At 53.8% G+C, this 60948-nt stretch overlaps 1 protein-coding gene across 12 annotated transcripts; it reads left to right on the forward strand.

The window, feature by feature from the left end:
- The first annotated feature begins 4008 nt into the window (after positions 1-4008).
- CELF5 (CUGBP Elav-like family member 5) lies at positions 4009-49792 on the forward strand. 12 transcript variants are annotated; one of them, XM_061190784.1, is made up of 13 exons: positions 4123-4267; positions 22514-22596; positions 35758-35812; positions 36310-36314; positions 37656-37803; positions 39259-39338; positions 41005-41151; positions 41908-42049; positions 42134-42280; positions 43766-43849; positions 44482-44565; positions 47146-47289; positions 49665-49792. In XM_061190784.1, the coding sequence occupies exons 1-13, from the start codon at positions 4123-4125 to the stop codon at positions 49790-49792; spliced, it is 1392 nt and encodes a 463-aa protein (XP_061046767.1). The 12 variants fall into 12 exon arrangements, with proteins under 12 accessions (XP_061046766.1, XP_061046767.1, XP_061046769.1 ...); XM_061190786.1 differs by having other exon boundaries at positions 47146-47229; XM_061190787.1 differs by having other exon boundaries at positions 43766-43828; positions 47146-47229.
- Positions 49793-60948: the final 11156 nt, after the last annotated feature.

The following is a 60948-nucleotide window of genomic DNA, read 5'->3' on the forward strand; positions in this document are numbered from 1 at the left end:
CAGTGGAAGAAAGAGGCTGAGAAAAATGCCGCTTGGACTCACAGGAGAGCTGGTGGGGTTTTATTTTTATTCTTTTAAACGACTCTCCCGGCACATCAGAGGGCCACAGGGCTTCAAGCATCCTGTCTCCATGGAGACAGAGCCTATCTCCAGCCTGGCTCCACAAGCCCAGCCTGGGGCTGAGCCGAGAACCAGGGGCTGGGCAGGGCCAAGGGGTGGAATGTTCTAAGAGGACTCTGGACCCCTCACCTGGGCTCTGCTCCTCCCCCAGTCCTGATGTCCTGCTCCTGTCTGGGGGTGGGCAGGTGGCTTCTGGTAACAGTCATGATAATAGCCATTTATTGAATGATAAAGATGTCCCAGGCGCTATGCTGAGCCTCACCTATTAGCTCACTGAATCCATGCCAGGGGCTTCACCCTCTTAATCTCACTCGGCAAATAAGGAAATGGAAGCTTGGCTGTGTAAAGCGTGGGAAAGACGGTGTGGGATCACGGGAAGCGTGTGGGTTCTGGAGTCCAGCTGGCTGGGTTCAAATCCCAGCACTCTCACTGTGTGACTTTGCCCAAGTGACTTGACCTCTCTGAGCCTGTTTCCCCCTCTGTAAAGTGGGTATGGGAACAATACCTCTTATGTTTGCTATGAGGGTGAGTTTGCCTGGGGAGCAAAGTTTAAGGGGGGGTGCCAAAAAACATCAAGATAAAGATCATTTTAATGCAATAATTTTTTCTTTTCTTTTTTTTGAAGATCTGGGTTGTGTTATTTATTTATTTTTTATAAATTTATTTTATTTATTTATTTTTGGCTGCATTGGGTCTTCGTTGCTGCGCGTAGGCTTTCTCTAGTTGCGGCAAGCGGGGGCTACTCTTCGTTGCGGTGCGCGGGCTTCTCATTGCGGTGGCTTCTCTTGTTGCAGAGCATGGGCTCTAGGCGCGCGGGCTTAGTTGCTCCGCGGCGTGCGGGATCTTCCCGGACCAGGGCTCAAACCCGTGTCCCCTGCATTGGCAGGTGGATTCCTAACCACTGCACCACCAGGGCAGTCCAATGCAATAATTGAAAAAAAACTAAAAATAATGCTGAAAAAGTCCATGGTGAACAAAATGTCAACATTTTAAATAGAATCAGAATTACTGAGGTTTCCTTTGGCTCAGTATGGCACTGTTTCTGATCATGTTTTTATTTTAAAATAAAAACAAAGAAAATAAATTTAAAATGAAGTCCGTGTTGGTAGACTGCCCCCAGTGGCTGTGTGGTGCTCTTTCTCTTACAGCCACTGATCCCTGTTTCTCCAACCCTGCCTCAGGGCCTTTGCACTTGCCACTTCATTCTCATCTTTGCTTGAAGGCCATCCTCTCTAAGTCTTCCCTGAATTTGCCTCCTAAAGCCGTCCCTCCACTTCTGTTTCCTCCATTGCATTGATGATGGTGTAAAATATCTGGTTTATTTGTCTGTACCCACCCCAGGCATTTGTTGTGTGGATCAAATGAGTTCATACATGTCAAGCACTTAGCACAGAGCCTGGTGCCTGGAAAGAGCTATGTGGCTTACCAATAAACAAGTAAGTATTAGAAATTAGAATTAGATTAATTAAATTAAAATGAGTATAAATGCCATGGAGGAAAAAGGAAGCCTGAGAAAGGAAGTAATGGTAGCTGAACGATTTTTGATCAGGTGGACAGAGAAAGTGATGGGAGATTGAAAGAGTGGGCCATGCATCATTTGGGGGAAGGGAATTTCAGGCACAGCCTGTGCAAAGGCCCTGGGGCAGGACCATGCCTGGTGTGTTGGAGGAACAGCCAGGAGGCCCGTGTGTCTGGAGCAGAGGGAGCGAGGGGGAGAGAGGGAGGAGGGGAGGGCAGGGAAGGGACGGGGCAGGTTGTGCAGGGCCTTGTGGGCTGCAGGAAGGACTGGGGTTTTAATTTTGGGACATCTTTGGGGAGTTTTTTTTCTTTTTTGAAGTATAGTTGATTTACAGTATTGTGTTAGTTTCAAGTGTACAGCGAAGTGGTTTGGTTTTATATATATATGTATTCTTTTTCAGATTCTTTTTTTTAATATCTTTTCTTAAAATTAATTAATTAATTATTTATTTATTTATTTATGGCTGCGTTGGGTATTCGTTGCTGTGCGCAGGTTTTTCTCTAGTTGCGGCGAGCGGGGGCTAATCTTTGTTGTGGTGCACGTGCTTCTCATTTCGGGGGCTTCTCTTGTGCGGAGCACGGACTCTAGGCACGTGGGCTTCAGTAGTTGTGGCACGCGGGCTTCAGTAGTTGTGGCTCGCGGCTCTGTTGCTCCGCCGCATGTGGGATCTTCCCGGACCAGGGCTCGAACCCGTGTCCCCTGCATTGGCAGGCGGCTTCTTTACCAGTGCGCCACGAGGGAAGTCCCTTTTTTCAGATTCTTTTCCATTATAGGTTATTACAAGATATTGAATATAGTTTCCTGTACTCTACAGTGGATCCTTGTTGTTTATCTCTTTTATATATGGTAGTGTGTATCTGTTAATCCCAAACTCCTAATTTATACCACCCCCTTCCCCTTTGGTAGCCATAAGTTTGTTTCCTATGTCTGTGAGTCTATTTCTGTTTTGTAAATAAGTTCATCTGTATCATTTATTTTAGATTCCACATGTAAATGATATCATACGATATTTGTTTTTCTCTGTCTGACTCACTTCACTTAGTATGATAATCTCTAGGTCCATCCATGTTGCTGCAAATGGCATTATTTCATTCTGTTTTTTATGGCTGAGTAGTATTCTGTTTTTTGTGTGTATATATATATATATATACCAGAATATATATATACAGGATATATATATATATATATATATATATATATATATATATATATATACCACATCTTTATCCATTCAGCTGTTGATGGACATTTAGGTTGCTTCCATGTCCTGGCTATTGTAAATGGTGCTTCTATGAACATTAGGGTGTATGTATCTTTTCGAATTAGAGTTTTCACCGGATATATGCCCAGTAGTGGGATTGCTGGATCATAAGGTAGCTCTATTTTTAGTTTTTTGAGGCGCCTCCATACTGTTCTCCATAGTGGCTGCACCAATTTACATTCCCACCGACAGTGTAGGAGGGTTCCCTTCTCTTCACACCCTCTCCAGCATTTATTGTTTGTAGGCTTTTTGATGATGGCCATTCCGACCTGTGTGAGGTGATACCTCCTTGTGGTTTTGATGGAGAGTTTTAAGCAGGGTTGACATGATGCCCATAGAGCACTCGGCCCAAATGCGTCCATATCCTTCGAAATATTTTGGACAGTATGTGTACATGGCAAGCGTGACAGAAAGTGTTGCTGTTGATATAACACAATGATTGCTGTTTCTGTTTCATAAGTTACAAACTTGAAACTGCTGAGCGCAGTGCCTAGCACATAGTATTATCAAAGTGTTCTTTCTTGTTGCTGTTATTATTATTATTCATGATTGTATACTTAAACATTCCAAGGACAGCCCTGTAAATGCCAAGTAAGCACCGTATAGAACTGTGCGCTACTTTTAGTGTTTTTCCTGCTGTTATCAGTGGGAGGAGCCCGTGCCACCTGGGGGCCTGGTCTGTCCTGCCTAAAGCTTCGCCGTCACCTACCCAGAAAGCAGGGGCTACGGGCCCGGTGGACTCAGTTTACCGGCCCGGACTGGGCGCCGGGATGCGGAATGTGAGATTCAGGATGTTCCAAGTGCGATGTGGGATGCGCAATTTGGGGTGCGTGATGAGCGCGGAGGCGGGATGCGGGATGCGGGATGGGCGATGCGCGCGGGGGGCGCCGCCTCGGCGAGGCGCGCTCTGGCCGCCAGGGGCCGCTGCGGAGCCGCCCTTTTGTGGTCCTGATGCTGGAGCGAGCGGGCGCGTGGAGGAGGGAGGAGGGCGCGGGGACGGGGCGGGAGAGAGGCGGGAGGCGGCGTCCGTCGCTCCAGCTGCGAGTCCGCCCGCCGCCCGCCGCCGCCGCCGGCTCGGTCCCGCGCCCGCCGCCCGCCTTCGCCCGCCATGGCCCGCCTAACGGAGAGCGAGGCGCGCCGGCAGCAGCAGCAGCTCCTGCAGCCGCGGCCCTCGCCAGTGGGCAGCAGCGGGCCCGAGCCCCCCGGGGGGCAGCCCGACGGCATGAAGGACCTGGACGCCATCAAGCTCTTCGTGGGCCAGATCCCGCGCAACCTGGACGAGAAGGACCTCAAGCCGCTCTTCGAGCAGTTCGGCCGCATCTATGAGCTCACGGTGCTCAAAGACCCCTACACGGGCATGCACAAAGGTGGGCACCCGGCCCCCTCCCTCCCCTCCCCTCTCCTCCCTCGGCCTCCCCACCCCACCTTCCGGCATCTTCTCCCCCCCACCCCACCAACCCTCCTCTCCTCACCTCCTCCCTCTGCTTGCCTCTGCCACGGCATCATTTCTCCCCCCCCAACCCTGTTCCACCCACCCCCTCCTCCCCTCTCTGGGGGTGCAGCTGACAGATCCGAGCTGGCCCCCTCCCCTCCTCCGCCCCCTCTCCCTCCCTCCCCACCTTCCGGCATTCTCTCTCCCTCTCCCTCTCTCTCTCTCTCTCTCCCTCTCTCTCTTCTCTTTCCTTTTCTCTCCTCTCCCATCTCCCTCTACCTCCCATCCTCCCCCCCCCAGCATCCTTCTCCTTCTCTCTCTCTCTCTCTCTCTCTCTCCCTCCCTCTCCCTCTCATTCCCTCTAGACCCCCACCCCTTCCTCCCTCCCTCACCCACTCTTTCCTGCCCTTTTGCTTGGGGAGCTGCCTGAACACTGCCACCCCTCCCTGCCGCCCCCCTCCCCATTCATTCGGCCTCTCCAGGCCCCGTCGGGGAAGTTTGCACCTCTGGACTCCATTGCTTTGGTCATTTTCACAAAGCCAGGCCGGTGGGGCAGGTCCAGCTGGCCACAGGGGACACGGATGCCCAGGATCCCGGGCTAATCGGTAACTACAAAGAAAGCGGGGTGGGGGGCTGGGGTGCAGGCAGCTAAGCCAGTCAGGGGGAGCACCAGCCTCGGGTGGTTAAAAGGCTACCGTTTGCCCTCCCCCCTGCCCACCCTCTCTGTCTGGAGCAGCATCCCCTTCCATTTCTCTATGGCCCCCCCACCCTGAATGCCGCCTCCACCTTTGGCTCAAGTTAAAACTGGCCAAGCCTGTTAGCAGTGTGTTGAAGGCTGAGGCCAAAGACGATGAGCCTGGACCGTCCATCTGGCAGAGCCCAGATCCTGGGGTGGATGAGGAGACGTGGGCGACCTGTGAGCCCAGCGGGGGAGGCAGGTGGGGTGGGGAGGCCTGCCTGCCTCCCTGCCACCTGATTCTCTGGTGGCATGCTGGGAGGGGGTGCCAGGGACTGTGGCCCCAGCCCTGGGCTCTGATCATGGCCCAGTATCCGAATGGGGGTGGCCCTGACAGTTTTTCCGGCAGGGGCTGGGGACTGCGGGTGGGGATGATAGAGGCTTTGTGCTGACACCCCAGGTGAGACCCTGGAGGGGTCTTGGGGGTGGATCAGGTCCCATGACCTATTTCAGGCCCCATTCATGCCTGTCCTCCCTTCAGTGTGGCAGGCATGGTAAGCATGAATACGTGTTTGTTGAATGAATGGATGAATGAACGAGTGAATGAATCAATGAATGATGGGTCAGGGCAGGCCATAGGGAGGGTCTGGTGGGTTGGAGCCCAGGCCTGCCACTTCAGCTAGACCCTCCAGCCGGTACCCTGGGGGGGGAAAGCAACTCTTCCCATCCCCCACCTCTTTTCAAATCCAACCATCACCAAAAAAAAAAAAAGGGCCTGGAAAATCTAACTTCTCCCTGTGGCCTAGGAGGGCAGAGGGCTTGCACTCATCCACGAGTCAGGCTAAGGGGTCCATAGCTGTACGGAGGGCTCTTTCCACAGCCCTCACCCCCTGGTGTGTCCGAACGGCCGTTTTCTAGAAAGATTCTGGTGGGGTGGGGGAATGTCCACGTGGCCCCCCACAAATGTTGAATTGAAAGGCTGTCGGTGAGTTCTGGGTCAGGGAGACAGATGGGGTACGGGGAGAAGGAGACACCCGGTGGCCCTCCCCTCGTTTCTCATTTTTAAATCTCCCCTGGAGACCCCTGCCGCCCCCGCAGCGTGGGAAGGTGAGGGAGAAACTGTGGCTGGATTTTCACCTGGTCAGAGCCTCAGTTTACCTGCTGTTAACAGAGCAGGGTCTCACGAATGTGGGTGGGATTATTTTTTTCTGGCTGGAGAATGTTGGGATGGAGGGCATCTCAGGGTGTTTCCCATTTACGATCTTTCCTTGGAGGGTGAAAATTAGGAAGCTGGGTGTCCATGACACCTGGCTCTCAACCTCCACTTTGCAGGAGACTTGGGTCGGGCTGAGCCCTGGATGCAGGGCCTGGGGGTATGGGGGGTGGGGGTCTTCCCCTTCTATTCCCCCCCCCAATACCATCAGGACCCGAATGGTTCCCCCTCCTGATCTCACCTATGCTGGGCCTGGCAGAACCTTACCTGTGGATGGGAGCTGGGGGGAGCTGAAGGCCAGCAGCTGGGATCGAGGCCTGTTTGTGGGGCTCAGCTGTGTGATCTCTGGCCAGTGGCTGCCCCTCTCTGGGCCTCAGCCAAAGGGAAGTGGAAGGATGCCTGGGAGGTTGTGGTGTGGGGACGAGCTCCAGGCCCCTCCTGCCAACACGTCTCTGGTTTCGTTTCTGGGGAGCCTACAGGGTGCAGGGTGCCTGCTGGGGGTGTTGGCTGAGAGCCATGGGGTGGGAGTGTGGACCCCGGGTTGTGGAGAGAAATCCCCTGAGAGCTTTCTGGGCCACCGGAGGCTGGGCACCAGGGGAGCTGAAAGGGCTGGAGTGGGGTGAAGTGAAAACACCCTCACCCCCTGGTGTGGTCCCCGTGACCCCAGCACCCAGTGGGAGAAGGACCATCCAGTATCACATTATTCTTATGATCACCATCGCACCCTTAATTTTCACATTTGGGGGCCTGTTTGATCCCCAATGAAGGTATCATCACTCCCATGGGCTTGTGAGCACCTGTGCATTTCATCCAGAAGGGAAACTGAGGCTGGAGGGGCAAATACTGGGTCCCAAGGACCGACCAGAGCTGCCCCCCAGCTGTCACCCACCTGTCTCCCTCCCAGGCCAGAAGAAGCAGAAGTATATCTGTGTGATGAAGGGGCGACAGTGTCCCCCAAGCTGAGGATGAGGACTCCCCCCACCGCGGTGGTGTTGGGGGGGAGGGGAGGAGGCGGGGCTGTGACATCTGACAGCCGTGGCCAAGGGTGGGGGGTAGGGGCACCCCATTTCCTACGGGCCGTGCTGGGACCAGGAGAAAGGCAGGGAGTCCAGCTGGGTCCTTGGGCTCTGGGGATGGGGCAGCGTTGCAGGGAGAAGGCAGGGCGGGAAGTAAAGATTCCTCAGGAACAGGGCAGGCCCCTGGCTGCTGACTTTTTTTGTTTTTAAGAGAGAGAGATGGAGGCAGGGGTGGAGAGACACAGCAAGAGCAGAGAAGGAGAGAGATACACAGAGACGGAGGGAGGGAGAGACCCAGGGAGCCGCCCCCAGACCCCCCCACACACTGGAAGAGGCAGAGAGAGGGCGGGAGTGGGGCAGAGCTGGAGAAGGGGGGGCAGGGAGGCCACGAGACCTTCCCCCCACCCAGATCAGCGCCCCATCCAGAGAAAGGAGGCCTCCCCCGCCGCTCCCAGCCCAGCTCGGGGCTCAGGCCAGGCACTGGGGGGACTCCCACTGGCCAGGGGTCTCCCACTGGCCAGTGTCCAGTCATCACCCCCTCCAGTCACCTGCTGGGGGACAGGCCCCCTCTGGGACCCTCCCTCCGAAGGCGCTGGGTGCACGTGGGGTCCCCCGAGGTGCCTGGTGTGGCTCGGGCCGTCCCTCTCCCGATCGGGCTGAATATTAATACCCAACCTGCCCGGGGCAGGCGCCTGCCAGAGGGCTCGTCCGCTGCCGCGCGGCCCCCATTTATGGTAATCACATATATATTTGCATGTTAATGACAATATTTGTCTTAAAGCGGGGGTTGTGGGGGGGGGGCGGTGCAGGTGGAGGGGGCGGGTCGGGGGCCTACGGTTTCCATGGGAGCACCAGCTGCTCGGCTGGCGGCAGGGGGGAGGCTGTAACACGCCGCGATTGAGGCGTGAGATTCCGAGTGTGACGTGCCAGCCCCAGGGAGACGGCGGGCTGGGCGGCCGGCAGGCGCTGCCTGGCGGGGGGGGGGGGGGGGGGAAACGGAGGGAGGGGACAGCGGCGGGGGGCTGGGGAGAGCCACCAGGGCTGGCTGTGCGGCTTCGAGCCAGGCACACCCCTCTCAGTGCCTCAGTTTCCCATGATGCTGGGTTTAACAGGCTTTTCTGAGGGTGACTGTGACATCGTTCTGCCTTCCTTCAGGCTGAGGGCATTGACTGAGCGCCTACTGTGTGCCGGTGTTGGTGCGGGGCTGAGATTCTGAGCAAGTAGGAATCCCTATGTGGCACGATGGAGTCAACAAGCCGTAAATCCATCTACCCCTATGACCAACATTTATTGAGCACCTGCTGTGTCCCAGGCCCCGTCCTAGACCCGGGATACAGTGTTGGGCAAACAGATAAAAATCCTCTCCCAGACTCGTCCCACCCCCAGATCCCATATGGTGGGGGACACAGTGAGGAACCAGGAGGTTACAAGGCACTGATGTCAGGGCTGCGATGGTGGAAACACATCAGCGGGGACAACCCAGAGGAGGCCCCAGCCTCCTCAGTGCTGTTATCTATAGAGTTGGGAGGCCAGCGGGACCTCCCATCTCGGAGAGGGTTGGGGGATGTAAGGACCGGAATGGTGGTTAAAGCTCTTGACCCAGGGCTGGGCACAGAGCCATGCTTATTATGCGAGTAAGCTGAGACCTGAAGGGTGGGAAAGCTCTGTTGACGGGGAAGGGTGTTCCTGGTAGAGTATGTGCAAAGGCCCAGAGCAATGCTGATGCTGACTCTGGGAAAGTTCAAGCAGGGGAAAGACAGAGTTTTTGCCCTGGTGGGAAAACAGCAAAGAGTCCTGGGAGCCCCAGGGTCCCCTTCTGATGTGGGGCATATCTGGCAGGGCTCCTCTGAGAAGTTCTGGCATGGGGGTGGACCCACGAGCTATCTCTGAAATAGGCCCGTGACTCTCTCTTTCACCCCTGATGTTGGCAGATGAGACCCTCGCCATTAGGAGCACTCAGTAGGACCACACTCACTAATTTAGCCAACACTTCCTGAAAGCCTTTGGGGGCCTTGCCTTGTACTAGGCAAGAGAGATCTGAGACCCCTCTGATCGGTAGACAGAGCTAGACATTGGCACCTATAGCTGGAATGGTCAGGGTTGTATGAAAGGGAAGGGATGCAGCGTTGAGGGAACTGGATAGGACGTTGAAGGCTCTGCCTGGGGACTCTGGCTGCATGGCGGAGGGGCATTAGAAGTGGGGTTTTGAAGGATGAATAGGAGCTTGCCAGGTGGAGAAAGCGTTTCATATATTTATTCACAGAGCACTTTTTTTGTTCTGGGCCATTTTATGGGTGTGAAAAAAAGCAGTGAGTCAGCTAGGTGGATGTCTCTGTCCTCATGGATGTGGACAGAGGGAACTGGGTTTGCAAAGGCCTGGAGGAGTGAAGGGGCACAGATGGGGTAGAGGAGGAATTAGATGAGGCATGGGAGGTGAGGCCAGAGAGTTGGCATGGGCTGGACCCTGAAGAGCCTCTTATGCTGGACTGAGCTTGGACTCTTTCCTGAGGACACTGGGGAGCCATGGAAGAATATGGAGCAGGGGAGGATCTCAGACCTGCATGAAAAGGGAGCTTCATGTCCTGTTAACTGTCATGGCCACCATTGGCCTCTTTCTAGCCTCCCAGCCTTGTTCAGCATATGCACATTTCCTACACACCTGGATGGGTACAACAGAAGCTTCCCCTTGGGGCGAGGCTCACAGTGTGGGACAAGAGGGTCACAAAGAAGCAGACATGTGCTCAGGTCGCAGTGGTTCTTAGAAAACCAGGTTCCCCTCCCCCACATGGATAGGTGAGGAATTGGGGCTCAGAGACGGGCAACACCCAGACTCAAGTCACACAGCAGTATAGCTAAGTGTCACACCTCCCAACCTGAGACTTGACCCACTTTGGAAGAGAAATAAAGGAGTCAGAGAAAGAGATGTGATTGTGGAGACATAGACTCAGGATGAAAGCCATCCAGGGATGCTGGCTGTCCTTGTCCAGGGCCAGAGGGAGGGGCTGCTAGGTTTGGAAGACACTGACCTAGCAATAGCCCTGTTGGTCTGGGGTCATGGTCATCATCACTGACATGTAAGCTCTGTGAGGGCAGGGACTGTGTCTTGTTCACCATTTTGAAGTGGATCATGTGGATGAACGAGGGCCTAAGGGAATGAGAGGATGGGAAGGTGAGGGAGTGGTTGGATGTGGGGGGTGGGGCTGGTCAACAGGTGGATAGATGGATACGTGAGTAGATGGTTCTAGGTATGAATGGACGGATGGGTGACAGTGACTTGGTGGCTGTATGAGTGCATTGCTGGATGAAAGAGTGGGTAGACAGATGAAGGGCTGAATGGATTGATGGATGGATGGGTGGGTGGGTGGGTAAATGGATGGATGAATAGATGGATGGATGGATGGATGGATGAATGGATGGAGGAATACATGGGTAGAGGGGTGGATGGATGGGTGAGTGGATGGATAGAGGGATGGATGGCTGGCTGGCTGGCTGGCTGGCTGGCTGGCTGGCTGGGTTGGTGGACACCCCTCCATTTACCACCTTCCTCCCCACCTGAATGGGAATGACCATCAGCTTTGCAGCCGGACAGGCTTGGTTCCTATTCCTGGCTCTGCTTTTTATTTCTGTGTGATCTTGGACAAACCACCTTATCTTTTTTCTGAGCCTTAGCATCCTCATTTGTAAAAGAGAAAGAATATCAATAGTTGTCTTACAGAGTAGTTGTAAAAATTAGAATTAATTTATAGAATGTGGTTAATGCAATCACTGTCAGTAGTGTCTTGCGTATACTTGGTGTCAGTAAATGGTTGGGTAGCCAGATAGTCAACAACTGTCTGTCAAGTCTCTGGGATGTGCCAGAGCTAGGCTCTGGGGGACACAAAGCAATCTGGGGAGAGGAGGGATTGACAATAAATGAGCAAACAGATGAATAAGATTTGGGTAGGAGAGAGTCACTCTGGAGAAAGTAAAATGAGATGTGTGTTGGAGGGTGACAGCTGACCTTGGGTGACTGAAGATGTCAGGAGGTGACATTTGGGATGAGACCTGCATTACAGATGAGAAAGCTGTTGTTCTAAAGCCAAGGGAAAGGTATTCCAGGAAGAGGACATGGCATGTGCAAAGGCTCTGAGGTCAGAATTAGTTTGCTGTGTTGGGAGAATAGTGGCCTGTGTGTCTCAGGGCCCAAAAATCTGGAGTTAGCACAGCATGTGCAAAGGCCCTGGGGCAGGATGGGGCCTGGTGTATCGGAGGAATAACGGAGATTTCTGCCACCACGGTTGAGCCCAGTTCCTCTGAGGGGCTCCTGAGAGATGGCGGGTTGCCTGCAGATGTCATGTAGGGTAGATTGTGACCTCCCCTAACTGTCCTCCTACTTCTCCCAGCAGCCTTTAAGGGTGGAGTCTTCACTTCTGAGAGGTGGGGAGGGGCCACTCATTATGTCCTTGTCCCTGACCCTCTGCTAGGAGGAGGGACCCAAGGAAGCATTCCCATCACAACTAGGGGTCTCCCGAGCAACCTTATGGGAAAAGGCAGGCTCAGAGAGGGGAGGGCACCTCCCCAAGGACACACAGCATGTTCATCATAGCAGTGTCTACGTTGGAAGGGTTTTGGTGTCATCTAGAGCTACCCCAAGTGGGTGGGCAGGGCTGCAAGGTCATTTCTTCACCTACCTACCCACCCCCTCTCTCAACTGTTTTTTTTTTTTGTCCCTATTATGTGCCACCTTTGAGTGAACCAGACCTACTGTGCCCACGAGGAGCACAATGTGCTGTGAGAAAGTTGTCAGAACAGCTGAGTGGTCCTAAGGGTGGTGATTTGTGGTGATTTAAAAAGTCAAATCATCATCTCTTGGTGGGGGGAGATGAGGAGGAGGATGGGGTCCAGTGAGGTGAGTCTCACCCAGAGCGATCCTGCCCCCTGGGGGACACTGGGCGTTGTCTGGGGACATCTGTGGTTGTCATGAGGGGGGGTCCTGGCTTTGGCTGGGGACCAGGGAGGCTGCTCCACACCCTACAGCACCCAGGATGGCCCCCACAGAGGATGACCCGGCCCTGATGGCAGCAGTGCCGAGGGGGGGACCCCGATTTAGGATCACACCAACATTCTGGCCTGAGCGGTTGGTGGTCAGTGTGGTGTCATGGAGACAAGCCCTCAGGGTGCTCAGGATAGAACCATGGAGTCACCCTCACTCTCCCCCCCTCACACCTCTGCTCCCCATCCCTCCCTCCTGATGGCTCTGCCTTCTAACCTTCTCCACATCCACTCACTTCTCCCCCCAACTCTGTCCACCTCATCATTGCCCACCTGGACCGGCTTCGTCTCCTCCACCCTGGTCCCTCGTCTCCCATACTCACCCCCCACTGTCTGTCCTCCCCACAGCAAGCTGAAGGTGCCTGTGAGCACCTGAGCCAGACCCCACCCCCTCCTCTGCCCACAGCCCTCCAGGGTCCCACCTACCTCCCTTGGGGTAACAGCCCAAGTCCTCCACAAGGCGCTGCACGACCTGCCCCATCCCCTCCCCTCCTTCCTCTCTCCCCCTCGCTCACTCTGCTCCAGACACACGGGCCTCCTCGCTGTTCCTCCAACACACCAAGTCCGGTCCTTCCCCAGGGTCTTTGCACGGGCTGTGCCCTCTGCCTGGACCACACTTCCCCCAAATAATCACATGCCTCCTCCTTCATCCTCTGTAAACTTCACCTTCTCAGTGAAGCCATCCTGCAGACATGATTTATAATCTCAGCCACTCTCCAGCACTCCAAACGCCTCTTCCCTGCTTTCCCCCTTTTTTTTCTGTGAAAATGAGAACTTCTGATGTACCATAGATTTTACTTTTTATTTTATTGGTTTTTCTCTCCTCCCAATAGACTAGAAGCCCTATTAAGATGGGATATTTCTGCCTTTTGTGTTCACTGATAGGTCTCGAGTGCCTAGAAAAGTACCTGAAACACAGCAGGTGGGTGGGTGGATGCACGGATGTATGTATGGATAGATAGATAGCCCGATGTGTGGATGGATGAATGGGTAAATGAATGAATGACGGATGGATGAATAAAGTAATGGATGATAAATAAATGGATAACTGATGGATGGATGGATGGATGGATGGATGGATGGACAGGTGGATGGGTGGATAGATGGATGGATGGAAGGATGAATGGATGGACAGGTGGATGGATGGATGGATGGGTGAGTGCACAGATGGGGGAATCACTGGTGCAGCGATGGTGACTAAATCCGTGGGAGGAGTCAACATGGCCGCAGACAGGAAGTCGGGGGTCCAGATGAGCCTGAGAAGCCCCAGTGTGTAAGGTGGGGGCAGAGGAGGAGAGAGCAACAGAGGCTAAGGAGCAGCAGCCCAGAGACGGTGTGCCCGAGGGAGTGTGAGCCCTGGGTCCTAGGTCTTGCCCTCTTGGACAGGAAGCAATGAGTTTATAAGCAGAGGGAGGGGCCCATCAGCCCCACTATTCTCAGCAAAGTGGGGGATGGCTTCAGGATGAGAGGATGGACGAGGAGGTGGAGAGGGTGACCAGGGACAGGGGGTGGTGGAGAGGTGGCGCCACAGCAGAAGGGAATGTCTCCTATAATCCTTAGTGGACGGTATTATTATTTTATGGATGATAAAGTGGAGGCTCAGAGAGGTTAAGTGGCTGGCCCTAGGTCACACAGCAGAAGAGCATCGGGCAGGGTTAATTCCCCATCTTTAGTCCCTAGATTAGCGCTGAATTGAAAGACCTTGAACCTGGGGTGCCAGTCTGTGGTGGGTGGGGATCAGAGGAGTTTGAGACGAGGGCTTTGCACAATCGGTCATGGTGGGAGTCCTGGCTGGGGAGGGGAGATGTTGGTGGTCAGAGAGAAATGAACAAGGCTGTCTCTCCTGCTTTTGTTTCCCCAGCACAGCTGGCACATGACAGGTGCTCAGGAAATATTGACTGACCCGATGCTGGGTGTGGGAGGGGGGGAGTGGGGGGAGGGAGAAAAATGAATCAAATGTAGTCGCCGCCCTCCAGGAGGTGGTCTTGATATTAGCAGGTCAGTTTGGAAACAAAGTCATTCATTCAGTCAGTATTTATTGAGCACCTACTCTGTTCCTGGCACTATTTAAGTTCTGGGGACCCAAAACTGAACAAAATACAAACCTCCCCCCACCCTCTTGGAAGTGGCATTTCAGTGGGGGAGACAAAAAAAAAATTATGTGCCATTTGAGATGGTGACAAAGGCACTGAGAAAATAGAACAGGGTGGGGGGTGGTTGAGGACTGTTTTTGGTTGCATTGGGTCTTCGTTGCTGCGCGCGGGCTTTCTCTAGTTCCGTCCAGCCAGGGCTGCTCATTGCGGTGGGTCCTCTTGTTGCAGAGCACGGGCTCTAGGCGCATGGGCTCAGTAGTTGTGGCTCGCGGGCTCTAGAGCACAGGCTCGGTAGTTGTGGTGTATGGGCTTAGTTGCTCCGCGGCATGTGGGATCTTCCCAGACCAGGGAATCGAACGAATGTCCCCTGCACTGGCAGGCAGATTCTTAACCACTGCGCCAATAGGGAGGTCCCAGGACTGTCGTTTTAAACCGGGTGCTCCATGGAGGTTTCACTGAGGGGGTGACATTTGAGCCAAGACCTGAAGGAAGTGAAAGCGTGAACCGTGCAGAGATCTGGGGGAACTGCATCCCAGAACAGCTTGTGCAAAGGCCCTGGGGCAGGACGGGGCCTGGCGTGTTGGAGGAACAGCTGGGAGGCCCGTGTGTCTGGAGCGGAGCGAGTGAGGGGAAGAGAGGGAGGGGGGAGGGCAGGGAGGGGACGGGGCAGGTCTGGCAGGGCCTTGGGGAGGACTTGGGCTTTTACCCCAGGGAGGTGGGAGCCCTGGAGGGTTGTGGGCAGAGGAGGGACGGGGCCTGACTCAGGTGCTCACAGGCGCCCCCTGGTGGCTGCTCTAGGGAGGACAGAATGTGGGCGCCAGGGCGTAGCTGGGGACCAGGGGGGAGGGGACTGAGTTGGTCCAGGTGGGGCTGGACCAGGATGGAGACCAGGAACAGTGGCCAAATTCTTACTGAGCACGTGCTGTGTGCTGGGCCCAATGCTGGACACTGGGAACACATCAGTGACTGGGACACTACCTGTCTCCACCCCCCTGACCCAGCATCAGTTGGGGATGGGGAGGCTTCCCCGAGGAGCAGTGACTCAGTTGGGACCTTCAGGCTGAGGAGAAATGAGCCAGGCAAAGATGAGGGTGAGGGTGTGTGAACCAAGGAAATGGCAAGTTCAAAGGTAGTCAGTGAGGGACTTCCTTGGTGGTCCAATGGTTAAGACTCCACGCTCCCAATGCAGGGGGACCAGGTTCGATCCCTGGTCAGGGAACTAGATCCCACACGCCGCAACTAAAAGATCCCACATGCCGCAACTAAGACCCGACACAGCCAAATAAATAAATATTAAAAAAAAACAAAAACAAAGGCAGTCAGTGAGAGGCCAGGCGTGCAGTGTGTCCAGAGTCAGGGTGCAGCCAGGGACACGACCAGTGTCAATCAGGGTCAGTCCCCAGACCTACCAAGCTGCCTGGGAAGTGACAAAAATCCCAGACTTATGCATGAACATAAGGGCTATGAATAGTAAAAAGGAAAAAAAATTGTTTTTCTTTTCATTTTTAAAACAGTTTTTTTAGTTCATTAGATCAATGTAACAAGCTCCAGCGACTTAAGTCGTCCCCAACGCTCTGGAATTTTCTGGAACTCAGAAGCCCTTTACCCACCCCCAGTTTGGGTTTAGCACCAGGGGTTGTTTCTGACTTGCTGTGTGACCTCAGGAAAGCTGCTCAGCATCTCTGAGCCTGGGTTAACTCATCTGTAACATGGGGATAAAAATAGTGTGAGAATCCAGGGATGGCAGGGAGAGCAGCTGCATGAGGGCTTGGCTCCGTGCACATGGCTGGTACCACTTGGGGGATTTTTAGTCAGTCCTGCGCGGGTCCTTCCTATGAAGACCCCCAAACCCTCAGATCCAGCAGGGCCCAAACCGGGTTCCACCTCTTCCTTCCAAACTGCTCCTCCTCCTGGGTCCCCATCTGTACTAGTTTCCTGGGGTAGCCGTTACAAACGATCACAGATTCTCTCTCAGTCCTGGAGGCCAGAAGTCTGAGATCAAGGCTGTGCTCCCTCTGGAGGCTCCAGGGGAGGGTCCCTCCTGCCTCTTCCAGCTTCTGGGGGCTCCAGGCGTCCCTTGGCTTGTGGCTGCATCCGTCCAGTGTCTGCCTCCATATTCCCCTGTCTTCTGTCTGTGTCTCCTCTTCTGTCTCGTATAAGGACACGGCATTGGATTTGGGACCCACGTGGTTGTCCAGGATGATCTCATGTCAAGATCCTTACTTACATCTGCGAAGACCCTTTTTCCAAATAAGGTCCCGTTTCCAGGTTCCTGGAGTGGATGGATCTTTTCTGGGAGGACCACCATTCAGTGCCCAGAGATGCTTCTCATCTTCTGGGCTTCCTTAGCCCTGTGTCCCCACCTCTGCCCCAGGCTGACAACACACAGGGGTGTGTCTGTCTCTGCCTCTACCCAGCCTGGAGGCTTAGCATCACCCATTAGTCAAAGCATTGTCCCCAGAACTCCAGCTGAGCAGAGGCCTGTTGCCATGGAGGGACAATGGCCACCTCTGCCACCTTCCTCAGAGAGGAGCATCCCCAGGGCTGGAGAGAGGAGCATCCTGTGGGCTGGGGGAAGAGCCCTGTGTCATGTGTCATGCAGGTATGGGCTTAAGTCCTAGCCCTGTCCTGTCTGTGGGTGACCTGGGCCACTGGGAACCTCAGTCTCCTCATCTGTAATGTGGGCACTCTTCTCCCCACCATCGTAGGCTCTGTGGGGTCGGCCTGGGTCTCCATGTTTGGGAGGCCTGTATTAATGGTTCAGTTTATCTGTGCATCAAACAGTTGGTGTCTAGACTAGATTGTAGGTGGCCCACAATGGTCTTTTCATGGATGCTCTTAAGGCCACCTTTGTCTTAAAATATTAAAGGTGTGGAGTGAGTTCAAGGAAGATGGCAGAATTGGGTGCCTCTGCCACTCCACACCCCAGGGACCAAAGCCCCAAAGGTGCAGGGGATGGGAGTGAAGCCCATGACATCGGATACCCCTGGCTTCAAATTCCAGCTCCACCCCTTACCTGCTGTGCAATCATAGGCAAGTCACTTTGTCTCTCTGAACCTCAATTCCTCCGTACTATGCATAACACCTCCCTCAGGATTCCTGCAGAGAAGAGAGGGGCGTGGAACCAAGTACCCAGGACAGCGAATGCCCTAAATGTTCAGTGAATTGGCTGTTATTGCTACTACTGTTATCTTATAAGAGGGGAAATATTGTGGTGCAGAAGGGCTGGGACTGGAGTTAGACTTCCAGGGTTCAAATTCCACCTCTGGGACCCATCGCTGTGTGACAGCTCAATGTCTGGTGTCTCCATTTCCCCATCTTAAAATGGGGAGAAAATAGATACAATAGTGCCATTCTCTTGGGCTAGGCTGAGTGTTTGAAGGGTTCATATGGGTGATGTCTCTATAAGATGCTTGGCACTCAGTGAACTTCAACTATTACTGTCATTATTACAACTTCAAGTCATGAAATTCCAAAAGCCGTGATCTTGGAGCAGAGAGCAGAGGATCTCATGGAGAGGAGGGACCCTCTGGATTTCCCAGTAAAGAAGTTTCCTCTCTGGGGATCTGCTGCTTGCTTGCCTCCAGGGACAGGGCACTCCCTCCCTCCAAAGAGAGCCATGATGAGGTAGATCTAGTTGTTAGACAATTTTCATATATTGAGGAAATCTCTTGTTTCCCAAGGATCCGCCCATTGGTCCCTACTCCACCTGGGGTGTCGAGAGGTCAGCTCTTGTCCAGGCTTTGAAAATGGGGGTGGGTGTGAAGGGAACCATAGGGTTGTCAAGTACTGAGCATTCTGGGTTATTGGTTCTTGGAGGTGGGGCTGCCCTCTTGACCTGCCCTGCCTCTACAGAACCCCAGGGCTTGGCCAGCGCGGGGCTTGGAGTGTGTTTTGCTGAACACCTGGTCCCACCCTCTTGTCATTGACGAGGCTGGTGTATAGGGTGAGGGTAGCCAGGGCTGGAGTCTGCTGAGAGGCTCACCAATTGTGGGCCCTGGCTGGGCTGAGATTTCCCTGGGAGGGTCCCTCTAGGACTAGGATGCAGTAAACCAGACCCCCTCAATTGAAATGGGGTCCATGGCCTCTTCAACATTTGATCCAGCAGCACATTCTCTCAGAAAGGTGGTACTATTTTAAGGTTCCTTACAGGGAAAGTTAAGGCAGGGGCCTGTGACCCTCCACATAGGCCTGGGGGACCTATTTCCCTCATAGGCCCTGGGGGAAATTTTTAGAAAAGATGCAAACTCCAGGCAGTGTATCCCAGTGGTTAGCACACAGTTCGAGGCGCCTGACCGCCTGGGATGTTCCACTGTGTGACCTTGGGCAAGTCACTTCCCCTCTCTGTACCTCAACCCCTCATCTGTAAAACGAGGACAATGCCAACAGCTCCTTTGTGGGGTTGTTGTGAGGATTAAATGAGTCAGTATTGAGTATAAGCTTATTAGCAATAAAAACTAAGGAGCTTTATTAACATCATCACTAAAAGTCTGTGTTTGTTGGGAACTGTATTCGTTTGTTAAGGCTGCTGAAATAATGTGCTGCAAACCAGGTGGCTTAAAAAAACAGAAATGTTATCTCTCCTAGTCCAACAGGCCAGAAGTCTGAGATCAAGGTGTTGGCAGGGCTGGCTTCTTTTTTTTTCTTTTTTTTTTTTTTTTTGGCCGCACTGTGTGGCATGTGGGATCTTAGTTCCCCGACCAGGGATCAAACCCGTGCCCCCTGCATTGGGAGCGCGGAATCTTAACCACTGGACCACCAGGGAAGCCCCAGGGGCTGGCTCCTTCTGAGACCATTAGGGAGAATCTGATCCAGGTCTTCCAGCTTCTGGTGGTCCTGGCAGTCCTTACTGTTCTTTGGCTTGTCATACATCCCCCAGATTTCTGCCTTCATGTTCACATGGCGTTCTCCCTGTGTGCATGTCTCTGTGTTCAGGTTTTCCCCTTTTATAAGGGTACCAGTCTCATACTGGATTAGGGTCCACCCTACTCTACTATGACCTCACCTTAACTAATTACATCTGCAACGACCCTATTTCCAAATAAGTTCACATTCTGAGGTCCTGTTGGTTAGGAGAACAACATATGAGCTTGGGGGAGGAGGGAGACAATTCAACCCTAATAGAACCTGAAATTCGAGGCTCTATTACCCAGAAACTGGTGAACATGACACGTTTTCACCAATTAGGAAAGAGAAGCTAAGAGGCTGAGAAGAGATAGGGCCAAGAAAACAGGGAAACATTTCAGTACCAGGGACAGCGGTTCGCGTGTTTGTTTTGGTTTTCTCTCTGGCTGCAAACCTTCCAGACCCAGAGGCTGATGGAAGGTTATTCAGGGGTCTCACCTACCCTCCTAGGGCCAGCACACTCCATCTTCTGCATATAGGGCTCCAGAGGCAAGAAAGGACCCAAGGAGAAAGGGCTTTGCCCCTATTTTACATCTCCCTGCGGCCCAATTTCTTGCCAATCATACCTAATTTCTCTCAGTCTTTATGGCTGATTTTCGTAGTGCTTCTCCTTTCCCTGAAGACCTTGGGAGATTCTATTCAGAAAATAGAAACACCAAAAAAAAAAAAAAAAAAAAAGTGGAAAGACAAGGCATGTATTGGAAGAAGACATGGGCATCAAGTATAATCAAAAAAGGATAAGCACACACAATTTATAAAGAGGGGATGTTTGTAATATATCCCAATTACAAGTTTTTATTCTGGTAAAATTACATAACAAAATTTACCAACTTAACCATTTTTAAGTGCAGAGCTCAGTGGCATTCAGTACATTCCCATTGTTGTGCAACCATCCCCACCATCATCTCCAGAACTTTCTCATCTTCCCAAACTGAAACTCTGTCCCCATGAAACACTGATTCCCCATCCCCCTCGCCCAGCCCCTGGCTCCCACCATCTACTTCCTGTCTCTATGGATCTGACTCCTCTGGGTCCTCCTATGAGTGGAATCATACTGTATTTGTCCTTCTGTGTCTGGCTTATTTCACTGAGCATCAGGTCTTCAGGGTTCATCCATGTTGTAGCAGGTGTCAGAATTTCTTTCCTTTGTGGTCCTCTTATAGATGGACCACATTTTGCTTATCCATTTATCTGTTGATGGATATTTGGGTTGTTTCCACCTTTTGGCTGTTGTGAATAATGCCGCTATAAACACGGGTGTGCAAATATCTCTTCGAGTCCCTGCTTTCAATTCTTTTGGGATATATACCCAGAAGTGGAATTGCTGGATCATATGGTAATTCTATGTTTAACTTTTTTTAGGAGCTGCCAAAGTGTTCTCCACAGCGGCCGCACCATTTTACATTCCCAACACATTTAAATGTTTTTTAAATGCTGGAAGCTGTCCTCAGCTCTGCCTGGTGCCCCTTCCCCAGGGCTGCAGGGCACCTCTCAGGCCTGGGGCGGGGACCCCTCCCCATCACCAGGCCCAGCTGGTGGGAGCAGCCGCGTAGTGAGCGCAGCCCAGCAGGATGCGGCTTTAATTAGCTCCAGCCCGGGGCGGAAGTGGTGCCCACGGAGCTGTTCCTAGGGGCTCTGCACAGGGGTCCTCTTCGGGGGAGGCAGAGAGACCATGGGGAGGGAGCTGGGCATGGAGGACACAGGACTCGACAGCATCAGAGCAGCCAACAATGGTCTCATTTCACAGACAGTGAAACTGAGGTCCATAGGGGTTAGAGAGGCAAACCCAGTGCTGGGGCCCGGATCCCTATGTCCATCCCAGGGAACTTGCCTGCATCCTCTAGCCCGCCTCGGGCAAACATCTTTCAAAATATCTTTGATCTCATTGGCCTTTCTCTGGGCGCCTCCCCCTGCTCGCTCCTCTTCTGTGTCTGTCTCTCAACCTTTCTTGTCTCTGTGGCTCTCACGCTTCTCACCCCCCGCCCCCACTCAGGACTTCCTCCAATCACACCCTCTCTCTGGACCACTTTAGGGCCGGCCCCGCCCCTTGCCTCTCCTGATTGGCCCTGCCCTTTGACGCCACACCCCCCCACCCCCCCGTTTAGCTCCGCTCTCCGCCCCTTGGTGGGTCCATCCCACCGCACCCTCGGACCATTCTCTCTGATGGGGGAAACTGAGGCCCACACAGGGGCAGCGTCCCATCCGAGGCCACAAAGCTGGTTAGTGGCAGAGTCACTGTGCTCTTCATTCCAGTGTTGAGGCCTCTTCTGACTCCCTGGGGCTGCTGGTGCCCTCCCCACCCTCCTCCCTGGGGCAGCAGCTCTGCCCCCTCTCCCCTCCCCCACCTCGCCCCGCTTTTTAGCATCAGCCACGGATTTAATTAACAGCGGATTCTCCTCTCTGCCTTTCCCTGTCTCACCCTTTGGGAAGTGTACGTGTGGGAGGGGAGAGCTGAGCTACTCCTACTGCCCTACACCGAAAGGGGGCTCCAGCCTCCTTTTCTCTTTTTGTTTTTTAAATTGTAGTAAAATACACATAACATTAAATTTACCACCTTCATCATTTTTCTTCTTTTCTTTCCTTAAATTTTTTTTATTGTGGTTAAATACACATAAAGTTGACCATTTTAACCATTTTTAAGTGTGCAATTCAGTGGCATTAAGTATACTCCCACTGTTGTGCAACCATCCCCACCATCATCTCCAGAACTTTCTCATCCTCCAAACTGAAGCTCTGTCCCCATGAAACACTGACTCTCCATCCCCCTCCCCCAGCCCCTGGCCCCCACCATCTACTTCCTGTCTCTATGGATGTGACTCCTCCAGGGACCTTCTGTGAGTGGGATCACACAGTATTTATCCATCTGTGTCTGGTTCTCTCACTGAGCATCACATCCTCAAGTTCATGTATGTTGTAGCATGCGTCAGAATTTCCTTCCTTTTAATTTATTTATTTGGCTGTGCTGTGCGGCATGTGGGATCCTAATTCCCCAACCAGGGATCGAACCCTCACCCCTGCAGTGGGAGCACGGAGTTTTAACCACTGGACCGCCAGAGAAGTCCCATTTCCTTCCTTTATAAAGCTGAGTAATATTCCATTGTACAGGTGGACCACGTTTAGTTTATCCATTCATCAGTCAGTGGACGCTTGGGTTGTTTCTGCCTCTTGGCTATTGTGAATAATACTGCTGTGAACATGGGTATACAGCATCCTTTTCTCCTAACACCCCTTTTTGTCTCCCCTCCAGGCTGTGCCTTTCTCACCTACTGTGCCAGGGACTCCGCCATCAAAGCTCAGACTGCCCTGCACGAACAGAAGACCTTGCCCGGGGTGAGTCCTGGGTGCTGTCTGGGAAGGGAGGGGACACATGGAGGAGATGCTTTCGGCCTGGGGAAGGCTAAGGCCCTTCCTGGGATCAGCTGTGAAGCCCACGTGCCTCTGGACTCAGAAAGAGGCATAAGGAACAGGGAGACAGAAATCATCACTAGAATGAGCATTTCTTGTGTGCCTACTGCATCCCATGCTGTGTACTTCACATCAGGGTGGTTGCGTGCCGTGCAGGCTGCATACTGCACAAGGGCACCTGACTTCGCATGCGAGTGTCATTGGACTGAAACCTGAAGGATGAGGAAATATTGGCAGGGCAGAGGGACAGCCCGTGCAAAGGCCCTGGGGCAGGACCGGGCCTGGCGTGTTGGAGGGACAGCGAGGAGGCCCGTGTGTCTGGAGCAGAGTGAGCGAGGGGGAGAGAGGGAGGAGGAGAGGGCAGGGAGGTGAGAGAGGCAGATGTGCAGGGCCCGTGGGCCTCAGGGAGGAGCCTAGACCCTACCTGTTTCTCACCATAAAAAGGGAAGGGGTTCTCTTTCCCCTTGTCCTTATGGAGCAAATGAAGCTATGGCCCCTTAATGTAATAGTTCCTCCCCAGGGAAGGCTGGCCCAGGCTCTGTCCCTGCTGGTCTCTCTTATCAGCCCTGTCCTCTTTGGGTGGGCAGGAGGTCCCTGCCCCCAGTAAAGGATGGATGGTCCCCCTGAGCCAGCCAAGCCAGGTCTCCAGTGAGAACTGTGGCACACCCCCCCCCATGAGTTCGGGGGTGGGGGTCGCCCCTTCCCTCTGGAAATCTCAGGGACCCTTCAGCCTCAAGGGGATTCAGCGGATGCTTTGGTGGCATCATGCCATCACTGCTGGGAGCATGGGCACAGCACGGCTGACAGTGGACAATCTGGGGTTCGCCTGCCAGGGACATGAAGCTGTGGCATGGGTTTGACTCAACTCTGAACAAGCATCAAGATGTTTGGGAGGGGGTGGCCTCAACCTTATCTTGCAGAACAAAGAGCCCCTCTTTGGAAGGTGAAGTGGCAGAGGCAAGAGCATACGCTCTGGCGGCCACATCAGTGGACTCCTCATTTAGCTCCCACCTGTTTTTGCTGTGTGACAGTGAGCCAGTAACTCAACCTCTCTGGTCTTCAGCATCAGAAGAGTATAATGTGGTGAAACTGTAGAGAAGGTCATGGAGGGATTCACAGAGTAGGTGGCATTTGAGAAGAGACTTGAAAGATGAGAAGGCAGGGCATGCCAGGAGAAGGAACAGGACATGCAAAGGTGACTTAGAGCCTGTGGAATAAACACTATCCGGAATTCACTCTTCTCCCTCCCTTGGACCTTCTGCCAATACCTCCCCAAACCAACTGGAAACTGGAGGGCAGGTCCGTCCATACAGGTTAGCGTCAAGGGGCACGGTGGAGTTCTGCGGACTGTATTAGTTATCTCCTGATGCATCACAAATTACTGCTCAACTTAGTGGCTTCAAAAAATCAGCATTCGTTGTCTCACAGTTGCCAGGGGTCAGGAATTGGGGCGTGAGTTTGCTGCATGGTCCTGGCTTCGGGGTCTCTCCTGAGGTTGCAGTGGAGTCGTCAGCCAGAGCTCGACTGTTGGCTGGAGGCCTCAGCGTCTCTCCCCGTGGGCATCTCCCTCGTGCTTGCTGCTTGAGGGAGGGGCCTCGCAACAGGGCTGCTGGCTTCCCCCAGGGCACGTGATCGGAGCGAGCATGAGCCAGGAGGAAGCCACGGCACCTTTTATGGCTTCCTTTCAGAATGACACACTCTCATTTCTGCCATATTCTATCCTGGCAATTTGCCAGGAGCCAGGGGGCCTTGAGGAGGGACACCTTGGAGGGACAAAGTTTGGTAGTGGATTTGTCCAAGTTCTGGCAGCCAGCAAGCAGCAGAGCAGGGATATGACCTTCATGGTCTGACTGCAGACCCCATGCTAGCAACAGCCCCAGTGCTGTTTCCCAATCCTTCCATATCCAGTGGACTTTTTTTTTTTTTTTGGTGGCATCAGGTCCTGGCTGGAAGCTCTGACTCTCTGTCCAGAGAAATCAATACCCACATGGAGATTTGCCAATGTTCCTAGCAGTTTCCCTCCGCCCCCATCAGCTAAGTCCCTCTTCCCCATTTCCCTGCGCCCATTTTCCTGATGGGATCACTGAGATCCAAAGCCAGTGCCTTTGGCTGCCTGAGGCCTCAGGGGCCTCTTCCCTCTGTGTTGGGGGCTAAAGCTGGGCTCTGGCAGACGGTGGAAGAGCCAGGAGTCAAGGCGCCATCCCTCCCTGTATGCCCTGCCCCTCTTGCCAGGCTGGTCTCTGGTCCGAGGCCTCTTCAGGATGTAAAGATGCCAGTTGCCAGGGGTTCCTTCTCTGTGTCAGGCTCAGGGCTCTCTGTCCTCCTCTCTCTGCTCACTCTCCCAGCCCATGGATCCAGTTCTTTCATCCATCTATCCAGCCACCAGCAAACTTTCATTGAGCACCTATGCTGCACTTCTCTCGCCAGCTCTGTGTGCAGAAATCACCCCCTGGTGACTCTCCCAGGCACCCCAGACCCAGCAGAGCTCAAACTGGCCAGAGCATCCCCTTTGAACAGGTTTCTCCTCCTCCCTCCCTCCCCCATCCCCCCCAGCCCAGCCATCCCCACATCCTGCTCTCCAGAGCCTCTCCTCCATGTGTCACCCCTCCCCCCACTTCTGTGATCCTGTGGGTTCACATCCCAGCTCCACCCCTCCCAACCTGTGTGACCTTGACAGTGTCTTTCCTTCAGAGGCTCAGTCATCCTTGTCTCCAAAATGGGCATCGCCAGGTCCATCTGACCAGGCTGGAGAGAGGGTTGTTAAAAAATGTGGGTACAAAGTAGATTCCATTTTTGGAGATGTTAAGCTCTTATATTTTGGTCTCCGGCAGCCCCTAGTTCCTAGAAATTCCTCACTCCCCAGATACTGAGGACCTGGAAAGAACACCAACCTCTAGGTCATGCCGAGAACGTGTGGGAAACTGCCTTCCTACCTGGAGAATCTCTACGCTGCTTTCAAGGCAACCCCTGTTATCTCCTGCCTCTGCTCATCCCTGACCCCTCGGGGCCAGGGGTGTCTGCGTCTGCCTATGTCTCCCCCTAGATTGGGGGTCCCTTGAGAGCAGACCCTGGCTTTCAGGATGGGAGTAAATCCGGGGGTGTAGACGTCTCCTAGGGCCACTCTTAACAAGGCACCACAAACTGGGTGTCTTAAAGCAACAGAAACTTACAGTCTCCCAGTTCCAGGAGCCAGAGTCCAAGATCCAGTTGTCAGCAGGGCCGCCCTCCCTCTGCAGGCTCTCAGGGAGATTCTATCCCAGGCTGTCTCCCAGCTTCTGGAGGTCGCTGGCAATCCTTGGCTTGTAGACGCATCCCTCCAATCCCTGCCTCTGTCATCACGTGGCCTTCTTCTCTGTGTCTTCAGCTCTCCCATCTCCCTCTGCCTTTCTCTCTCTCTCTCTCTTTTAAAAATATTTATTTATTTGTTTATTCATTTGGTTGTGCCAGGTCTTAGTTGTGGCATGCAAACTCTTAGTTGCGGCATGCAAACTCTTAGTTGCGGCATGCATGTGGGATCTAGTTCCCTGACCAGGGATCGGAGCTGGGCCCCCTGCATTGGGAGCGAGGAGTCTTTTTTATTTTTAATTAATTTATTTTATTTTTATTATTTTAGACTGCGTTCGGTCTTTGTTGCTGCGTGCGGGCTTTCTCTAGTTGCGGCGAGCAGGGGCTACACTTCGTTGCGGTGCGTGAGCTTCTCATTGTGGTGGCTTCTCTTGTTGCAGAGCATGGGCTCTAGGCACGCGGGCTTCAGTAGTTGTGGCTCGCAGGCTCTAGAGCGCAGGCTCAGTAGTTGTGGCACACGGGCTTAGTTGCTCCTTGGCATGTGGGATCTTCCTAGACCAGGGATTGAACCGGTGTCCCCTGAATTGGCAGGCAGATTCTTAACCACTGCGCCATCACGGAAGTCTCTGCCTTTCTCTCTCCCTATTTTTTTTTAATAAATTTATTTATTTTTGGCTGTGTTGGGTCTTTGTTGCTGCGTGTGGGCTTTCTCTAGTTACGGCGAGCGAGGGCTACTCTTCGTTGCGGTGAGTGGGCTTCTCAGTGCAGTGCCTTCTCCTGTTGCAGAGCACGGGCTCTAGGCGCGTGGGCTTCAGTAGTTGTGGCATGCGGGCTCGGTAGCTGTGGCTCACGGGCTCTAGAGCGCAGGCTCAGTAGTTGTGGCTTGCGGGCTCTAGAGCGCAGGCTCAGTAGTTGTGGCGCACGGGCTTAGTTGTTCCGCGGCATGTGGGATCTTCCCGGACCAGGGCTTGAACCCGTGTCCCCTGCATTGGCAGGCGGATTCTTAACCACTGTGCCACCAGGGTAGCCCCTCTGCCTTTCTCTTATGAGGACACCAGTCATTGGATTTAAGGCTCACCTAAATCCAGGATGACCTCGTGTCCAGATCTATCACTTAATTACATCTCTAAAGATGCCTTTTCCAAATAAGTTCCCATTCACAGATTCCAGGGGTTAGGACTTGGACGTATTTTTAGGGAGGACTACCATTCAACTCACTACAAGGGGTGACCACAAAATGAAGAGCCAGATATAAGGGTCACTGTGGGCAGCATCTCAAGGGAGAACCAGGTGACCTGCGTTGATGACCTCGTGGAGGGCAAACAGGGTGGCTTCTTGGAGGGGGATGCATTTGAGCTGAGTCGAGCAATGGGGAGGATTGTGGCAGATGGGAGTGGTGTGAGCGCGGGGTGTACCAAGACTTGGAAGCAGGAACATGCCTGGCCTGCTGAGTGCAAGGACATGTGAGAGCCTGACGGACGAGTTTACTGTCCCCAGGGACACTGGGCAATGTCTGGGGACATTTGTGGTTGTCATCACCGGGAGATGCTGCTGGCATCTTGTGGGTAGAGGCCAGGGATGCTGCTCCAAACCCTACAGTGCCCAGGACGGCCCGCCACGATGGAGAATTATCCAGCCCCAAATCAACAGTGCTGAGGCTGAGAAACCCTGTTTAGGAGAATAAGGAGCTGGTTAATGTTCTAGAACGGTGCTAATAGGAATAGAATGCAAGCCATGTATAGCATTTAGATTTTTCTAGGAGCATCATTTAAAGAGTAAAAAGAAACAGTTGAAATGAATTTTAATGCTATCTTTTATTTTAACCCACTATCTCCAAAATCCTATCAAGAGGCAGTCAGTAGAGCCCACGTAAAGCTTACTAACGAGATAGTTCACATTCCTTTTTTTCATCCTAAGTGTTCCAAAATCCGGTGTGTTGATTGCACACTTCTGGTCCATCTCAAGTGGGACACTCAGTGGTTATCAGAGATGCTCGATCTGGATTTGCATTTTATAAAATTGACAGTTGAAAAAGTAGATTCACTTGCCCAAATCGTCCTAAACATACTTAAAGGTTTTCCAAGAATGAAGTCAGCTAGTATCAGTTTTTAGACTTAGGTTTACCTTTATATTAACTTTAAAAGAAATAAGTTTATTTATTTATTTTTGGCTGCGTTGGGTCTTCGTTGCTGCGCGCCAGCTTTCTCTAACTGCGGCGAGCGGGGGCTACTCTTCGTTGCGGTACGTGGGCTTCTCATTGCGGTGGCTTCTCTTGTTGCGGAGCATGGGCTCTAGGTGTGCGGGCTTCAGTAGTTGTGGCTCGCGGGCTCTAGAGCGCAGGCTCTGTAGTTGTGGCACATGGGCTTAGTTGCTCCGAGGCATGTGGGATCTTCCCGGACCAGGGATGGAACCCGTGTCCCCTGCATTGGCAGGCAGATTCTTAACCACTGTGCCACCAGGGAAGTCCTATATTAATTTTAACTAAACACAATTAAACACAGTTCCGTTTCTCGGTCACACAAGCCACATTTCAAGTGCTCAGTAGCCACATGTGGCTGTCGGCTGCTGTACTGGATGGCATAGTTCTAAAATGTTCCAGGCCAAGGGTCAGCCAGCTTTTTCTGTAAAGCAGAAATGTATGGCTTTGCCGGCCATACAGCCTCTGTCACATCTACTCAAAGTGTAAAACAGTAACAGATGACAAGTGAACAAATGGGCGTGGCTGTGTGCCAATAAAACTTTATTGACAACAACAGATTGGGGGCCCGAATAGGGCTGTAGTTTGCCAATCCCCATTACAGACCATTGCTGTCCAATAGAACTTGAAGGTGGAAGTGTTCTCTCTGTGCTGTCCAATAGGGTGGCCACTAGCTCCATGTGGCTATGGAGCCCTTGAAAAGGGGCAAGAGTGACACAGGAACTGACGTTTTAATGTTATTTAATTTTAATAGATGTAAATTTAAACTTCCAATGTCTACATGTGGCTAAGGGCTACCGTACTGGACAGTGCAAATCTAGAATGTTATAGATCAGGGATCAACTACTGTTTTGGACAGCCCAGACCCAGAATGTTCCAGACCAGGGCTCAGCCACCATATTAGACAGTGCAGACCTAGAATGTTCTAGGCTGGGGGTCAGCTACCATGTTAGACAGTGCAGACCTAGAATGTTCTAGACTGGGGGTCAGCTACCATGTTAGACTGTGTAGGCTAGAATGTTCTAGAACCAGGAGCATGGTGCAGTGTCATCATACATCTAGGTTAGGGAGTTCTTGGTCTCTCTTTGACACCTGCTCACAGTTGGGGATGGGTGAGGAGTCTCAAGCAATGCCCTTCTCTTCTTGGGCCTCAGTTTCCCCAGGGTTATCACTGTTTCCCAGCACTGCCGGGGCACCTCATCCATCTGCCATGTCAGGGGGGCACCAGGGCTGCTGCTCACCCCATTTGACAGGTGGGGAGACTGTGGTAAGAGAGAGGAAGGGACTTGTTTGAGGTCACCCAACAGAGTGAGGACTGCCGCTCCACCCACCCAGTTCCACAGACCTTGAACCTCTGGCTTCTCTGGCTCAGTTCCTGCAAGCTGGCCCCCTTCCTCCCTGGAGGTGAGGGCTGATGTTTGATAAAGAAGAAGGAGGTGGCTCGGGGCTGGACCCTGGGGACGGAGGGGCCCCTGGGGGCCACCTCCTGACTGGGGCAGCATTCTGTGGGAGTAGAGCCTGGCTTAAAGTTTTTTTTTTTCTTCAAATTTGAAAAATACTGCACACTTAGAGAAAAGTGCATGCAACCCAACTGATTACAAAGCAAGCACCCTGTTACCGCTACAAGTTGGCACCCTGGAAACCACCCCGTCCCATGTCCCCAAGCCCAAGCCCCTCTCTTCTGTTGGAGGAGCTGCTGCCCTGACTTTTACGGTAACCAACCCCTGCTTTTCTTCTGGTACTGCGCCCGTGAGATTCAATATCACGCCTCAGCGCTTTGCACTTTGTCATCGCTGTGTGGTATTCCATGGCTGGGACACACCATTTATTCGTCCACTCTCCTGCTGGTGGACATTTGGGTTGTTTCTAGTTTTGCTGTTAAGGCATAGAGATCCTTGCCGGTGTTTTGTCTTTGGTGGACACGTGCCACGTTTGGGTCAGGTGCATACCCAGGAGTTCCGATCCCTGAGTACGCGTATCTTCCGATTCTGATGAGTGAAGAAGCTGATTTGGGGGGTGAGCCTCCCTGCCTGAGAACACCCGCAGAAATGGAATCAGCCTTTCAGAACAAGCGCTGGAGGCTTGCTTGCTGATCGCACGAGGAGGCATGGGGGCTACTGCGCAGGAGACCCCCTTGCCTGTCAGCGGCATCTGAGCACAGGCGTCCGAGCCCCCTCCCAGGCGTCTCCGCCAGAGGATGGAGCCTCGGCCGGCCGCAAGAGAAAGACCACCCCGCAGGCTCACGTCTCCGCGCATGCCCGCGCGCACCGCTGGGGAGTCGGGGGGGCCGGGGCTGGGTTGCGCTAGAGACAGACAGCCACCATCTCTCCTGTCCCCGTGTGTGTGCGTGTGTGTGTGTTGGAGGAGACGCATAAAGCGGACACTTCTGTTTTTCTGTCTCTTGATGACCCAGGAGAGGAGTGGTCCCCGTTGTTTGCCGGCTCGGTGCATCTCTCCCTGCCCTGGCAGAGCCCAGGCCCCCACCCACCATAATGCTGCTTTCTGCAGCGAGTGACCCACCCACTCCCACTTCCAGTTCCCTCCTCGAATATGACAGCGGCGTCCGTGGGGGACACAGTTTAATCAAATCTCAGCACTCTGGAATAGGATCCTACATTGAATAAGAGAAATCCCAGAATAGAACCCAGAATGGACCGCAGGACCCTGGAATCCACGCTGGGTGGATGTCTCCGATTCCCGCAGGGGTTCTTTGCTGGCTGTCAAACCCCAGGACGGGGTTCCTGCGGATGGAAGGGATCCCCCCTCCCCTCCTCACACCCCCACCCCTATCGACAACAGGCAACAGGTCCAGCTCCCGCCTCTTGGACGGTGAGGGGCTGGGCCATGTGAGGCAATGCCATCTCTTTCTTTGTGAAGGCCTTGGGGGGTGAGGGATGCCCCAGACCTGGCGGTCGCCCTGCTGCTCATCTGAGCACCCTGGAAAAGGATGAGTTTGTCCAGCTATGAGTCCCCCCACAGGCCCCTCCTGAAGCCCCTTCTGTGCACACAGGGGTCTCTGAGGTGGTCCCTTTGCACGATCCACCCCCATATCCCATGACTTGGCTCAGAGTCAAGCCAACCCTGAGAATGGGCGGGGGGGCCCCAAAGTGCCGAATGTCTCATGATTTGGCTTCCCCAGACCTCAGTCTCCTCATCTGTAAAGTGGGTTTGCGGAGCGTTTTGAGGGTCCTGTGAGGTGACACAGGCCAGATGCTGAGCACACACTTGGCAAATAGATGCTGAGTGAATGAATGCAGGGTCCCAGGCAAGTCGAGCTGTGGGACTCTGGCCAGTCATGTCTCTTCCCGAGCCTGTTTTCTCCCGTGAAATGGGGACAGTGCAGACATGCCTGGCACGAGCTCTTGGGTTACTTCCCGTGCAGGGCACTGTGCCCAGCACGCCTGCCTCACTCTTGCCGACAGGACAGGAGTCTGGAAACCATAGGTCTCGTCTCGTTTCATCTCAGTTGTCATTTGTGGACCCTATGCTGGGTCTTTCTGGGGAGGAGTTCCCAGAGCCCCTCAGCCCTGACTTCAGGAGTTCATCCCAAAGAGGGATGGTGTGTGTGTTGGGAGATGTGTCACCATCAAGGCAATGCCTGGGCAAAACAACCAAAGCAGATGGGGATGGAGGGGAAGGCTTCGGGGGTAGGTGGCATTCAAGGGGCTTGTGGGGCGAGGATGGGGTGTACAGTGGTGCATTCCAGCCCTGTGTCCTCGGGGTGTGGGAGGAGGAGGGGGCAGGAATGGCTGGGACTGAGCAGTAAAGGTGCCTCGAATGCCAGGATGAGGAGCTGGCACTCTACCCCAAGGGCAATAGGGAGCCAAGGCAGAATCTAGACCAGGAGAGGGGCTTGGTCTGAGAGGTTGGGCTGGGGCTTGGGTGGGAGAGGAAGAGGCTGGAATGGTAGCCCAGGCGGTCCAGATAGGGGTCCACTTGGCTTCCTTACCCTCCACACCATCCAGAAACCACCCAGTTGGGGCTTTCCCTGGGCCCCCACGTCTAAAGGCATAGCTTTGCAAATCCAGGAGAATATTTTGGGCCCCAGCCTGTCTACCGAAGAACCTTCCTGCAGTCCCTCCCCACAGTGGCCTCAGTTTCCCCATCTGTAATATACAGAGGTCAGACATACGGGACCCTGTTTTCCCAGTGGTGTATGGCTTGATTGAAGTCACTCAGCAAAAGCTAGGTGGCAGAGCAAGAACTGGATTCCAGCCACTTAATGTATGCCCACCCAGAGCCCTATCCCATCTGATCCTTGGCTGGAGGAATGGCTGGGTCCTCAGAGGCCCCTGAGGAAACTGGCAGTAGGTCTGACCCCTGCTTCTGATTTTCTCCTCTCTCTTTCTGATTTGCTACCTGTAAAAGGGGCATGTTCCCATCTCATAAAGTTGTTTGGAGATTAAATGAATCAGTGGACGTAGGTATTGCTCCAACATGCTCCCCCCGCCCCACCACCAACTCCTATTTATACTTCAAAACCCACTGCAGATTTTCCATCTTCAGTGCACCCCCAGGATGATAGCCTTTGGCTCTTCATTGTTCTCGGCTCTAGGCTGTCCCAGCACTTGATCCTTCCCTCTGCCCCAACCCTGACCCCATGAGTCTGGAAGTGTCTGCATATGCCTCTGTTTCCCCCTCTGCCAGACTAGTAGGGTGCTCCCTGAGGCTGCAGAATTACTCAGCATGAGGCACACGGGAATGTTGTTGAATAAGTGAAAAGAGGAAGGGAGGGGGCAGGGAAAGGGTGCGGTGATGGGGAGCCAGAGAAGGTGGAGGAGGGAGGAAGGGCACTCGGTAGAGACCTCGGTGGGACAGATGGAGAGAGGGAGCCGGAAGGAGGTGGGCAGAGCCAGATGGGCGGGTTGGGGTGGGGGGAGACCCAGCTCTCCCCTGGCACGCCTCCTCCCGGCTTGGGCGGGCAGCGCGCGCAGGGCCCAGCCTCTGGCGGGCGGATCGCCTGGGCGTTGGGCGCGGAGAACGAGGCGCGGAGCCCGGAGCCCGAGTGTGCGTGCGGCGTATGCGCGCCCGTGCGCCCAGGGCCAGCCGGGCGGGAGGCGGCACATGGATGCCAGCCTGGCGCGCGTCTGCAGGCCGGTGGGTAAGGCGAGGCGCGGGTCCGCGGGGTGTGGATGGCCGGGCCTCGCAGCCTCGGCTTTCGAGTGGGCGACTAGAGAGGAAGGGGCTGCCCACCTGGCTTCTCAGAGCCAGACCAGGACCACCCCACCACACCCCCGCCGACCTGACCCAGGAGGGGGAAGGGGCCTCCCAGTCGGAGGCGGAAGGTCCCAGGCTCTGCAGCGGGTGGGGGAGATGGGAAGCAGGTAGCCAGGCCGCGAGAATGGGGTGGGGGTGGAGGATGCCGTGATGGGGGCAGGTTCCCTCCCTGTGGTCCCCCTCCCTCGCTCCCTCCCTCGGCTCATCCATCTCCAGAAGATTATATTTAAATATCTCTTTTGTGCAAGGCAGGAGCTGGGCTCGCCCCTAAGAGGCGGTTTCCATGGCAACAACAATTGCCAGCTTCCGTGTGGTGAATCAGCGTTGCCATGGCAACCCCATCCTCATCTGTCCAAGGTGCTGGGGGTGGGGGGGGGAGGTGAGGGCCAGCGGAGGCGGGTGAGAGGGGTGGGGGAACGGGAGGCTGGAGCCCAGGTGCCCCCTCCCCCCCACCTCCCTTCACCACCTCAGTCTGCCCTCAGCCTGCCCTCAGCCCAGAAACTGGTCCCATCGGTTGAAATAATCTCCCCTCCCGCCTCCAGCTAGAGGGGTGTGGCACCCAGGTGAAGAGGGCCCAGGGTGTGTGTGTGTGTGTGTGTGTGTGTGTGTGTGTATGGTAGGGGAAGGGGGATGTGGTTCGGCCTTTCCCAGGTGGTCAAGGTTCCTCTGAGGGTGTGGCTGGGTGGCAGGAAGATTGGGGTGGGGGAAGTGGGGGCCAAGTGGGGAAAACAGAAGCCTCTCTGGTCTGGGGCTCCCAAGGCTGTGTTCACATTGAGGAGGCCCATATGTGCCCCAGACACACACTCAGAAAGAGGGAGAGTATCAGAGTGGGAGGGGCTCACCGAGGGGAGGGCAAGCAGAAAAATAACCTTTCCAGGCCTTGATTTTGACATCTGTAAAACAGCGTAAAAATTGTGCATCTTTCTGAAAGCTTGCTGGGCAGCTGCACTGTGATTTAAAAACATGTTTATCAAGCACCTCTGAATGGCTGTGGGGATCTACTCCGAGATTGTCTGACCTGGGAGGGGGGCTGGGACCAGCACTCGTTCCAACCCCAGGCCTGGTGCAGAGGAACCAGGTGCCTTTCTATGCTGGTGGGTGTTGGCCACTTCCTTCTGGTCAGTTCAGTTCAGCAAACTCCTCTGATTCTCTCCTGTACCCTGCCCTGAGGGGCGGGGTTGTGATGTTATGGTCTCAGTCTGGAGGGAAACAGAGCAACACATAGACACTTCCTGCCCTGAGGCAGAGGGAGGAAGGGACCCAAAAAGGTGGAAGGATTGCCTGCATGGGGGATTTTGAGCTGGGTTTTGAAGGATGAGTAGGAGTTCACCAGAGACACCGGGTTGGGAGGAAGATTCTGTCCTAGAATCAATAGAGAAGCAAATGCCACCCAACCCCACATCCCTCAAATCTGTTCTGAAATATTCACATTAGCTCATACCCCTGGCTGGGTAAGTTGCAGGAGTGGGGGTTAGAGAAGGATTTCTTCCACTGAACAGTTCACTGGTTTCTTCCATTTTCAGTGCTGGGAGTGGGGGACAGTGTCCAGAACAATAAGTCCAGATTGCAGGCCAGTCCACTGAAGTATGACAGTTCCCCCCACTCGAGGCTCAGGGAGCTGGCCAAAAGTAGCTGCCTTGGTGTATCAGTCAGCTACTGCTGAGTAATAAACTGTCCCAACCATTTTATTTGTTCATGATTCTGTTGGTTAACAAGCTCAGGCTGGGCTTAGCTGGGCAGTTCTACTGGTTTGTCCTGAGTCATTCATGCAGTTTCAGTCAACTGGGGCTCGACTGAGGCTAGCTGAGCCAGGACTCCCATGCGTTGTGTGTCAGCAGGGCATCTCTGTGCATGAGATCGCCTGTCTTCCAGTAACTCGCCTGGATTTGTCCACCTGGCAACCTCCATGGTTCCAAAAAGGCAAGTTCTCTTGAGGGCAAGGCTTGGAACTCTCACAACTTCACTTCCACCACATTCTCTTGGTCAGAGCAAGTCGCATGGCCAAGTCCAAAAGGAAAAGGTGGGGAAATAGACTCCAGTTCTTGATGAGAGGAACCACAAAGTCACATCACATACAGGGACTGCAGGAGTTGGGCCATCTTTGCAAACAATCTATCACACTTGGGGAGGCAAGAAGACTTCCTGGATGAAGGGTTATTGTTACTGGGCTTTGAAGGCAAAGTGCGAGTTTTCCAGGCAGCAAGAGCAAAGCCCTGTAAGTGGGACCATGTGTCATTTGGTGTGACTGAGGTGCTGGTTGCTGCCAGAGGTTGGTGGGATGCTGAGGCTGGGGAGGTGGACAGGAGTGCCCGGCAGAGCTCAGGTGAAGCTCCCACCCATGCTACCCCCACTGCCCACCTTGACCTCCCTCCCCCCTCTCTCCACAGATGGCACGGCCAATCCAGGTGAAGCCTGCGGACAGCGAAAGCCGAGGAGGTAGTTGTCATCTCTCCGTGGCCACCAGGCTGCGGGTTGGCAGAGGAATGGGAGGAGGGAAATCCTTGCACAAAGGTGGTGGGAGAGGCAGAGGCCCAGGCTGGGGTGGGGTGGGAGAGTAAGGAGGCTGTGTCCCCTCCTCCTAACCACAGGGCCACAGGCCCAGCAGTGGGAGGTGTGGCCAGGTCCTGCTGCTTTCCCCTAGAACTTGAAATACCCCACTCGTCTCAGAGTGCAATAACGGGGATCTTCAGACGCAGAGGAGATGGGGTCCCTGAAGGACTATGGATTGGTTTCTGGGCTCTGCGTGTGTGTGCATGTGTGCATGTCTGAGCAAGTGCAGGTGTGTGTGTATGAGCATGCATTCCTGGGCACGGCTGTGCGCAGATGTATGCAAGTGTGTGCACAAGTGCATGTGTGTTTCTGGCAGGTGCAGTGGGGGTGCCTGCCTGTCTGTGTGCACATCTGCGTGCCTGGGCTGTGCGTGGGTGTATATGTTCAAGCGTGCGTGCTTGACTGGTCCCGGCTGGGCACGTGGGTGTGCAGGCTGGGCCCTGTGTCTGCATTAGGCTGGACCTCTGGGTGGCTGTGTGCTTATGGGGAGATGCTTGGCTGTCCCCAGTGGGATCCAAGGCTAGTCATTCTTGGATATTTTTGACCCCCCTCCCCATCTCAGGTGGATTGGGGGCTGAGGGAGAGCAGCCAGCCTTGGAGGTGCTGTTGGGGGTAGGGCTGTTAGGACCTCTGTGTATGTGTAGGATCCTGGTAAAGCCCATCGGGAATGGGAGCTTGTTTTCACACTCTCCAACCTGGCTTCCACTGTGGGTCAGGGACTAGAGAGGGGGAATCTGCATGTTTTCATCTCTATCTCTCTGTCTCTCTCTCTCTCACTCTCTCTCTCCTTCTCTCCCTCTCCCTCCATCTCTGTTTCTCTCTCCTAATCTTTTTCTCTCCTCCTATCTCTCTGGTTCTCTTTGTGCTTCTCTGTGTATCTCTCTTTGCCTCTTACTGTCTCTCTCTTTGCCTGTCTGTCTCTCAGTCTCTCCCTGTCCCTCTCTCTCTCCCTCATATGTCTCTCTCTCCCTCCTTCTGTGTCTCTCCCTCCCTCCCACCCCTATGAGTGACAGCTGCCAGAGAATGGGTTTCCATAGTAACCAAGCTCACCCTTCCTGGAAGAGGAAGCTGCCGCGTTCCTGATTACAGGGGAGCAGTGCAATTCCCCCGGGGGGAGGGGGGACAGAGCTCTGGTACCTCACATGGGAGAGGCTGGTCCAGACTGGCCCCTGGCCTTAGAGTTGGGCAGGTCCCAGCCAGGCCTGCAGCCAGGCCCCAAGCCAACCCCAGGCTCCCCAGGCACCTGGTCTTGTGCACACACACTGTTCATTCATTCAACAGACGTTGATTGCTTGGCCCCTCCTGAGCCCTGGCAAGGTTGGGCGGGGAGCTCTGCTGGGCACTGTGAGGATGCAGGGGCCCTCAGCGCTCACCCCTGCCTGGAAAATCTAGATGGCAGACAGACAGACAGACATGGACCCAGGCCAGGCAAGGCAGTTCCTAACTCTGGTACTATGTGTGGACTCTGCGTGCATAGGAGGGAGTGGCCGTTTTGCCCAGAGGGTGGAAGCAGTTGGACAGAGAGGCATTCCAGGCAGGGGGCACTGCATGAGGTGGGACCTCGCAGGCACGTGGAAAGGTGGAGAGACCCAGGCAGGGAAAGCGCGTGGCTCTGTCCTCCCTCACACGCGCAGAAGATGGCCCAGGGGGGTCCAGGCGCCCTGCTCCACGCCCTGCTACCTCCACTCTCTGCTGGAGGGACGGAGAAATTCCCGGAGGCTAGGACTCGGCTGAGGTGGTGTCTCCGCCCACAGGGGACCGGAAGCTGTTTGTGGGGATGCTGAACAAGCAGCAGTCAGAGGAGGACGTGCTGCGGCTGTTCCAGCCCTTCGGGGTCATAGACGAGTGCACCGTGCTCCGGGGGCCCGACGGCAGCAGCAAAGGTGATGGGCCGGGGGCGGGGCTGTGGGAGGGCGGGGCTGGAGGGATGGGGCGGAGCGGGTACAGGAGAGCGCGGCGGGATCCAGGGGGCGGGGCCGGACTCGTGGGGCGGGGCTGGCCCACAGTGGGCGGGGCCTAGCACGTGGAGAGCGGGCTGGAGGGATGGGGCCCCGCTAGGTACACAATAGGGTGGGGCTCGCTCAGGAGGCGGAAGCGGCACATGGGAGGGCGGGGCCGGCTCCGGGGGGCGGGGCGAGCAGAGACTGTCCAGTCCCACGTGGTCCTACCCGTGCGCCCGTGTCCGTCTGGGGCTGCCTGTCTCCACCTGACTCTGTCCATGGGGCTGTTGCCGTCTGGATTTGCCTATGTCCTGTGCCTGATCCTACTTGCTCCACCGTTCCTGTATGGTTGTACCATGCAGGAATGATTGTTTAATGATCTCCAGAAACTTGTTTTCCGGTCTACTCACGTGACTGCATGTACCTAGGGTTGAGTATCACTCCGCCTGTGTCTCTTAGTCTCTGACCCTTTTTCTGAGTGTCCAAATGGCTATTTCTGTTTGGGTATCCATGTGCCTGGTGGTCTCTGTCTACCTGATTCTACGTGTTCAGGTTCATCTGTCTGGGACTGACTCTCAGTTTGCCTGTCTCTGCCCTGGCGACTTTATCTTCCTGGGACTGAATGTATCTGATGGTCCCTGACTGTTTATTTGCCTGGCTCTTTTCTTGTAATTGAGATATGATCACATACTGTAAAATTCACCCTTTTAAAGTGTACAGTGAAGTGCTTCACAAAATTCACAAAACTGTGCAACTGTCACCACTATCTAGTTCTGAGACATTTTCACCCCCCTTTCCCCAAATCTGCCTGGCTCTTCCATAGCCCTCTCTCTGTCTGGAACTGTAGCCTATGACCGTCTGTCTGGATTTGCCTGTGTCTGGTGGTCTCTGGTTGTCTGTCCACCTGATTCTGCCCTTGCCTGGTGACTTTTCATCCCCATCTATCCAACTCTGGCCACATGGGCGTATCTGTCTGGCTCTGAGTGTACCTCTGCCTGAGTGTGCCCACAGGACTGCATCTCTCTGTGTCTGTGTCTGATGGTTTGTCACTCTAATTCTGCGTATCTGATTACAACTCTGGATCTCGTGGCATCGGTGGCTGGTGGGCGTTCTCTAAGCCCGTCCCCTTCACTTGTTCTAACGGGCAGGGCCTGCCTCTCCACCTGTGCACCTCCTCACACCCTCTGATGAGGTCTTGGACAAACCGCTATCTGGCTGGCTGGCTGTGTGCTTGTCTTACTGTCTGATCCTTCCTTGTCCAGCTGTCTGTCTGAACAAATGGCTGGCTGTCTCTCGGATGTCCGACTTTCGGGCTGCCTGTGTCCACGCTGACCGGCCGTGCAGGGCTGTCAGCCCCTCTCCTGTGGCCCCTCACCCGTTCCCCTTCTCTCGGAGCAGGCTGTGCCTTCGTGAAGTTCTCCTCCCACACGGAGGCTCAGGCGGCCATCCACGCCCTGCATGGCAGCCAGACCATGCCGGTGAGTCGGAGTTGCCCTGGGCGATGGGGGTAGGGGTGGGAAAGGAGCAAGGGGGCCTGGCCTTACCATCCCAGCCATCCGGTAGCCCCTGCCCCTTCTTCAGAGAGGTCATGGTGGGGAGAAGAGGCGCAGCCTCTGATGGTGGTATGGGTGGGTGTATGTGTGTGATTGTGTGTGTGAGCCTGCAAGTAAGTGTGGAGTGTGTATGGATGTCCTGCCAGCACGTGGCTGCCCGTACGCGAGTACGCGCAGGCCAGTGTGTGTGTTGGTGTGTGCACATGTGCGTGTCTGTGTGTGAGCGTGTGGTTGTGAGTAGGTGGGTGTCAGTGTGCACATGAGGTGTGTGTAATGGGTATGGATACGTGTGCACGTGTGCGCTGGTGCATACACACGTGTACATGTGTGACTGCATACACACAAGTGTGTTAAGTGGGTGTGTTTGTGGGAGCACACGTGTGCAAGTATGTAGCTGAGTGCACATGTATGTTTATGTGCGAGTGTCTGGGTGACGTGGGGGGAGCAAGTGCACGTGTGTACATCTGTAGGAGTGTGTGAAGGCAAATGTCTGTGTGTGGAGGGGTGAGCATGCGTGTGAATGTAGGCAGTCACGTGTATACATGTGTGACTGTGTGTACGTGAGTGTGTGAGTATATGTGCACGTATTTGGGAGTGTATGCATGTGTGTCTGTGAGTGTCAATGGTGAGTGTGAGTCTGTGTGGGCGGCATGCATGTGTAAGTGTGTGCAAATGTGTGTGAGCCCCAGAGGAGCAGGAAGAGATGGGGCTGGAGGGGCCTGCAGTTCAAGGCTGAGAAGCATGGGGTTCCTCCTAAGGTGATGGGGAGCCCCAGAGGGAAGGGACCAGGTCATTTGGAAATGTCCCCGTGGGGCCAGAGTGGGGAATGGGCAAGTCTGGAGCCGGGAGCCTGTGGGCCTGCAGCAGTGAGAGGCTGGAGGGGACCACACAGGTGTTGAGGGTGGCCCTGCCTCCCAGGAAAGTGGCCCTGGGAGCCACCATCACTGTATATAAATGTCCAGATCTGCCACGGGGAAGACAGGCCTTGGGGACCCACTCTCTGTTGTTCTGGAAAATGGGTGTGGAGAGCAGGGCAGTCTCAGATCCTTCCTTCTATTGCTCTCTGGGTCCTCAGGCATCAGTTTTAGTCCCTAGAGGGGCAGGAGTCAGCTCATCCGAAGGTCAGGCTTTCTCCTGCTCCGAGCTGTCCAGTGATGGAGCTGGTGGGCGGCACAGGGAGTGAGCTCTCCATCAGAGGAGGTATTCAACCTCTCTGATGGTTGGAGCCTTACCTGTTCTCAGGTGTGGATGGCAGCTATAGGGTCCTCCATGCGGGCCCCCATTGTTCCTCTCCAGCAGTTGGATTCTCCACCCATTTTGAGAGTGTGGTTGACAGTCAGGGTCCTCACTATGCCCCAGATGCAGCCCCCCGCGCCCGGACGCCCCACTTGTGCTGCGCACGAGGGGGCTGCAGGGTCAAGTGCGAGACCTGGGATGCTGATCTCCAGACTGTCCTCACTGTGGCACCTGGGACCTCGAGGGTGGGGCTGACAGCTGCTGCTATCCACACCCCTACACCCCTTGTAAGGGACCCCAGAGTCCCGGCTACGTCCCCCCTTCTTTCCCTCCCTGCTTGCGGCTGCCCCTGCAGGGTGCCTCCTCCAGCCTGGTGGTCAAGTTTGCTGACACGGACAAGGAGCGGACGCTGCGGCGCATGCAGCAGATGGTGGGCCAGCTGGGCATCCTGACGCCGTCCCTCACCCTGCCCTTCAGCCCCTACAGTGCCTACGCCCAGGCTGTGAGTGACCCCGGCAGACACACTTCTGTCTCCAGCAGGGCTTCTGAGACTTCTCTGGGGATCTGGCTCAGTCTGTCTCGCTCTCTTTCTCCATCTATTCTCGGTCTAGGGCTTCTGCCTCTTTGCCCATCTTTCTGTTTTTCTGGCCCAATCTTTCTGACTCAGGGCCTTATTCTGACTGTGGCTGAGTCCCCAAATCCAGGCCGCTTCCTGACCCCAACCCCAGCTGAGCCCCCAACCATGGACTATGCTCCGAGCCCAAGCTGAGCCCCACCTCTGGACTGACAGGACACCAGACTCAACCCCTACATCCAGCCTGAGCCCTCACCCTGCGTGAACATCAAATGAAGAGCCAACCTTGAGTTGACCCCCAGATCCTAGCTGTTCCCCAAATCTAGATTAGCCCGAATTCTAGCTAAACCTCCTGGCTGACTCCAAGCTGAGACCCAACCCTGAGTGAGTTCAACATTGGCTGAGCCCTGGTCCCAGACTGAGTCCTGATCTTAGACTGAGCCCTAATCCCTGCCTGAGCTCTCATTCCTAAATGAGCCTGGAACCTAGTCTAGGCCCTGATCATACACTGAGACTTGATGCCAGGCCGAGCCCCAATTCCTAACTGATCCCTGACCCCGACCTGAGCCAAGACATCCGGCCTGACCCCCTAGTTCCTGGAGGACCCACCCCCCACCTCATGAGCCGCGATCTCAGGCCAGGTGCCACTTTGACTGTGCACGTTGACTCCCTCTCCACCCCCAGCTCATGCAGCAGCAGACAACGGTCCTGTCCACCTCAGGCAGCTACCTGAGCCCCGGCGTGGCCTTCTCACCCTGCCACATCCAGCAGATCGGCGCCGTCAGCCTTAACGGGCTGCCCGCCACACCCATCGCCCCTGCCTCTGGTGAGAGTCCGCCAGGGACCCACGGATGGGTGGGCAGGGCCGGAGCCAGGATCAGGCTCCCCGTGACGCTCTTCCGCTCCCCAGGACTGCACTCGCCCCCGCTGCTCGGCACCACCGCCGTGCCCGGCCTCGTGGCTCCGATCACCAATGGCTTCGCAGGTGTTGTGCCCTTCCCTGGCGGGCACCCCGCCCTAGAAACCGTATATGCCAATGGCCTTGTGCCCTACCCAGGTAACTCGGGTGGTCCCCGGGGGCCGAGGAGAGTGGCAGGAGGCAGGGAGGGTGTCTCCCAGACAAGCATGAGTCCCTATGCCTTGGTGTCCAGGGAACAAAGGGGCAGGACAAAGGGAGTCTCAGGCGAACAGATACTAGCTGTGGGCACAGAGAAAGAGGTTAAACATAGAAACTTTGCATCCAGACCTTTCTGGGTTCAAATTCCAGTTCGGTGGCCCTGGGGGGTTTCTTTAAGTCTCTGAGCTTCAGTTTGCTCATCTGGGAAATGGGGCGGATAACATCAGTCATCTCATGAGATTGCACTGACGAGGCAATCAGTCTGTAAAATGCTAACGCGTCACCTGGTACCAAGAATGGCACCATCAATCTTCATTAGTAATCGTTACCATTTGGGAAAATATCAGTGCCCATATTCATTCATTCACTCATTAATTCATTCATTCAATATTGGCCATGCACTGATTTGTTGGGCTGGGCTCTGCCCTCCTGAAGCAGAGGTCTCACTTTTCTCTACCTTATACCATAATTTCAAGGCAAACGTCTTCCCACACCTTGCTTAGGTGAAGTACGTCATCTGTGTTTCCACCGCTGAGAATTTGTTTATTCTTATCTTGCAATGATTGGCGCTCACGGGGAGTTTCAAAAATAATACAGAGAGGTCCTGGTACCCCTCACCCAGCATCCCTGGATGCTAACGTCTTACATAACCACAGTACGTTGTCAAAACCAGGAAACTGACATTGGTACAGTACAATGAACTCAACGGGAGTTGGAGAGCCTATTCAGACTTCACTATTTACAGGCACGTGTGTGTGTGTGTGTGTGTGCGTGGTTCTATGTCATTTTATCACAGGTATAGTTTCGTGTAACCACCACCACAATCTACATACAGAACTGTTCCATCACTATAAAGTAATTCGTTCATGCGACCTCTTTACTGTCTTACCTCTCCCCCATCACCACCGCATCTTCTAGCAACCTCTCTCCATTCAAGATTTTTTTGCTCAATTTTCCCCAGACTCTCCAGCTCTGGTTGCCTAGACAAGCTCTCCCCTACCCCGTGTCCTCCCCTAGGGACCATCGGAAGGTCACAGCCACGTAGGGGATCCATAGGGTGTCTGATGATCAAGGTGTGGGGAGGGATAAAGGGAAGGGATGGGGATGGGTGGTGATCAAGAGCAGAGACCTGGAGTCCTGGAGAATCCAGAGAATAAAAGAGAGGAGCAAGGGGGGTCAGGATGGGGACAGAGAGTTGGGGTTGATTGTTAAACCTCTCTGGAGTCTGAGAAACCTGGATTCGAGTTTGGCTTCTGTCATTTCCTACCTGAGCGGCCCTGTGCCAGCTGCTGTTTCCCCACCTGTAAAATGAGGGTCATACCTGTAAAACGTTTATGCAGAAGTGAAGCTGGGGGTGGGTGTTGCGGGGTGGATGGAAGACTTCTGCTGCCCCCGCCCCACTCAGCCCCTCCGTCTGCCCCGCAGCTCAGAGCCCGACGGTGGCCGAGACCCTTCATCCTGCCTTCTCCGGAGTCCAGCAGTACACAGGTAGGGAGGCAGCGCGGCCCCGCCCCGCGCGTAACCCCGCCCCTCGGCCCCCGGCGTCCTACCTGGGCTAGCCACGCCACGCCCCTAGCCACACCTAGATATGGTCCGTGCCCTCAGAGCCGCCCTCTCATCCTACCTTCCCTCTTCTGCCTGTGCCTCCTACTTTGGACCCAATCCCAGTTCTTGGCCTTCCCCCCGCCCCGCCTTTCTTCAACATTTGGCCCTGCCCCTCATAACCTGCCTTTGGTACCGCCCCTCATGTCCTGCCCAGACTGACCCCGCCTCTGCCAGGGCCTCGCTCGGATCTCTGGCTTGTCTTCATAAAGGCTGCCTTGGCCCCGCCCTCAGCCGGGGCCACGCCCACTCTGCTCTTCCCTGTTGCCTTGGCCCCTCCCTCCAATGTGACCGCGCCCCTCCCAAACCCGTCCTCGAATATGACCACGCCCCCTCCTTCTTCCCAAGACGGGTCCTTGGCCTCGCCCTCAGACCGTCTCTCCCATGTGACCACACCCCTCCGCCTTCCCTAGTCCCGGTCTTGGCCCCACCCTCAGCTTTGACCCCGCCCCTCACGTCTTAGCCCCGCCCCCACGCGCACCGGCTGCCAACCGGCCTCACGCCCGCTCCGCCCTGTGTCTCGCTCCCGGTCTCTGCAGCCATGTACCCCACCGCGGCCATCACGCCCATCGCGCACAGCGTCCCCCAGCCGCCGCCCCTCCTGCAGCAGCAGCAGCGAGAAGGTGAGGGGGCCGCGACCTCCCCTGGGCGTCCGCCCCGCCCTTTGACCGACCCCTTCCACCTCCAGGACCCCCGGCTCGGCCTGGCCTCGGGGAACCCCTCGGCCTGGGGTCCGGACAGACCTGGGTTCAAGCCCCGGCGTAGCCCATGGGTGTTTGGGGGGGCGACTGACTCTTCCTCTCTGAGCCTCAGTCTTCTCCTCCGGAAAGGGGGAATGGGGCTAGTCCCGACCCAGTAGGGATAGCCGTGACCCAGAACGGGATGATTCTCTGAAATTTTTTTGACAGAATTTAGGGAGTGGGATGGTGAGGTATCTCGGGGCAAATAAGGCTTCCTTAGTAAAGTCAAGGGGGCGAGGAGTTAGATTCTGGAGTCGGAGAACCGGGATTCAAATCCACCCAGTTCTGACTTGTGAGCGTCATAAGGAAGGCACCTCACTGCTCTGGGCCTCAGTTTCCTCATCTGCCACACAGGCGACCACCTTACTCCCCTTGCTGGGGAGTAAGCAGCGGCGGTTCCTGACACATGGTGGGCACTCAGCCAGGGAGGCCCTTCCTCTCCTTAATCCATCTAGTGGGGGTGGGGACGGGGGGCTGGGGAGAGGCGACCAACCAGAAAAGCCCCAAATTGCCCCCACGACCTGGGAAGCTTGCGGGTGGCCTGGCCCGCAGACTGATTTCTGTGAGGCTCTGTTCAATTTCTCCCTTGCCCTGGGCCTGCAGGAAGGGGAACACTGGCAGGGTGCAGTGGATAAAAGCTGGTCCCGATGCAGTCCGTGCTGCTGTAACAGGATGTATGCTTTCTGGAAAGTCACCTGAGTTTGCAGAACCTCACAATACCAACTACAAGGCTCGTGGGGGAAATGGGGTCGTGGTACACCATTCAGAAACGTTGGCTGTGAGGTGCCAAAAAAGAAAAAAGATAAGATCCTAATGAAAACAGCACAGTTTTATGCGTGTTAGATGGTTTAGAGATACCCGAATAGTACAATAAATTTGGTACTTTATCTTGGAAAAGACCGCAAGTTTGCAGGGGGAAGTGGCATCGGAAGGGTTTGCAGCATGTGAGTTACCCTGAAGTGATGGAAAGGCTTGTCTGAAATCAGACGGAGAGTCGGAACCCCAGACAGGGATGGGTCCTGCTCATAACATACTTGGAGAACTGAGAAAGTTGATGGATGTTGAAGCTGTGTATGTGTGTGTGTGTGTGTGTGTGTGTGCATTTTGCTTTCTTATGAGGTTCGGTGCAGCTGCATGTGGTTTTCTGCATTCACCTAGTGTTTCTTGGAGATGAGATAGCACACAGACAAACACAAAATTCGTGTTTGCTCAAAATTGTTCCGTAACATATCAGTTGTATGGGAGCACACTTGCATTTTAAAAACAAGCATGTTAGGGAATTCCCTGGAGGTCCAGTGGTTAGGATTCGGCGCTTTCACCGCCGTGGCCCTAGGTTCAATCCCTGGTCGAGGAACTAAGATCCCACAAATCTTGGGGCACGGCCAAACAAACAAAAACAAACAACAACGACGACAACAACAAGCATGTTAGCAGAACTGTGGTCCTCATCAGGAAGATAAGGGTGGATGTGGATGTGAATGTGTAATCTTGGATTTTGTATTTTCTGGGGTGGGGAATATTCATTGTGAGGGTGGGGGGATTCTCGGTGGTTTGAAGGCTACCTTTTTGGCAGGGCGGGACCTGGGAGAAGGTTGTCTGTAGGTTTGGGATTAGAGGCAGGTTTGAGGACTGTTGATGACTTTGGATATTCAAGGTTTTAAAATGCTATTATTATTTATGGTTCTTATATGAGCCGTGACTGGGGATTACTGGGGGAGGGGATGATTCTGAGGGTTAGCTGTGCTTTAAAAAATTATTTCTGGTTGGTGTAGCATATCATTTAAAAATTATCGGTGGTTTCAGGATATCTGGGGTTCGGGACTAGAGAATAATCTTTTTATTTTACTTGATTTTATTTTTGCATCATTTTTGAAATTATCCAAGGTTTGGAGGGTTATCCAAGGTTTTGAAAAATATCTGGATATTTGGGGTTTAGGACCAGGCAATTACTAGTCTTATTTTATTCTGTGATCATCAGACTTTCAAAAAGGCATGTTTCATTTTAAAACCAGTTTTAGACTTACGGAGTTATTGCAAAGACAGTACAGAGTGTCCGTATACCCTACGCCCAGTTCATCTGATTTCTATAAATGACCAGGAGTTTGCGGCTTAGGGATTTTCCGGGGTTTGGGGTTGTATGGGATTTTTGGATTATCTGGGGTCTGGGATGGAAGAATTTATCTCAGTTGTGGAGGGTAGGGATCATATGAATTTTATAAGTTCCCTGGGGCCTGAGGATCATTAGAGGTTTGGAGTGTCTGAGTGTGGGATTTTATAGACAAGGGATTAGGGCTCCCAGCCTCCCCTTCCTGCCACTTCCATGCCCCTTCTTTCTGAGTGTCACGGGGCACCCCTCTCCCAACAGCTGGAGATGCCAGATGTGGGCTCCGGACCCGTGCCCCTCCCCGGGGGGTCCGCCTCCTCTCCTTGGGGGCTTTATGTCTTTCTCTCCCCCACCTGCAGGTCCCGAAGGCTGTAACCTGTTTATCTACCACCTCCCCCAGGAGTTTGGAGACACGGAGCTGACGCAGATGTTCCTGCCCTTCGGCAATATCATCTCCTCCAAGGTGTTTATGGATCGGGCCACCAACCAGAGCAAATGTTTTGGTGAGTCCCTGCTGCGGGTGCCCCCTCCTGCTTGCCAGCCCCGTCCCACGCGCCCCTCGCCCTGGAATGGGGGTTGGGAGGGTGTGGTCAGCCACGAGACAGACAGGTCTGGTCCAAAAGAATCCCTGGAGGTCCAGTGGTTAGGACTCCGTACTCTCACTGCCAAGGGCCCGGATTCAATCCCTGGTGGGGGAACTAAGATCCCATAGGCCGAACGGTGTGGCCAAAAAAAAAAAAAAAAGAAAAAAAAAAAAAGAATCACATTTATAATCAAAGTAAACACTCATTAAGCACCTACTGTGTGCCAAGCACTCACCATGCAGCATTTCTAAGACTCCCTTGTTCGTTTATTCATCAACAAATAGACATATGGTATACCTACTGTGTGCCAGCAGTGAAAGAAGCCAACAAAAATCCCTGGCTTCTGAAAGCTCACAGTCTTGCCACTCTGCCTGTAGAACTTTCTCCAATGAAAGAAATGTTCTACATCTGTGCTGTCTGAGCTGACCACCCCCTGTGGCTGCTGAGCACTTGAAATGTGGCCAGTGTGACCAAAGGACTGAATTTTTTATTTTACTTAATTTTAATGAATTTCAGTTGAAATAACCACCCGTGGCCAGTGGCTGTCGACCGAATTGGAAAGCACAGGTCTAGGGGGAGGAGATGGAAATAAACAAATATAGGATATAGGCCAGGGAGTTATAAATGGTATAGACAAAAATAAAACTGGTAAGAAAATACAGACTGATAAGGAGGAGGCAACATTTCAACTGAGACCTGAATGATGAGGAGCCAGCCATGGGGTGTCTTGGAGAAGAGTGTTCTAGGCAGAGGGAACCACATGTGCAAAGGCCCTGGGGCAGGACAGTGCCTGGCATGTTGGAGCAACAGCGAGGCAGCCCGTGTGGCTGGAGCAGAGTGAGTGAGGGGGAGAGAGGGAGGAGGGGAGGGCAGGGAGGGGACAGGGCAGGTCGTGGAGGGCCTTGTGGGCTGTGGGGAGAACTTCCTTGTCCCCAGAAACACAGGACATTAAGGCTCAGAGAGGCACGTAACTTGTCCAAAGTCACACGGCAGCAAAGAGGCAGAACCTAGGTTAGAACCAGTCTGTTTGACTCCAAAATCTGGGCTCTGAACCCACCCTGTCCTCTTGGAAGTGTTGACTTTTGACTATTTATTAAGCACCTCCTGTATATACTCATTATCCAACCATAAAAGGGAAGAATTATCCCAATTTACATGGGGAGGAAAGAGAGGCACAGAATGGTCAAGTGACATGCTTGAGGTCACACAGCAAGTTAGGGACACCCCCCCCCCTCCAGTGCCCAGGCTCCCTCCTCTACATCCTGCTTCCAGGAAGAAGAAGGAAATTTCTGGAGGAAAACCTACTCTGTCACATTCAGCAGTCAGGGGGTCACATGCCTTCTCTGAGCCTCAGTTTCCTCCTCTATGTAATGGGAGGTGTGGGTGATGTGAAGACATCCACCCACCCCAGCTCCAGATTCCCCTATGGCTCCCCATGGGCCTCAGCCAGACCCCTCAGCCCTGACCCCACCATCTCTCTGCCTGACCTCCCACCCAGCCTCTCCCATGGAGCTCAGGTATCCTGCCCCCAAATGCCCGCACATGCAGTCCTCTCCCCCTGGAGGACCTCCCCAGCCCCTGTGGTCTCTGCACAGTCCCCCAGGAAGTCTGTGAGGACCAACAGGTGAGGGGCAGGAGTAGGGCCAGGTGGAGGGTGTTATGCTGGGGGAAGCTTAAGGGGGAGTGGGGGGATGCTGGAGTGTTTCTGATGGCCCAGGGTGAGGGGGAGTCTGGGACTGGAAAGACTGATGGTGACAAAGAGAGAGACAGAGACCAAAAGAGAAGAGACAGAAAGGGAGGGACAGAAGAAACACAAAGACACACACACACACACACAAAGACAGAAACAGAGAGACAAGGACAGACAGACAGAGACAGTCACATGGGCAGACAAGACCCCAGATGGATAGAGATCTCAGAGGAGGCGAAGGGTGGGCATCCAGAGCCTAGAAGGAGGCAGGCATGGGGTCTGGGGAAGGAGAACATGGCCCTCCCGGGGCCCCCAGAGACCCAGCCTGTCCCCCACGTCAGTTGGGAAGTCTCAGCAGAGCAGACCCCAGGTAAGGAGTGAGCGCCCCGTCCCCCAGGCACGCAAGCCCAGCGCGTGTCAGAACCAGGCCAGGGCTGCTGTGTGTGCTCTGGGAAGCCCTCCCACCTCCCTGGGCCGTCTGCCCCTGCGAGCGCACACCCCCGCCCCCAGGACCCCGCGAGCCGGGCAGCCAGGGCTGCAGCACTGGAGCGAGCAGAGGACGCCCGCGTTGCCCTCCATCGTGGGTCCACCCCGGTCTCCGCAGGCTTCGTGAGCTTTGACAACCCGGCCAGCGCGCAGACTGCCATCCAGGCCATGAACGGCTTTCAGATCGGCATGAAGAGGCTCAAAGTGCAGCTGAAGCGGCCCAAAGATCCGGGACACCCCTACTGACCGGCCCACAGCGCCCCGAGGCTGCGGGCTTGGCCCAGGTGAGCCGCCAGGCGGCCCCGCCCCCGCTCCCGCCCCCACCCCGGTCTTGTCCGCACCCCCTCCTCATTCTCCAAACCCTCCCGAGGCTGGGGGGATGCTGCAAGAGGCTACAAGGAGCCCCCAGGTTTGGTTGACGGGGACAGAGCTGGATGAAGACACCCCCAATCCCCCCCTAACCCCCCCCCGCCCCCCGCCAACCCCGTGGTCAGGGCTGGAACCGGAGCAGTAGGATGGGGTTGGGGAGGGTAGTGAAGGAATCCTTCCTGGAGAAGGCTTTGAAGGATGAAAAAAAGTTCACCTGAGAGGCGGGGCTTGATCTGGGGTGGGGGCGGGCTGTGGGGAGGTGCTTCTGTCCTGTCCTAAGAATCTGTTCTCCCAGCTGGCCCCTCTGGGAGCTCTTCATTTGGCATAATTCATACCCAGTGGGTTGATGGGAGAGTGGAATATTTGCCCCACCCGACAGCATGCGGCGGGGGGGAGGGCGGTGTCGGAAATCCCCTCGAACAAATGAACAAATCCCCAAGAGTGTTTGTGCCATCAGAGTGAACACCTCTGTCAACTCATCGCTTCTTTGGGGAATGAGCCGTGAGCCTCAGGGGCCAATGGGGAAACTTATAAGTGAGCCCAAGCCTTGACAAGCCTCATCTGTGAAATGGGCCCGTGCCTGTGGCCTCCTCCAGGGGTCGTGGGGCGGATTCACAGGGCACTCGGTGTTTTCCCGGCTGAGCCCAGGACCAGCCACCTGGAAAGCTCTGGATAAGTCGTTTTGATTTTTTCCTCTTAACCACCGTCGCCATCGTCATCACAGAGGCTCCTCTGGGGTCTGGTGCGAAGCAGGTGCTCAGTGAGGGGCTGCTCCCAGACCCTGCCGGGGCAGCACCCACAGATTCGAGGGTGTTCAGTCACCGGGTCGTGGGTCGTCGGGGGCGCGCGCGTGGAAATCCGCCACCAGAAGCCAACAACAGGATATCGGCTTGCTTTGAACATGCTGACAGCAAATCCTCACTAAGCACCTACTGTGCGCCAGGCACTGTTTCCAGCACCACGAATGAACAGAAATGGGGGCGGGGAACTGCTTCGTGGAGCTTCAGGGGCAGGGAGCTGGGAAGAGGAGGCAGAAAGAAACAGAAATGTTTGTCCCCAGTGGCCGGATGAGGACACGGGCTTGGCGACCCTCGGTCCCTTCCAAGCCGGGTGTGTCAGCCTCCAAACCCCGAAATGGACTCTTTCTGCAAAGGTGGGGGCCCTTGGGTTCCCAGACCCCAGCCTGGCCAGGGCAGGGGGGTGGGTGGGAGGTGATGTCGTCGGCCGACGTGACCCTTCCGCCCCCAGCGCCGCGCCCTAACGCCCCTCCCTTCTCCGCCAGGTGAGGGGCCTTCCCACTTCCAACCGATCCAGGACTTTTACGTAAATTACAACTGAGTTTGGACACCAGCCCCCGCTTCTCCCCTGACCCCCTCCCCATAATGTGAAACGCTGCCCAAGGCCACATGGAATGGGGAGGGGGCTTCATGGTCTGCGGGGGACTCCTGAGTTGGGGACCAAGGGGTTCACTGCCCCCTCCTGGGAGATTTCCTCGCTCCCACCTTCCTCCCACACACACAACCTTTGTGGCTTCCCCAAATGAAATCGCAACTTTTCCTATATATATATATGCATATATATATAGAGCTATAGACAGTATATATATTTTTTGAGTATAGATCAAGGGACCAAACTTTTCCGACTTCCTTCCATCCAAGAGAAGGTGACCCTGGGCCGGTCACTCAGCAGGGACGCTCAGAAGGGCTGAGGCTGGCGGGGCAGCCCAGTGTCCCCCACCTCCCGCTGTCATGTCAGACCAGGGCGCCGGCCAAGCACTGGGAATCATCAGCCAACGCGATATACCTCCAGGACTTTTGACCCCCCGCCATCGACGATTCTCGCGAGCCTGTGGGCTCAGCCGGCTTCAGTGTCCCTGGTCCTAGCTGCAGCTTCCGGAACCCCCATCCCCTTCGTTCCAGGGCCCTGCCTTCCCCGGTTGTAGGCACAAAACAGACCCCTTGGCCTCTCCCACCCTCTACCCTCCCCAGTCATAGCCTTACTCATGTGACCAATAGCCCTTAGCTTTCCGTCGGGGACAGACAGGGTCGGGGGAGCCCCCCACCCCTGGAGCCCCCTCCCAAGGGTAGGCGGCCACCCTCCCTGCCTTTGGATCACCAGCCTGGAATTCACAATCTCATGACCAAGATTGCCACGTGCACTGGACAAGCCCAGCTTGCACGGGCCCAGCATCCCTTCACCGGAGATACCTCTACAAAGTTGTTTTTTTTTTGTTTTTTTTTTTTTTAAATCTTTCTGAGCAGGTACAAAGAAGAAAAGAAATGGGGGGAAAAAATCAAAGGACAGTGGATTTTTGTTTCCTAGTTGGGGTGGGGAGGGAAATCCTGTGGGGTGCCTCTGTATAGCTACCCAAACCGTGAAAACCCCCCTTGAAGCACAGAGTCAAGTTCAGTTTTTTTTTGTTTTTGTTTTTTGTTTTTTGGACGTCCGGTGGGGCCTCGCGCCAGACGAGGCACCAGAGAACTTCATAAGCTCAAGAAAAAAATTTTTTTTGAAAAGAAAAACAAAGCATTCCCTTTTGTTTCTACCAAAATGTGTTGACCGACCCAGAAAAAAAAAAAAAAAGAAAAAGAAAAAAGAAATAGCAAAAAAAAAAAAAAAAAAATCTTCTGACCAACCTGTTTCGATATTCCAGAGTTTGATAATTGTTCCGAGACCCTGTCTAGTGCGCCTGTGTCCTGTGCGTCTGCGTGTGCGAGCGCGTGTGCTCAGGGGTGGCGGGGCCTCGCCGTGTCCGTCCCGCCCAGCCCCCGCCAGGCCTGCTTGGGAGTGCGTGCTGGCGTGCAGTGGCGTGTGTCCTCTGGTCCATGTTTACTGGCTGTAAATACCATTTTTATACTCCACATCAAAGACCTACGTGATTTGTACGATGTACTTTATTTCTGCTACAAGTAATTTCATGAAGTTTCAACTTGCAAACCGACTTTTGGAGACAAACCGCGCCACACACACACGCACACAGAGAGAGAAAGAAAGAGGAGAAAAAGACTTGGAGGGAACTTTGGGTTGACTTGGTTTGAATCTCGAGGTCCCTGTCACTGTGGCGTGTTTCAGGTGAGAAGCTGCAGACTTCATCTTCATGTCCAAAACGCCTCTCTTTGGTCTGGAGAAACTGAAAGTTTATTTAATAAAAGTTTTACTTGCTAAAGGACTGGGTCCTCCCTCATTTGCCCTCTCGTCGAAAAAGACGAAGTAGATCTGACCGGATCGGGTGCCTGGGCTAGAGATAAATCGGATTTAGAGTGAAGGGGTGCGGGAGGAAAAGGGTCTGACATTCCCATGGCCGGGATTTAGACGGATTCATCCAGACATTGAAGAAATGGAGTGTTCTTTCTCAAGAAGAGCCGGTGCCTGTGTTTGTTGATTCACACGTTCATTCATTCATTCAACAAACGTTTATTGAACGGCTACTGAGTGCCTGACCCTGTGCTGGCCACCAGGGATGCAGCAGTGACCAGATGGTTCTGGGCTCTGCCCTCAAGGAAGCAGCCAGGGGGGCGCGCGGGGGAGACACTCACTATTCGATACACATTTTTGCAATTGGGGTAAAATTGACACAACATAAATTTCACCAGTTTTACCATTTTGACGTGTACAATTCAGCGTATTAAGTACATTCACAAGGTTTTGCAACCATCACCCCTATCTAGTTCCAGAAGGTTCTCATCACCTCAAAAAGAAGCCCCGTCCCCATGAGCAGTCACCCCCGCCCCGTTCCCCTCCCCCAGCTCCTGACAACCATGAATCCACTCTCTGTCTCTGCAGATTGGCCTGTTCTGGACGTTTCCTATCAATGGAATCACACACTGTGTGTCCTTCTGTGTCTGGCTTCTCTCACTGAGCATCGTGTTCTCAGGGTCCATCCACGTTGTAGCGAGTGTCAGGGCTTCTCTCCTTTTCATGGCTGAGTGATGTTCCAGTGTGTGGGCCCTTGGTTCCACCTTTTGGCCATTGTGAATCATGCTGCTGTAATTATTCGTGTACATGTTTCTGTCTGAACATCCGTTTCAGTTCTCTCAGGTACATACCTAGGAGTGGAATTGCTGGGTCCTGGTAACTCTGTGTTCCCACCAGCAACACATGAGAGTTCCTGTTTCTCCGCATCCTCACCAATGCTTGTTACACAATAGATTTGAGTTGGAATGTTGAGGGAGAAATCCCCCCATTGGACCTGACACAGTCAAGGACCCAGAAATGTACCGAAGAGGTGAGACCTGGAGGAGATAAGATCTAAGAGATGATGTGGCTTTGGCTGAAAAAGCAAAGCAGTCTGAGGCCCCTGCCCCACCCCAGTGAAAGCTTCAAAGGTCCTAAAAAAAAAAATCCTGAGACCTGGGATGGGGGACAGTGGGCTCCAGGGTAAAATCCTGGAGTAGAGGTGTGAGTAGAGGGGGATGGCCACACCCAAGCTGAGCCTTTCCTAGTTCATGGGAGGGGTACTAACCACTCGATTTAATGAGCTACTTAATATCCTGCCAGGGGCTTTGCAGAAACGATGTCTTTTAATCTTACCAAGGACTCATCCCATTTTACAGTTGAGGAGACTGAGGCTCAGAGACAGGAAGTGCTTTGCTCCAGCTCCAGCAGAGAGAACGAGGCCCATCTGGAGTGGGAGCTGGAAAGGTGAGTCTGAGTCCACCTGCAAGGGTTTTCCAGGTGGAAGGAACAGCCTGGGCCAAGGCTCAGAGGCTTGGGATGTTGTGGTCATTGGATCATAGGCTAAGACCACAGCACTGGGTGAAGAGATGGATGCAGAGATGACAGGGGCTGGGTTACAGAGGTTCTTTTGCGACTGAGCACCTTCTGTGTGCCGGACCTTGTCCCCGCCCACCCAAGGTTTCAATCAAGGAGAAAGTACTTTTGGACAAAAAATCAAAAGTACCCCATCCCCACAAGAAAAAGTAATTCTCAAGTATGCTAAAAGTTGTAATCACAATGAGACCAGCAAATCTGGGAGATTTTTTATTTTATTTGGCCGTGCCACGTGGCATGTGGGATCTTAGTTCCCTGGCCAAGGATCGAACCCGTGCCCCCTGCAGTGGAAGCATGGAGTCCTAACCACTGGACCGCCAGGGAATTTCCTGGGACATTATCTTGATGTCAGTTGGGAGCTACAGAGGATTTTGAGCAAGGGAGGGGTGTGATCAGGTTGGGGTGTTAGGAGGATACCTGGGTGACCTCTGTGCTGCTGGCGGGGTGTAAATTGGCACTCTGGAGAACAATTGGGTAGAATAATATTCCTACCAAGCATTTATTAAGCACTTACTATTTGCCAAGCATTGTTTCAAGCCTGTGTCATCCAATATAGTAGCCACTAGCCACCTGTGGCTATTTACATTTCAATCCATTTATCAAATTATTACTTTACTTCCTCAGTCACACTAAGCCACATTTCAAGGGCTCAAGAGTCACACATCCATCACTTGGGAAGTTCTCTCGGACAACACTGGCCTCAACATTTTACACGAGATAACTCAACCTGCCACAGCCTTGTGAGGTATGTCCTATGAATGGCCCCACTTTATGAGTCAGTAAACTGAAGCCCAGAGAGGTTAAGTGACCTCCCCGAGGCTGCACAGCAGTAATTGAACCCAGGCTCTCAGGCTGGTCTCTTAACCACTATGCTATCCCAATTCCCTGTCCTGTGTAGTGGCTTCAATTTGAATGTATTAAATTTTAATTCAAGTTGTTATTTGCGATAGTCCAATTTAAGCTTTTAAATTTAACTCAAAGTCAGGGAATTCCCTGGTGGTCCAGTGGTTAGGACTCGGTGCTTTCACTGCCAGGGCCCGGGTTTGATCCATGGTTGGGGAACTAAGATCCCTCAAGCCTTGCAACGCACGAAAAAAAAAAAAAAAGTACATAAATAAATTTAACTCAAAGTCATTAAACATTTAGAATGTGCACCCGTGCAAAACAGAGATTCTACCTGAGAAGAATAGGGTTGTGCTTGGGATGGCTGAGCCCTGGCTGTCATGTAGGTGTTCATCCAGGGGGAATAGGCTAAGTGACACCCAGAGCATATCAGTTAGCTGTTGCTGCATAACAAATTAACCCCCCCACCCCACAATTTAGCTGCTTAAAACACTACACATCTATTATCTCACCCAGTTTCTATGGGTCAGGAATCCAGGAGTAAATTAGCTGAGAGGTTCTGGCTCAGGGTCCCTCAGGAGGTCACAGTCAAGACATCAGCCAGGGCTGCCTCATCTGAAGGCTCGACTGGGGCTGGAGGAGCTGCTTCCAAGCTGGTTCCCTCCCATGGCTGTTGGCTGGAGGCCTCAGTTCCTCACCACGTGGACCTCGCCATAGGGCTGCTCATGACGTGGCAGCTGGCTTCCTCCAGAGAGAGTGTGATCCAATGTGGGGGTGGTGGGGGTGGTGAGAGAGCTAGAGAGAGAAAAAGAAGAATATATATAGTTAAAACATTCTCTCTGAGGACATGTATATGATTGTAAGAATGAGAAGATGGGACTTCCCTGGTGGTCCAGTGGTTAAGACTTCGCCTTCCAATGCAGGGGGTACGGGTTTAATCCCTGGTTAGGGAGCTGAGATCCCACATCCCTCATGGGCAGGGAAGCAAAGCATAAAACAGAAGCAATATTGTAGCCAGTTCAATAAAGACTTTCAAAATGGTCCACATCAAAAAAAAAATCTTAAAAAAAAAAAAGAATGAGAAGGAAAGGCTAGACATGGACTTCCCTGGTGGCACAGTTGTTAAGAATCCGTGTGACAATGCAGGGAACACGGGTTCAAGCCCTGGTCCGGGAAGATGCCACATGCCACAGAGCAAATAAGCCCGTGTGCCACAACTACTGAGCCTGCATTCCAGAGTCCGCGAGCCACAACTACTGAGCCCATGTGCCACAACTACTGAAGCCCATGTGCCTAGAGCCTGTGCTCCACAACAAGAGAAGCCACTGCAATGAGAAGCCCACGCACCACAACAAAGAGTAGCCCCTGCTCGCCTCAACTAGAGAAAGCCCACACACAGCAATGAAGACCTAATGCAGCCAAAAATAAATAAGTAAATAAATAAATGTATTTTAAAAAAAGGCTAGAAGTGTATTCACCAAAATGACAACGGGGTGGCTTTAGGGGGAATGAAGAATTAGAGGCTAAGATTAAGCAGAGTTGAACCTCAGCTGCAATCTTTACAAGGTGAATATATTTAGTTATTATTCAGGAAATTAATAATTAGGTTTAAATACTTTTTTTTAAAGATGAAAGAATGGGGAAGACAGGTGTGGGAGTTATTTGGGGGAAAGTACCTACATGTAACTCAACTGCTCCACTGCCCTTCGGAGAGACCCTCAGAGCAAGGAATGGGGTGGGGCAGCCTCCAGCCAACAGCCAGCGAGGAACTGAAGTCTACCAGCAACCACATAGGCTTGGAAGCAGATCCTGCCTCAGTCGAGCCTTCAGATGAGACCCCAGCCCAGCACAACACCTTGATTGCAGCCTGTGGGAGACCCTGAAGCAGAGGACCCAGCTAAGCACCCCAGATTTCTGAAACTGAGATAATAAATATTTTAAGCCACAAAGTTTTAAGGTAATTCATCATGCAGCAATGGTAACTAACACATCAGCAAAACCTCATCAACTACAAAGTACTACAACTACAAAGAAACTACAAAGTACCTGGGATAAACCTCAGAAAAATCTGCAGAGAGAAAACGGTAACATTTTACTGATATACATTTAAAAAAATACCAACCAACAAACAAAAAACCAAAAAACAGACAAGTGGTGAAGTGGATGACGGAGGTACCCAGGGCAACTCACGATCTTAAAGGATCATTTCTCTCCCAGATGAACCTTGAACATCATCACAGTTCAGATCCTTGCAATAGTTTCCTTGGAAGTGGATAAACCGATTCTCAAATTCATGTGCATAATTGATTTGTAAGCAAAGCAAGGCTGGAATGTCCCGAAATGAATGACTGTTTATTGAGCATATACTATGTGCCAGGCACTGTTCCCAGTGCTTTAGTTATTAGGATTAACTCATTTAATCACCGCAGCAACCCCAGGTGGTTGGATCTAGTTCACAGATAATGGAAATACAGAGAGGTTGGGTGGCTGGCTGCAGAGCCTGCCCACTGGACCTCTATGCCACACTACCCTATACAACAGTAAGACACATTATAAAGCTACAGTAACTAAAATAGCAGGTCATTGGTGCCTGTCCTGTTTTATTTACTCTTCTATTCCCTAGAGCCCAGCACATAGTATCTGCTCGCTAAATGTCCTAAAATCATAGTGCTTAAGTCTGGAGGCTTGAGCTTAAGTCTGGAGACTGCCCAGGGTTTGAATCCCAGTTATGACATTTATGAGACCAGTGGCCGATCTCTCTTCAGCTCAGTCCCCCCCCACCTCTAGAAAATGAGTCTAATCGGGCACGCTTCTGAGGGCTGTTGTGGGAATGAACAAGTTAATATTTACACAGCCCAGAGTAAGCACTACAGAAGTGTCAAAATAAATCAATCCCGCGGAAAATTCGCTTTCCAGAGGCTTTGCTGCTGGCCACCAGCAGGGGGCAGCAGAGACTCACGCCTTCGTTCAGTAGTACTGGAGCCTTCACTTGAAATGCCACAAGCATATATTGAGCACCCAACGTGTGCCGCGCGCGCGCTTGGGGCTGGATGAGGTGGTGAGGAGATCCCTGGGCTCTCTCCTGGGACATGAAAGCTACCTTGCCCAAATTTCTTAGCCCGTCCCTTAAAGCCTGTGGGATCAGCCCCACCTCCCTTCTGCCCCCTCCTCTCTCCAGATTGAATGTGGTCCAGCTGCCAGGCCATGGCACGTGCGGTTTCCCACGCCGGGAAACCCTCCTACCCTGGAGTTCTGAGGCGCTGGGTTGGGGTGGAGGCACAGGTAATCTTCCGAGCACAGGGAACGGTACTGGCCAAGGTGTAGAGTTGGGAATGACCCGGGCCCTAGTGACAGAACAGGGAGCCCTTCAGCCTGGTTGGCCTCAAAGCTACACAGAGGATGCAAACAGGGCACGTGGTGGTCAGATAGGGTGTCATTGGACGGACGTGAGGGCCACGAGGACAGAGACCGGCATGCTCACATCTGGGTCCTCAGTTTTTGCTGAGCTATTCAAGGTGTGCATGCCCTTGAACAACCTCATTCTCTTTCCAAGCCTCAGTTTCCTCATCTGTAAAATACTATGCACCATCCAGGATTGTTGATACGATCAAGAAGATTAATGCACACGAATAACAGCCGTTGTCATTATAACATAACATTGAGAGAAGGCAACACAGGATCTCCCGAATCAGAAACGTGAACTCTCGGACATCACTCCTACTGGATTCGAACGTCAACAGGCATTTACTGAGCGCCTGCGGTATGCCAGGCGCTGCTGTAGGTAGGTACTGGAGACACAGCCGGGAACAAAATGCACCAAAACACCCCCTGACCACGCCCCTAGCGCATCGCCCCACCCCAGACCCGCCTCCTCTCCGCCCCCTCTTTCCTGAGCCTACCAGAACGAGGTAGAGGTGGAGGTTATCTACATATTCATGAGTCCATCAGCCAATCCACAGCCTGAACTCAGGCCTGTCTTTGGAGCCGGGGTGATTGTGACGTCAGGAGTGACGCAATCAGTGATACTTAAAGGCGCAGTAACCTCCTATAGAGTAGGGAGTTTGGAACAGATTTAGAGCGACACACAACTGCCTCTCTTTGGGGGTCTGTACAATACAGGTTGGGATGTGCGAGGCATAGAAACCAACTCAGACTAATAGCACCGAAAGAGTGTTGCTTTCGTGGGTGAAGTCAGGGATACGTTTGGCGCGCGCACTCCCTGCCAGGCACTTGTCCAGCGCCGGGTTCTTGACTGGAGCTGGAGCTTCAGCACCGGGGGTCGCGGACAGCTCCAGGGCCCAGACAGAGGGCCCTGAGTGGGTGGGTGTGCGGGTGTGTAGAGGGCTCTGGGGACAGGGTCCAGAAAGAGCCCTAGGCCCTCAGCCAGCCCACGGGAACAAGGGCCTACTCTCTCTGCCTGTCTGCCCCCCTATCCAAGCCTCAAAGGAGCCCAGCCCCCCAGATCTATGAATCCACCTGACATCTCCAGGCGGATGTTCATTAGGTCGAAACTGTTCCTGGTCCCCAGTCCTGCTGCTCCCGTGTCGTCTCCATGTCTGCAGATGGCAGTTCCATCCTTTCAGGTGCTGGGGACAGATACCTTGATGTTATCCTTGACTTCTTGCTTGCTCACTCCATAACCAATCTATTAGTAAGTCCTGTCGCCTCTGCCTTCAAAAGTCTATCTTAAATCTGTGCACTTCTCCCCCCACCTCTGCCTCCCCTTGACGCAGCCCTAGGATCTCCCACCTGGACCAGCTCAGTCCCCTCCATCCAGGCCCTCAGCTCCAGTCCTCACCGGCGCCCCCCCATCTGTCCTCCCCGAAGCAGCCACCAGGGGTCCTCCCCGCGGCCCACAAGGCCCTACACGGCCTGCCCCGTCCCCTCCCTGCCCTCCCCTCCTCCCTCTCTCCGCCTCGCTCACTCTGCTCCAGACACACGGGCCTCTTCGCTGATCTTCCAACATGCCAGGCATGGCTCTGCCTCAGTCTTTGCACTGGCTGCGCCCTTTGCCTAGAATGCCCTTTTCCCTGGATATCACCTCCTTTCCACTCACAGCGAGTGGGGGTGGGATAAGTTAGCAGAGGGCTAACTTTCAGGCATCATAGGCCCTGGAGACTTGGTGGAGATGTTGGTCTCTATCCCAAAGGCAATAGGGAGCCATGGAGTGTTTTATAGGCGGGAGAGGTGAGACAATCACATCTGCATCTTTTAGTTTCCCTCTGGCTGTTGTGTGAAGAACAAACTGCCCAGGAGACTATGTAAATAGAGGAGGCTTGTGCCGGCTCCCAGGTGGGCAATGGTGTGGCTTAGATGAGGCCAGGGCCCCCCAGAATTCCCCTTGGGAGAATCTGGGGTCTGCCTTGATTGTGCTATGTCCCCCAGAGCTCAGTACAGGACCTGGCATACAGCAGGTGCTC

Source organism: Eubalaena glacialis, chromosome 4 (assembly GCF_028564815.1).
Source record: "Eubalaena glacialis isolate mEubGla1 chromosome 4, mEubGla1.1.hap2.+ XY, whole genome shotgun sequence".
Taxonomy (NCBI): domain Eukaryota; kingdom Metazoa; phylum Chordata; class Mammalia; order Artiodactyla; family Balaenidae; genus Eubalaena; species Eubalaena glacialis.

Bases quoted from the DNA above. Each gene is read 5' to 3' on its own strand.
- CELF5 (XM_061190783.1), top strand. From the start codon at position 4,009: ATGGCCCGCCTAACGGAGAGCGAGGCGCGCCGGCAGCAGCAGCAGCTC. The intron at 41,152-41,907 runs GTGAGTGACCCC...CTCCACCCCCAG, and splicing joins ACAGTGCCTACGCCCAGGCT to CTCATGCAGCAGCAGACAAC. The intron at 47,290-49,664 runs GTGAGTCCCTGC...CGGTCTCCGCAG, and splicing joins CAACCAGAGCAAATGTTTTG to GCTTCGTGAGCTTTGACAAC.